This window comes from Neomonachus schauinslandi, chromosome 3 (genome assembly GCF_002201575.2).
Source record: "Neomonachus schauinslandi chromosome 3, ASM220157v2, whole genome shotgun sequence".
In the NCBI taxonomy this organism is placed as follows: Eukaryota; Metazoa; Chordata; class Mammalia; order Carnivora; family Phocidae; genus Neomonachus; species Neomonachus schauinslandi.
This window is the reverse complement of record NC_058405.1, coordinates 37,720,872-37,792,960: the sequence shown is the minus strand read 5'-3', so window position 1 is coordinate 37,792,960 and position 72,089 is coordinate 37,720,872.

Sequence of the window (72,089 nt, the reverse complement as noted above, 5' to 3'; positions counted from 1 at the left end):
TAAAAGGCGTTCATATTGAATAGATAAATTAACGGTTCCCAAAAACTAGTTTTTAAAAAATTTTTAGATGTATTAAATTGAAAGAAGTTTATGTTTCTTAAATTATATACAGTAATTAAAAGTGCTCTGAGTATAATTTTATTCAAAAACATTTTTAAGCACTCTGTTAAGCACTTTTAATTATTTTTCAAACATGATTTTTCTTTTTCCTTTTATATTGTACTAGTTCTTTTACAATGTTAATGAATTCTATTATTCAGCATACCTTGTAATTCTAGCCCTCAACTAAAGGAAATAATTAGCCTCTGCTGGTTAGTCAGTCATTCAACTAGAGCTTAGGCACCCACATCATTATTGAACAAATGAATTGCTAAGCACTATGGAAAGTGATGTATTAAATAAAACACACTGAGCTTAATGAGCCTAGAATAAAATGAGGTGGGTAGCACAATTACTAAAGTTCATCATTGGTCAGAAAATGTAGAATCTGTACTGTATTTTGTCATTACAACCTAAAGGTTTATTTTCCAGAAGGGAGCCTCAGTAAGTATTCTTAATATGTTTAAAAGAGTCAATAGCCTTAAAAACAAATACAGTTGATAAGGTTGTCAAACAGAAAATAACTTTAAGAGAAGCATGAGGTTGAGAGCAGACATATCAATTACTTGCCCAAGGAACTACATAATCCCTTGGTATTCTTTCCTTTTTAAATATTTAGAGAGTGTCCAGATCTCCAATACTAAGAGAGAAAAGGCAGAGGATTATGATCATGTAGGGTGAAATTCTGACTAGAAAAAATAATGTAAAATAGATTTTCACAAAACCAGAAAATAAAAATCCACTTAGAATTTTATTAATATCCTCCCCATTAGATATTATCAGTTTTCAGTTTCTGGCACAGTGTGGCTGCTGATAGATATTCCCTGAATGAATGAGTGCATGAATAAATACAGGCATACAAAAACACTTTACTTCCTCTATTGGCAAATTAAATCCATCAGACTTGCATATTTTATATATTATTTTTAACAAAATTCTTGAATGTATAATTCATTTTCAGTAGATACATGTTTAAATTTATATTTAAAACATTGTTTTGATAAATTATTTTCTTATCCTCATTTGTGATTCACTATACTGTTTTATATTTCAAGTTTAGATATATAGATAGAATCAGTTTATGCTAACATTTCACTGACAACATTGCTATAAGATAGGTTGGTAACAAATAAAAAAACCTAAAATATAATACTGTATATCAAATTACCTGTGTACCTGTAAGGAAATGTAAATTCCAAGTTGGCGCACTTAATTATACTTAGAGAAAATGCATATGTTTTATTTTTTATTTTTTTTTTAAGATTTTATTTATTTATTTGACAGAGAGAGGCACAGCGAGAGAGGGAACACAAGCAGGGGGAGTGAGAGAGGGAGAAGCAGGCTTCCCGCCGAGCAGGGAGCCCGATGTGGGGCTCGATCCCAGGACCCTAGGATCATGACCTGAGCCGAAGGCAGACGCTTAACGACTGAGCCACCCAGGCGCCCCCATATGTTTTATTATCCAACAAAATGCAGATGCCATATTTGTACTTCATGTCTTTTTTTTTTTTTTAAAGATTTTATTTATTTATTTGAGAGAGAGAGTGAGAGAGAGAAAGAGCACAAGAGGGGGGAGCGGGAGAGGGAGAAGCAGACTCCCTGCTGAGCAGGGAGCCCGATGCGGGACTCAATCCCGGGACTCCAGGATCATGACCTGAGCCGAAGGCAGTCGCTTAACCAACTGAGCCACCCAGGCGCCCTGTACTTCATGTCTTTTTATATCATCCATATACCCCCAAACTACTGAATTGTTTTCTTAAATCTGATCCAAAGTAAAAGTATTTTCATATAAATGTAAAGAGAAGTGAGTCCTTTGAAGTTGGATAATTCCAGAGGAAGTGTTTTCTGTAAGAAAAATTTGATTATCAGTTAATTCTTATAAAGCAATTTAATTGAAAATTATTTCTAATCTGCCCTTGAGAAAAGTGAATATATTTTGAATGTCCACACAAGAGAGAAATGTCCCAGAATGTATTAGTTATTGTTATCATTTTGGATTATGAACTCATGTTAAAAACAAGATTAATTATGCATTTAGTAAAAACTTCATTATAAATAGCAGGAATCATTTTATGATGTAATACTCCTTTTAATTAGTTTTCTAAATTTTTAAAACACAATGCAATTAAACTATAGTGCAAAACAACAAAAGCAACTTAAGTCCTCTTTTAGGTACAGGCAATATGATTTAGTTAAGGAGAGAATGAATTTTATCTGATTATTCCCAGTCATGTGAAAAGTTATTATTATAAAACTCTGATAAAATATATAAATAAGTATTCAGATGACTCTGATGTTTGGTAATTCACATTGGTTTCATTCAGATGAAAAGCAGCTAATCAATGAGTTATATTTAGTGAACCAGAAAATGTATGCATCATTTCAAACATAAGTCTTTTTTAAGTGCATTTGATTTTAAAGAGCATGCAGTTTATATATTTTTCTATATTGCTAATTAAACAAGGAGGCATTAGACTGAGATTGCTCAAAGTGCCCTATCTGCCTATGTAAGCAAACCAAAATTTAAGCCTATAAATGCTTCAAGGCATGTACACATATATACCTAAGGACAACCAATCACAAATAGCCAATTAAGATTTAAGCTATAACCAATCAAATAATTTTATTTGTGTGTTGTGTTATTTTCTCTATATGTCTTTCCTCTAGCTCTTGTGGGTTGAATACTCCTAACCACTTCTGGTTTGGTGTTGTTCTGTTGGAATAAATAAATGCTTAAGTAAACTCTTAAAATTTTTAATATGCCTCAGTTTATCTTTTAACAATATATCGTACGTACAAATACACAAAAATTCACATGAGTGAATATGCATGGATCAAAGGAAAAAATAAGATATATAGTGAGTTATGTCAGCAAAATGGCAGAAGAGGAACCCCCAGCCTTAGTTTCCCATAGAAGCATAGATTTAACAAATCTGTAGACCAAATTACCTTATGAGAAGCCTAGAATCTAGTCAAGAAGTGTCAGTCTCCAGACAAGCACAAGCCTGAGAATAGCTGCATTGAAATGAGTGAAGAGAGCAATTTCACTTTATCATGCCAGTCCCTATAGCAAGTGCTGAAGGAACTGGCATAGTTTCATGACTTGGACACCTAAGAACAAAGGAAATGGGAGAGCAGCTTGGTGTAGTCCAGCAAACCTCTGACTGGGACCACCAGGAAAAGGTACGTAACTGGAGTTTCTCTTATGTAAGGGATGGAGAAGAGTGAAATACACCATTAAAGCCCTGGTCTTTCAGTGAACTGTTTCTCCTCATTCAGAGTGCTGATGGAACTGGCACTGTTTGGTGGGGGTAGCTAAGAACAAAGGAAAAAGAGTGGGTGGCTTGCTGTTTGAAAGTTCCCAGAATCTCTAGTCATAATCTCTTCACTGATTGATACCAGTCCAGAAAGACTAAGAGAGATGGCTCTTTCTTCAAATGCCTAGACACCTATACAAAGCTATCATGAATTGGATAATCTAGAAGAAATGGATAAATTCCTAGAAATATACAACTTATCAAGACTGAATCATGAAGAAATAGAAAATCTGACAAAAATAGACAAGTGGAACCACATCAAACTAAAAAGCTTATGCACAGCAAAGGAAACAACAAAATGAAAGGTAGGTATACAGAATGGGATAAAATATTTGCAAATCATATCTCTGATAAGGTGTTAACATGAAAAATACATGAAAAGGAACTCATACCAGTCAAGAGCAAAGAAGATCACCTGGTTAAAAATGGGCAAAATACTTGAATAAAAATCTCTCCAAGTAAGATATATGAATAACCAAATGCTATATGAAAAAGATCCTAAATATCACTAATCCTTGGGGAAATGCAAATCAAAAGCATATCTCTTCACACCTGTTAGGATGGCTGTTATAAAAATAAACAAAACATAACAAGTGTTGATGCAGATGTGGAGAACTTAGAATGCTTGTACACTTTTGGTGGGAATGTAAAATGGTGCAGCCACTATGGAATACAGTATGGAGTTTTCCTCAAGAAATTAAACATAGAATGACCCAGAAATCCTTCTTTTGGCATATATGCAGAAAAACTGAAATTAGGATCTTGAAGAAGTATCTGCGCACCCATGTTCATAGCATTATTCACAATAGCCAAGATGTGTAAACGACTATTATTCATCATCAACAGAGGAATGAATAAAGAAAATTTGATATATACGTACAATGGAATATTATTCAGCCTTAAAAAAAAGAAGGAAAGCCTGCCATTTGCAATGGCATGGATGAACCTGGAGGACATGCTAAGTGATATAAGCCATTCACAAAAGGACAAATACTGCATGATTCCACTTATGTGAGGTATCTAAAATAGTCAAATCATAGGAACAGTAAAATGTGATTTCCAGGGACTGGAGGGAGGGGAAAATGGGAGGTGCTGTTGAACCTCGTCTTGGTTATGCAAGATGAGTAAATTCTAGAGATCTGCTGTACAACATTGAGCCTATAGTTAATAATACTGTACTGTACACTTAAAATTTTGTAAGAGAACAGATCTCACGTTAAATGTTTTTATTACATTAAAAAAAAATCTCAACAGGGTTGAGGTGGAGAAACTTGATCAAAAGTATTTCATCCAGTGCAGCCTATTTTCATAACACAGTGTGAAATCGTATTTGAAACCATTCTTTCTTTACATTCTTGCATCAGCATCAATCTATGGGGATCTGGTCAGTGATTGTTGGTTTACTTTGTCTCCTAACTTTCCTGATTTTGTTATGACAGGTAATCCTTCAAGTCAGTTGTAAAGAAAATTTGAAAATTAAATTAAGATGTCACTTTTTGGAATGGGTGTTTATTCTTTGTGGGTAGGTAATGTCTAACTATGCTGTCTACTGCCATTTATTTTTTTTTCCCTTTCTGTGTGATTATTTTGTGTTTAAGTGCAATTTTTAATTTTTTATAGAATAGATGGTTTATTAAAACTATAAGGAACATAATAAAAAGATATATATAACTATTCCTACACCATTAATCAGATTATTTTAGTACTATCATCCAAAAACTAATTTACAATGTGATGTTTCTATGCCTGTCTAATAAAATACATGATGAGATATACTTAACATTCACTGCATGAATGCTGTGATGTCTCTTGAGAAGATTTTTGAAGCCAGATTGTCTTGACTCAGTCAGAGAACACTTAGTGTCATCTAAGAAGGGCAATTTGGGGATTATAAATGGTGCCTATCATCAGTCTAATTGGATTTTCAGCTTGATCTCCATTTGATTCATGCAAGACTCCTAAAAGGATAAAGGTGGAAGAGCAGGAAAAAAGAAAAAGAAAACACTGAAGTATCATTTCACTAAATCTCTATAAAATATTAGGCAGAAAGGAATAATTTTGAGCACCTGTCACAATATACAATACAAAGGAAAAATATTTTTTTAATTTCGAAGATTTTTTTTTTCAGTTTACTTTACATGACAACAGGACACTAATCAAACATACCTTCAAACATTAGCAGACATTTTACTTCAGTAAATTGCAAAATAAAAGAAAAAAAGTTTATTATGCATTTGTATGGGTCCTCAGATTTATCACATCTTAATAAAATTTTTCTGCCTTGGTTATAAGTCTTGCAACTAAAATTGTGCTCTGTATTTGTCCCAAATTTATGATTAATTAGATATATTTTCTAATATTTTTCTGACTCTTTTTCCTGTGTATTCCTTTTAACATGTGTTAATCAATTAAAGTTGCAAATGAAAGAGCTATTTTAAGGATGATGCGTAAGAGGATCCAATTTACAATGCATGTCATTTCTCAGTGCCATTTTTATCACTTCGGTGGCACACAAAGTTTTTTATATAATTCATAGTCAGAATATATCCAATAGATACAATTGAGAAAGAAAAACCAACATTAGTCTGGAAATGGGAAAATGGAGATTATACCCAGGAAGACCCAATAATTTTGGTTTCAAATTGGTAAAATATTCTGAGAATATGCAACACGGTGAACAAAAATAAATACAGTGTCAAGAATAAATGCTGCTTGCCTATCATCATCAGATACCTTCGTTAGAAATCTAGGAATCCAATAGCATTAAACATTTCAAAAATAACTTGTTTTCAAAACAAATCAAATTTTTAAAAATGCAATAACATTGCATTTGCTAATTTTTTAATTGAAGTACAGTTGACTTACAATGTTACATTAGTTACAGGTGAACAAGATAGTGATTCAACTGTTCTATACATTACTCAGTGCTCACTATGACAAATGTATTTACCATCTGTCATAATTAAACATTATAATATTATTGACTAGAGGGTATAATGTTAAGCAAAATAAATTAGAGAAAGACAAATACCATATGATTTCACTTGTGGAATCTAAAAAAACAAAACAAACAGAGACAGAATCATAAATACAGATAATAAACTGATGGTTGCCAGAAGCGGGGTGGGGGGGAAGTTGGTGGAATGGGCAGAAGAGAAGAAGGGGATTTAGAGGTACAAACTTCCAGTTATAAAATAAATAAGTCATGGGATAAAAAGTACAGCTTTTACTTAATGTTTGTTAACTCTTTTCTCTCATGTAACTAGATTTACATGCCCAACCAAATCATTCTTAACAGTTTATATTTTTTTTTAATCAGAATTCAGGGGTTATTACAGTGATATTTATTCCATAACTAATAGAGATGCTGAATAATAAAAGATAAATTATGGCATGTCAAAATGTGCATGTCAAAGGAAAATATGCAAATATTTTGTTTTCCTTTATAAGAGAAATAATTATTGATGTTATATTTTTGGATATGAACAAAAAGTATTTTATCTTAATTTTTCTGGAAAATAATAATTGATGTATTTGTATCACCTGACAAACCTCACTGAATTAGTTTTAGTGTACAGAGGAAGAAGTAAAAGCAAGGAGAAAGAGAGCAGATGCCCAGAGAAGAAAAATAATGAGTGCCACTAAGTAAAATGTAGATTGTAGAAAACACTTTGAAGAATTATCATCATCACCATTACTATTTCTATAGTTACAAAACATTCAGAAAGGTTGAGGGTCTTACCAAAGAGTATACATATAAGAGAGTCAGGGACTGAACGCAAGCTTTTTGGTCACTTTCCAGTGACCATTGTATGATTCTGCCTCTTATTTCTTTGCTTGGTGCACTTTTGGTAAGGCATGCTACATGTATCTGAACCTCACATCTCAGGAGATGCAGAACAGAAAACGCAAATTACATAATACAATTTTCCCTTCTAGGGATTTACTTTATGGGGGTAAATGGTAGTTTCACTTTCTCAGATGCTAAGTAGGGGCTTTATATATAGTTTAGTATAATATGAGATAATGACACACAGTCAATTATGGTATGATATAAATGTTAATAGTTTAGCCATTAATGTTTTATTAAATGATAATAAAAACCACGAGATATGAGAAATACAAGTTATTTGTAACTTATAAAGAGTGTATTTCCCTTGTGCCCCTTTTATCAGTTAAAATTGTTGTAGCTTACAAGTTTTCCTCTTTGCTTTGGGTTATTTATAGGCACTTCTTTTGCAGTGATTAAAGTGCTAGTTTTTAGTGAATCCATTAAGGAGAAAGTGACTAATTATCAGCATTAACAGTAGAGATTATGGGAAGGACAATGTGTTTCATTGTGAATGCAGAAAACCACTGTGTTAAAGCTGTAATCTAAAATAATGAATGAATGTAACATGTAATAGATAACCAAAAATATTCATAGAGAAGAAACACAGGCTATTATCTATGAAAACAATAAAGAAATTAGAGAGGAAAAACTGAAAAACGGGTGTTCATTATCCTGTTCACTCTTGGATGGCTGCTAGAGAACAGATATGAGCTAGAATAGCCTGCCTCTCACATCTCATCCCCTGACATTGCTTACATACTGTATCATCCCTCCCAGTACAGAGTCATTTGTTTGCTGCCTCCCTCTTCTTCCTCTGTCTGCCCAAAGAAGTTTTATTAATTCTTTAGTGTAGAATTCAAAAGGTTTATTTTAATAAGCATCCCTAACACTCTAATCCATTATTTCTACTGAAATATACGCATCATAATACTTATTATATACTCTATTGTAACTATTAAACTATCTTTGTCATAAAACTTTCCTTGAGATCAGAAACACTGTATTGTAAACCAATATATCCCCAGGATCTAGCATAATACTAGCTATTTAGTAAAGATTTAGTAGTTAAAAAATAAGTATTTGCCATATTTTATGACATTTGATATTAAGTTGATGTTCTGATTTGTATAGAAATACAATTTGATATTGGAGAAAGGTTTAAAAATAAAACTATTACTATTAGTGATAAAAAATAGCTAAAGATGGGGCAACTCGGTGGCTCAGTCTGTTAAGAGTCTGCCTTTAGCTCAGGTCATGATCTCACGTCCCTGGGATAGAACCCTGTGTTGGGCTCCCTGCTCAGCAGGGAGTCTGCTTCTCCCTCTCTCTCTGCCTGCCAGTCCCCCTGCTTGTTTTCTCTCTCTCTCTGCAAATAAATAAATAAAATATTTAAAAAACTAGCTAAAGACATGCAATGTTGTAAACATATAATAAAATACTGTCTAGAAATGTGTGTAGTATAATTAGAGCTAGAGAAATAAACATAGAAAAAATCACTTGACCAAACACTGAAAGATCTGGGTAAGATAATTATTTGAAAATAAACATATCAAATCATTTAAAAAATATAAAGAATACTGGAAGAATTTATTAGAAAGAGTACTTCTTTGAGTCCAAGGTAAACTTATATAAGAATGTCTCTACCAACTGTGTTGAAAATACAATTCCTGGAACAAGCATGGAGAATACTAGAGGTTATTTAAATAAAACAGTGAGATAATTAGCTGCTGAAAGAGGGGGTGCTAATTAGGGGTTAAATTCTTTATGTGTTTTGGAGGTAGAGCCAACAGCATATCCTGACAAATGCAGTGTAAGGTGTGAGAGAGAGAGAAAAAAAAAAAAAAAACTCTCACAACTTCGGGGGTTTGGGCCTGATAACTGTAAGCATGGATTTGCCATGAAGTTAGATGTGCAAGAACGTGAAATGAATAATTTTGAAGAAAGTGGAGGGCTGATGATGTCAGACGATGGGTAGAAATGATAGTGGGCATCTCTTGGAAACTTCTATTTAATTTTCTTGGGGAAGTAGGAAACAAAATTGTCCCTTGTGAGTAGAGTAGAGGAGGAAGTGATGGAGGTTTGGAGACAGAGAAGAGGAGAGTGTGAGATAGTTTTCAAATAGAGAAGAATGGAATACAGAAGTGAATTATGGACTCAGTGTGCACAGTCATGCAGTTAAAGAGAGAACAGATAAGTTGGCTCTTTTTCTCTATTCACATGTAACTCAATAATAGAGTCAGAGTAGCCTAAGATTGGATGTAACTAAAATTGTGATTTTACCCAGCAGTTATGACAAGGGATGTGATGGTGTTTAGAAAGGGATTATTATAAACAATGACCAGAAAGAAAGAAGTTATCAAAGAGGGGAGAGACAGCGAAAAATGTAATTATCAATGCATGGAAGTCCTATGTATCAAAAATTTTGTTGGTGTTTAGGCACTCGAGGTTATAATCTGGAGTCAGAGAAGATGTAACAATTTAATATGCAGCAATTTTAAATCTGTCGATCTATGCTAATTCTTAAAAATGATTATCCTTCACAAGAGCTTCTCAGCAATACATTAATAATGAAATGAATACTTATAAAATCTTTTACAAATAAATAAATAAATTATAAAATACTTATCAAATCTCTTTTATAATTGTATTTGTGAATGTACCTAGGCTTGCTCACATATTTGATGAAAGTGGGGCATGAAGAAGAAGGAATTGTGCATGTTGATCTCCCCATTTCTGAGATTTCATGTTCTCATGCAACATGTAGGTGATGAATCAGCTCTCTCCCTTTTAAAAGGGGTAATTTGTTGAGGCAGTGAAATAAAATATTTTATTTAAAATCAAACAAAAACTAACAGCCTTGTATAGACATAAGAAAAGTAAAAATTTCCTATTCTTTATCCATTCAGAATAAAGAGGATAAACCATATTATATAGAGGACAGCACTTCTTTTAAGTTAAAGGTCGCAATTTACTCAACAGACAAGGGAATTTCATCTTCCTCAAAATTTGTTTTTTAAGCTTAGAGACCATGGAGAGCTATGATTCATGTTGCCACAGTAGAGTGGCTTGTGATGTATCTGAATTTCAACAATATGTTTTAGAACTAATCCAGAAAAGTAAGTTACAAACCTTGAAGTCAGATTGAAAACAGCTGTAATATGGGAGGGAAAAAAATCAAAGCTCTGAGGGGGAAAAAAATAAAATCTCTGCTACATCATAATTAAATGCTACATTGCAGCCTAATTAGCTTTTACTGAATCCAGTGTATGCTGCTCCACAGACTTTATAAACAGAAAACCTGTTTTTAAAAAATTAGTCTTGTATCTTAAGTCATGGATTCTGAAGTTACTATTAATCAGCTTAATTTTAGTAACAAAAATATTTCTTCTGATTTGCTCAATCTGAAAAACCAAATAAAGTGAAAAAAAAATAGTTTTAGTGTAAGTTTTTGAAACTTCTAAACCATCTGAGAGGGAGGGAAAAGCCAAAGAAAAGATCTGTAAAACTCAATGTAAATTTTATAATATTTCCTTGCTGTAACATTTAAAATGTTTTCTCTGAATAACAAAAAACTGATTCATGTTGGTCTAAAGACTAAGGAAATAACTTTCATCGCATTACTACAAGTCCAGATGGTGGGCTTGAATGATGGCGGATTCATTAACTACATGATGGCCTTTGGATTCCAGGATCTTTCTGTGTATTCACTTACTATCCTTAACCTTGACTTTACCTCAGATTTATGGAAAGATGTCTGCAGCCATTCCAGGCATTATATCTAGGCATTACAGTATTCAGAGAAAGAAGAGAAATGGCCTCTCCCCATAGTGCCCTCTTAGAAGTGCTGAAATTTTTCCAGGATCTTCCTAGAAGCCTCATGTATCTGATGGCACATTTCTGAGCCAGTTGTTTGCAAGAATATGTAGGGTGTTCTTAGACCAGAGGTTCTCACCTGGGCGTGATTTTGCCCTTGAGAGGACACTGGGCAGTATCTGGAGACATTTTTTGGTTGTCACAATTACGGCAGCACTACCGGCATCCAGTGAGTAGAAGCCAGGAATACTGCTAAACAACCTATACTACGTACCTGACAGCCCCCCACAACAAAGACTTGTTCAGATCACACTGTCAGTAGTACTAAGCTTGAAAAACCCTGTCTTAGAATAATCAGGCCTACCCGTGGAGCTAGGGTTACCATCAGCTTCCAGCAAGGCACATGAATGAATGAGGGAAGAATCTATACCCAAAGAAAACCATAGTTATCTTAGAAATAAATCTGCATGGTGAGGCCTGAGAGACAACAATGCCACAACCCTCACCTAGTAGTAACAGGCACAATTATACAGTCGTATATTTACCTTCCAGTAGCAATAAGGCTTTCTACCTTCAGAAATCTGATTAAAGGTGCCATGATGGCTGACCTCAAGATATTTTAGTTATGGCTAGCTGATGGCCTGATGGATGTGCCATAAAAATGATATTCAAATATATTTAAAAGACCATGAAAAGTACAGTATTTTCTTCATAACTCTAATAAAAATTTGGCAACTGGGAACATACTAATAATTTTCTTTTTCATTTTATAGCACAGCAATACTTTAAAATAGAAAACCATATGTATTCATGTGTATGTATGTATGAACTTAAAAGAAAATCATTTTTCTTTTGAAAGAGCCTGGGGTGTGAACTTCTTGAGGAGATGGGCCATTCTTTTTTTTTTTTTCTTTTTTAAGATTTTATTTATTTGACAGAGAGACACAGCGAGAGAGGGAACACAAGCAGGGGGAGAGGGAGAGGGAGAGGCAGGCTTCCCAAGGAACAGGGAGCCTGATGTGGGGCTCGATCCCAGGACCCTGGGATCATGACCTGAGCCGAAGGCAGACGCTTAACGACTGAGCCACCCAGGCACCCCAAGGGCCATTCTTATTTTTAAACCACCTACCATTTTTCACAGATTTTGTATGCTTTTCATAAGATATTAAATAATTGTTTCTTTATAAAGAAGATTTGAAATATTTTATATTCACTTCGTTTTAAACAGCATGGTAGGTAATACTTCTAAGATTGAGAAAAACATTTCATTAATACAATATGCAATGATGTTTATCAAGTGAAGTCAAAGTACTTTTTCTAGAATTGAGACTATTTTTGTTCTAGCTTTATTCTAGCTTTTATCAGAGATTAAATGACTTTACAGACATACCTTGGAGATAATGTGAGTTTAGGTTTTGACCACGACAATAAAGCAAATATCTCAATAAAACCAATGCAAATGAATTTTTTGGTTTCCCCGTGCATATAAAAGTTTTAGGTTCACGTTATATCACAGTAGTTTTTTTTTCTAAAGATTTTATTTATTTGAGAGAGAGATAAAGAGAGAGAGCATGAGTGGGGGAGGGGCAGAGAGAGAAGCAGACACCCCACTGAGGAGGGAGCCCTAGACGGGGCTCGATCCCAGAACCCCGATATCATGACCCACGCCGAGGGCAGATGCTTAACCAACTGAGCCACCCAGGTGCCCCTATACTGTAGTTTATTATGTATGCTATAGCATTACATTTAAAAAACCAGCGTACATACCTTAATATCTGTTGCTAAAAAATGCTAAGCATCATCAGACCTTTTGGTGAATCATAATCTTTTTGCTGGTAGAGGGTTTTGCCTGGATGTGATGGCTGCTGATTGATCAAGGTGGTGTTTTCTGAGGGTTGAGGTGGCTGTGGCAGTTTCTTAAATTAAAACAACAAATGAGGTTTACCTCATCCATTGATTCTTCCTTTCATGCACAATTTCTCTGTAGCATACAAAGCTGTTTGAGAGTATTTTACCCACATTAGGACTTCTTTCAAAACTAGAACCAGCACTTTCAAAACCTGCCACTGCTTTATCAACCAAGTTTATGTAACATTCTAAATCCTTTGTTGTCATTATAGCAATCTTAACAGTATCTTCCACCAGGAGTAGATTCCATCACAAGAAACCATTTTCTCTGCTCATCCATAAGAAGCAAATCTTCAGCTGTTAAAGTTTTGTCATGAGATACAGTGATTCAGTCACATCTTCAGGCTTCCCTTCTAATTCTAGTTCTCTTGCTATTTCTACCACACCTGCTGTTACTTCCTCTATTGAAGTCTTCAACACCTCACAGTTATCCATAAGAGTTGAAATCAACTTCTTCAAACTTGTATTAGTACTGATATTTTAACCTCTTCCCATGAATCACAGATGTTCTAAAAGGCATCTAGAATGGTGAATCCTTTCCAGAAGGTTTTCAACTTACTTTGCTTAGATCCAGTAGTGGAATCCCTATCTATGGCAGTTATATATAGCCTTATGAAATGTATTTCTTAAGTAATAAGACTTGAAAGTAAAAATTATTCCTTGATCCATGGGCTGCAGAATGGATGTTAAGTTAGCAGGTTTGAAAACATTAATCTCATTGTATATCTCCATCAGAGCCTTGGGTGACCAGGTGCATTGTCCATAGCAGTAATATTTTGAGAGGAATCTTTTTCCCCCCCTGAGGACTAGTTTTCAACAGTGGCTTAAATTATTTATTAAGCCATGTTGTAAATGGAAGTGCTGTCATCCAGGCTTCGTTGTTCAATTTATTGAGCAGAAGCAGAGTAGATTTAGCATAATTCTTAAGGGTCCTCAGAATTTTAGAATGGTAAATGAACATTGGTTTCAATTTAAAGTCACCAGATGCATTAGACCTTAACAAGAGAGTCAGCAGCCTGTCCTTTGAAGCTTTGAAGCCAGGCATTAACCTCTCCCCTGAGTGAAAGTCCTAGATGGCATCTTCTTCCGATGGAAGGCTGTTTCTTCTACATTGGAAATCTGTTGTTTAGTGTCTCCACCTTCATTAATTATCTTGGCTAGATCTTCTGGATAACTTGCTGTAGTTCCTAAATCAGCACTTGCTGGTTCACCTTGCATTTCTATGTTATGAGGGTGGCTTCTTTCCTTAAATCTCCTGAATCAACCTCTGCTAACTTCAAACTTTTCTTCCGCAGCTTCCTCACCTCTCTGTCTTCGTAGAGTTGCTTGGAGTAGGCTTTCGCTTAAGGGAATGTTGTGGCTGGTTTGATCTTCTATGCAGACCGTTGAAACTTTCTCCATATCAGCAATTAGGTTGTTTTGATTTCTTATCATTTTTGTGTTCACTAGAGTAGCACTTTTAATTTCCTTCAAGAACTTTTCCTTTGCATTCATAACTTTACTATTTGGTGCAGAAGACCTGGGTTTCAGCCTGTTCCCACTTTTGACATGCGTTTCTCACTAAGCTTAATCATTTTAGCTTTTGATTTAAAGTGAGAACCATGCAACTCTTTCTTTTACTTTCTTTTACTTGAACACCTAGAAGCCATTATAGAGTTATTAATCGGCCTAATTGCAAAATTGTTGTGTCTTAAGGAATAAGGGAGGAGAAGGCAAGAGACAAGGAAATGGCCAGTCAGTGGAGCAGTCAGAACACACACATTTATCAGTTCAGTTTGCCATCTTATGTGGGCATGGTTTATGGCAGTCCAAAACGATTACGATAGTAACATCAAAGATTACTGATCACAGATTACCATAACAAATATAATGTTGAAAATTTTTGAAACGTTGTGAAAATTATGAGAATGTGAGACAGAGACATGAAGTGAGCAAATGCTGTTGGGAAAATAGCGCCAGTAAACTTGCTTGACATAGGGTTGCCACAAACCTTCAATTTGTAAAGAAACACAGTATCTGTGAATTGCAATAAAGCAAAGTGCAGTAAAACAATGTACACCTGTGTAGAACTCCAAAGTCAGCAGAACACTTTAACACTCAAGAGAAAACTGTGGCTCGGAGAGATTAATTTTTTTTTTTCTAGATCTCACCACTAGACTAATCAAGACAAAAATTATGATCTCAGAGATGATATCTCATATCCTGCTGCTTAAATTTTCTAGTTATCTCTTTGGAATACAAGGTAGGATGTAGGAAAGTAAGAGCTGGAGAGAAAGAAATTTGCACAACATTTTACATTTGAGATTTCTTGATGATGGATATGTGCAAAGGAATGCTCTTAGTTCTTAATGACGCCAGTGACAGTAGGTTTTGCAGAACTAACAAAACAATGACAATAAATTATGTGGAACATTTCCTAGAGTCCACTAGCAAATTTAGCAATCATACCTCCCCAGATTGCTGTTAAGATACGAAATTATTATTTTTACATGACAGGTAAATAACCCGTTTCCTTTCATTAGACTAGATTAAGAGAAGTGAAATGCTTTTGAAAATAGCAGTGGAATGGAATGGTGTCTTTCATCAAGAGCAGAATCATGTTAATGTCTTATGCTGTCTAGTTACCATGACAAATAGGTTGTGGTACATGCACACTTTAATTATTAACACTGAAATCTGCTGAAATTGAAGTATTGCTCTTAGTAAGAGCTATTACTGCCGAAATGACCCATTTAATAGTGACCCATAGTATCAAAATATGGATTTAAATTGGTAATTAATAACAGTCCATTTCTGAAAATGTTAACACAGGAGTTCAATAAAAATGCTAACTAGGTCTAAATACCACAGACAGTGTATTGACATATTAATATGTATTACTTATGTTAAATGCTTTGTAGATTTAGGTATAAAACAAGATGATAACATTAAAAGTATTTCTTTCTTAACTAGTGTCCAAGGAATCAGTTAGTAAACTTACTGGATTGGTTCACTTTTAGTTTTTAGTTCCAAAATTCTTTATACAAGAATTTCTTTTATCATATTCTACAGATGTGAAATGATTAAATAAATGGAAATGAAAAAATTAAATGCAACAGCATGACACTGAGGGAGAATTTTGGAGTAATGAATGGTAGCTGTGTTCATTTTATGATTCACTTGTTCCAAGTCCCATATAACAATTAGCTGCCCCATGCCTACCCTTTTCATTTTATGCCTTATCAAAAGGAAAATATAAAGCTCCATAAGGTGCCATATATCAATTATATTGGAAATAACATTTTAAATGAAATATTGGTAGAAATAAAAAATGAAGCAAATTTTAAAAATTAAACATACCTAAGGCAGCATGATTATTTCTAGTCACTAATATGTGATTGGAATGCATTAATTGATATTTGGTGTGATCTACTTAAATTGGCTTATCTTAAGCTGATATTAAAATGGAATTATGTTTTCTGAATATATTGATCGACAGCATCCTAAATATGTTAGAAAAGGTTAAAAGAAAAGAATATGTAGTTTATAATTTTTTAAAAGGTAATTTAAAAACTGCAACTTCCACCTGAGAATAAATGTTTATTATATTATTTTAACTATGGGAAATCTAAAAATACATTTAATAATACCATTCATCTTCACTTAAGTTTTTAAATTTAAATAAAAATTGCAGAAAGATTTTAACAAAACTTCGATCAAATTTCAATATATTTGGTTCAATGGGACTGTTAGTATCTAAGTTAACATATAGAAATATATGGTAGAAAACATTTCAAAATACTTTGAAAGTTAAGTATACACACACACATACACACATGCACATTTTAAAAAATATATTTTAAAACCAGAACATTTACTTAGCAACTAGTCATCCATTCCTTGAGATGAACTGGATACTGCAACACCTACGCTCTCAGATTTATGTGTTGTTTCCTCAAGGAACTTATGCCTGAATCTGCAGTATACAATTTTTGGGTCTCTCAAATGACCTGTACGAATGGCATTTCTTTATTTAGCTTTGGCACTCAAGTTACATTTTTTCTCTGCACTTAGTAGGTTAGATACATTTGGTGCAGGTATGCTTCTTAAGGTGACAGTGGCAGGACATTATGTGTGTCTTATTGTGACACTTTCCAAACAATTATGTTCCCTTTTTTCACCTCACTTTTGTGGCCCAGACCAAAGAACTAGTTATGTTTTGTTTTGTTTTCTTTTCTTTTCTTTAAAGGAGCTAAAAATCTCTTTATTATAAAATGAGCATGTATCTGGATATATTATGATTAGATTCCTGTAGCTGTTTTCTTCAAAAATAAATAACAGTAATGCTACAAATTTCAAATAATATGTTGACAATTTTTCTTTTTGAAAAATTACGTGCTTAACGATATATAAGATGAGGTCTGAAATTTCAAATATTCCAGATTGACTTACTCTGAATCAAAGTTGCTCTTCATAGATTGGGTAGAAATGTTTGCCTTGCTAACAATTACACACACACACACACACAAACACCAAAATAGTTCATTGAGATTGTGATTTAGTCAAATGCTATAGTAGTGTGTTTGATACCTCCCGAAATAATAGTATAGTAAATTCTGTTAAGGGAAGCTAGTGAAGAAAGAATAAGTGAATGAAAAATACCTTTTTAAGTCAATCAACTGACTGCCTCTTCTCATTTTTAGGGGATTTGGATTAGTTCTTCTCTGGACAGTTAGCTCATTTTATGGAAACATGGTATGGTTACCAAACTTGTATATGAAAATTATAGTGTCCCTTTCCTTTGTCAAAAGAATTAGACCATGGCTGTACACATAGAGATAGGAATTGTTTCATTATAAAGTGAGAATAACAGAATTTTTGAGGTTAAAACTGTGAGGCAAACAGGATAAAGCAGGAAGTAATTCTGTTTTATAGAGTTGCACTTATAGGTCCATTTCTTTTCCTTAGTTGGATTACATTTTGCTGTATTTTAAAAGTTCTTGAAAGCCATCAGGTTGGTTGGTTGAGTGATCAATTGGTTGATTGATGTGGTGAAAATATTTATGGCATAGTCATTCTGTATTAACAAACATCATTATTTGAAGCATCATCTTTGTTTGAAATTCAACATCTACAAGTCTTGAAAGACATATTATTGGTCTATTCCAACAGACTTGACTATTTCTATTGCTTTGAATTATTTTGTGTGGGCTTAAGATGGGCCAGTTCTTTTGGTCTTTATGCTATCAACAACAGTGATAATAATAACATAGTTACCTATTCTATGTCTTATTTTTTTTAGCTTATAGGAAACATTTGGCTGATGATTTGTTAAAAAGGTGGGGGGGGGGCGGATAAGCAGTTTTCTTCTAGTAATCCTCTGCACATTGGGCAGAATATCTTACATGCTGTTGCTCATGGCCATGTTCTATACCACCTCAGGTTCTTTTGGACACTAAGCAAATTTTAGCACTTAATAGTGGCATAAGCTAGGCAATATTATAAGGCAAAGACAAACAAAAAATCTGTCTATTGCTACATCCAGTAACACTGTGTATCCTTCAGTGGCATATAGGCAGTAAGTTTAAGGTTTTCCTTATTCTCTGTTTAAGAGCCAGAATATGGTTATGTAACATGTTAAAGGACAGAATATTTTTTAAATAAATTAAATGCACTCTCCAACACCCATGGCTTTTAAAACCATAAAAAATAATTTCTCATACAGTGTTACCTTTCTAACAAACTGCCCTTGAAATAAATTCTCACATTTTCAATATTTATGGTGGAGATTCATTTTAGAATGATGAAAGATGATAATAACACTGAAATAGGAAATGGATTATCAGTAAATTGTTAGATCTAAGAGTAACTTCAACTAAGATCAGACAACTGAATTGTGATGTAGGTCTGAAATTTCAAATATTCCTGATTGACTTGCTCTGAATCGAAGTTGCTTTTCATAGATTGGGTAGAAACATACACAGATTTGGTGGCTCACCACTGTTATGACTATCAGAATTTGGCCAAGCGGTTTATCTGACATTAGCAGAAAAATTCATCCTTTCACCATTGTTCTCAGAAACATAGAAACACAACTTTAATGGCCAGAAAACTGTGCAGCTGCCTTTATATTAGTGTCCATTTTTTTTTAAGTAAGGAAACACCATTTATTCTGATGAACAAAATCAAAGAACTGAGGAAGTGGAGAGACATTTTATATTCATATATAGAAGATTCAAGATTGTCAAGATGTCAATTCTTCACAACTTGATGTATAGATATAATGCAATTCCAATCAAACTCCCAGAAAGTTATTTCATGGATATGGATAAACTGATTATAAAATTTGTATGGATGGGCAGAAGACACAGAATAGCCAACAGTTGAAGGAGAACAAAAAGTTTGAGGACTAATGCTACCCAAATCCAAGACTTACTATAGAGCTACTGTAATCAAGACAGTGTGGAATTGGCAAAAGAATAGGCAAATAGGTTAGTAGAAGAGAAGAGAGATCCCAGAAATAGAACCCTATAAATAGAGTCAACTGATCTCTGGCAAAGGAGCAAAAGCAATACAACAGAGCAAGGATAGTCTCTTCGACAAATGGTGATGGAATAATTGGACACCCACGTGCCAAAAAATGAATCTAAATACAGTCTTTTACCTTTCAAAAAAATTAACTGAAAATGGATTATAGACTTATATGTAAAATGTTAAACTATATAAATAATAGCTATATATATACATAGAGATAGATAATAAATAATTAATAAATAAATAAATAAATAAATAAATAAATAAAATTCCTAAACAATAACATGAAAAAAAAAAACCTGGATAACAAAACCAAAAACACAGCCACAAAAAAAAAAAAAAAATGATAAACTGGACTTCATTCAAATTAAAAACTTCTGCTCTGTGAATGACAGTATCAAGAGAATTAGCAGACAAACCACAGTCTGGGAGAAAACATTTGCAAAGATATACCTGATAAAGGACTTTTATCCAAAATGTGAAAAGAAATCTTAAAATTCAACAATAAGGAAACAAATCACCCTCAAATGGTCCCCAGCAAAATTGAGCAGCAGATGTTCACAGTGGTAAGCAGCTCAAATAAGTAAACTTAGACTGACTCTCTCTCTTTTTCTGTCGAAATTAACCCAATCCCTCCACTTCAATTCCCTGTAATATCTTCCTAAAACAGTTTATTTTATATGACTGCTTGTATAATAGTGCCCTTGTTAAAGGAAGCCAAGATAAGTTTTCATTTGTCACTTAAGGCTTTTAATCAATGTTTAAAAATTATCTCTCAGTAGATAATGGTATAGGAGAGCCAATGGTTTAAGTTCATTCAAGTCCAGATTGGAGTCCAAGGGCAGGATAAGACTAGTAATGTCTCAGCTCAGAGACAGAGAGAATAAATTTTCCCCTGCTTAGTCTTTCTATTCTATTAAAAACTTCAATAGATTGGATAGGTCCAACCACATGGAGAAGGCAAATCTGCTTTACTTATTTTTTTGATTCAAAAGTTAATTTCATCCACATATATACTTATAGACACAAGATAGTGCTTAACCAAATATCTGTGTTCCTCTTGCCCCAATCAAATTTTCACATAAAATTTATCATGAGGGGGAGTGAGGATAATTTTTTTTTAAGTTCCTTGATTTAATACTTCAGTTGCCACCATTAACAGTTCAAACAAATGAAAAAAATTAGGAAAAAATATTCAAATGAATGTGCAGTGAATCAACAGGGCAGTCACAAGGATATGTTGTCTGACAGCTAAATAAAAAAGTTGTTCCAAGGCAGAAAATGAGAGATTGTGTGTATTAAGTGCTACTAATACTTTAAGTGAGATGAAGAGTAAATATTGGCCATTGCATTTATCAGTATGGATGTCATTGATGATTTTAACACAGTCTGTTTTGATGTAAAGGATATGGCTTTAAGAGGGTTTTTGTTTTGTTTTGGTTTCCCTTTTATGATTAAATAGCAGCATGATTGAGAGAAACTACTTCTATAAGCGAAATAGAGAGGAAAGTCATCAACTGTGAAGAGAGTGCAGGAGTTGTTAAAAATCTGAAAAGGGAGCAAGCAGAAAGTATAGTGGAACAGGATAGGAATGAAAGAAAGTGACTCACACTGAGTAAATATATATGATTGCCTGGAAGCAATAAGTCTCACTGGAGGATAGTGATCATGCAGCTAAAGCAAGGAAAGTCAACAAGGTCACATTTTCCAGCTTCATTCAAATGCATGTATGCAGGCATGGAGTAGGCTGAGAGCTGGCTTTAACTAGGATTGCAGTTTACAAATATGAAAGAAGGGTAAAGCAATTGAGGGGATATGCACAAGAGTGTTACTAATGAAGGATAAGAGAATTCAAACTGAGTAAGAAGAAATGTGAGAAAATACTGATAAGTAGCAAATTATAATGTATAAAATTATATGAACAAATAATTGCATGTGTATATATAACTGTATATGCATATTTTCCTGTATTTGCACATTTATTGGAAAATGTTTCTTTTTTACCTTTTAAAACAATATAAGTAAAATATTTTATTTCAATCAATATTATGTTACTTTTTATTTCTTATTACTTCCTCAATTCAATTTTTCTGAAACAGGTAAATGGGCACTAGATTCTCAAAGAAAAGAAGAGAGAAGACTAGAGAAAAGAGAGCAGAAAAGTTTTCCATCTGTATTCTACAACTGCAAGTATGAAGATCAATGAAGTTCTAGAACATGACATTAAGGTATTGTGGTTATACTTAATACCATCAGTCTAGGATGTCTTGGAAGAATAAAATAGCTTTGCGTTGGATTTCGTCAGTCTGACAGATTATAATAAGCTTGCAGTAAATCTATTGGTATTTGCAAACCTAGCTTAATTATACTAAAGTTTCTTCAGGCAAGAGATCTGAATTTTCTTCTTCTTAACACTCTCCAGTCCATAGTTTTGTCAGTTTGCTTCAGTACACATTAATTATCTGACTGATAGGGTATGTCACTTTGTAGCCAGCTGTCACTACTGTTGATCAATAAAGCTTCCTCTAAGTCTCCAGTAAGACTTTAAACCTGGAAGAGTATTTTAAGTCAATAATTATTTATATTTACAAAGCAGGTAAGCCAGTGACTTAAACAAATAAAGCTATTCTACAATATAAGACAATGTCTAAATACTAAGAACATTCAGTATGTTAACTTCCATAAAGTAAATAGACAAATTTATTAGGTTTGAAGCTTGCATTTATCCTAGATCTTAACTCAAAGCACATATATTAGAGCATCGTGCAAATACTGCTATAGGTGGGAGGACATCAAAGCTATCCTCACTGCTAGTGTGCTTGAAATCAGAAAAATAAGACATAGTTCTGCACTTGTATTCACCCATGCCTTTATGTAACACAATATGAAACAGGAGACTGGGCTCTGTTTCTAAATACAGCCACTCATGGGTTCCCTCAATGTTTAGCTATTTACAGTATACTGACACATCACAAATTCGAGGAATTGTTTTTAACCTCTCCACAATTATAATTTAAGTTTTTTCAAGAGTGTCTTAGTTTATGCAGGCTTCTATAACAGAATACCATAAGCTGGTGGCCTATAAACAACAGAAATTTATTTCTCACAGTTCTGAAGGCTAGGATTAGCCCCAAGATCAAGGCACCAGCAGATTAGATGTCTGTTTCATGGATGACGCCTTTTCTTTTTTTTTTATTTTTTTTATTTTTTTTTAAAGATTTTATTTATTTATTTGAGAGAGAGAATGAGAGACAGAGAGCATGAGAGGGAGGAGGGTCAGAGGGAGAAGCAGACCCCCCGCTGAGCAGGGAGCCCGATGCGGGACTCGATCCCGGGACTCCAGGATCATGACCTGAGCCGAAGGCAGTCGCTTAACCAACTGAGCCACCCAGGCGCCCCCTGGATGACGCCTTTTCACTATGTCCTCCCATGGCAAAGGGGCAGGGGAGTTCTCTGTAGTCTCTTTTATAAGGGCGCTAATCCCATTCATGAGAGCTCCACCATTATGACTTATTCATTTCCCCAAACCCCACCCCCTAATATCATCACACTGGGGGTTAGGACTTAGCATATGAATTTTAGGGGGCAACAAACATTTTGTCTATAGCAAAGAGTGTTATATTTACATGGAAATTTATAATTTATATGTATATATATAAATTGTATATATATACAATACTCAAATCAAGGTTAGCCAGATATTGATAACTCTAAATGCTAATTATTTTTCTTTTTTTTTTTTTTTTAAGATTTTGTTTATTTATTTGACAGAGAGAGACACAGCGAGAGAGGGAACTCAAGCAGGGGGAGAGGGAGAGGGAGAAGCAGGCTTCCCACGGAGCAGGGAGCCCGATGCGGGGCTCGATCCCAGGACCCTGGGATCATGACCTGAGCCGAAGGCAGACGCTCAACCGACTGAGCCACCCAGGCACCCCGCTAATTATTTTTCATACAAGAAAATAAATGCTCCAGTAGGCCAGTTTGACACAGTCATGACTTGGGAGCAAGTAATTAATTTTCTTACTCACTTTTTTAATGGAGCAAAGTTGTCCCCATACCTTGGCTGTATATTTGATTTAGCTAGTGGCCAAGATATTACTTCAAAATTTAGCTTAACCTTTGTATGTGATATGAGATGCTCAGTTTCATTGGGGATATTTTATTTATATTAACAACTAGAAAAGCTTCAAATTGTTCACTTATTTGAACTGGAATTTTAATTTTTCCTTAAAACTAAGCAAATTTAGAAATTCTAAGTATAAAATGTTGTATCAGAGGAATTAGCCTCTGATTAATATAGGTTTAATAGGATTTCAAGATTAATACAAGACTCTAGGAAAACAATAGTATGATCAAATACCACAGTAGTTCTTAAACTAATTAAGGACAGATAATAAGTAAAGAAAAAAAATGAGAAGCTAAAACATCTAGTTAAGACTTATAACATATTTTCTATGTAAGCACAGAAATAAAATATTGACAGTAAAACAGCATTCTTACAAACGGTATAATTATGGACATGATATTAAAATACAAGGCAGGATTTAAATTAGAGGAATTAGAATAAGACACCTGGCATATATATTTAAATACTTTTATTTATTACTTTGCTATTTCTTTTCAAGAATCTTCAAATAGGTAGCATGCAAGTAGGAATCAGTTGAGTACATTTGCCACATTCCCATTTAGAATGATTCATTGTTAGTATCAGGCACATCCTGAATGTTATGTGGAGTTTGCTGTATATACTCATGCTTAAATTAATTCTTTTGTGGAATATATGAAATTTTGTACATAGCAAAGGTTACAATTCCCAGGTAGTTCTTTGATTTTTTTTTTTAGCATGTTAAATTAAACTTACCTTGAAGTACCATGAAAGACAATAATCTAAACCAGATGGGTTCACACATAATTGCAGTAAATCATCATTGATTCTGAAAAAGCATTGCTTAAATACGATACATATTTAACTTTACTCAGTAGAGAAAGAAATGAAAGAAAGACAGATGCTCTGTATGAGACACTTTGCTAGGTTCACTCTCTCTCTCTACACACACGTATACACACACAATATATAAATGTAATGTATATACACATATGTTATATATGTGTTATTGAATGTGTATATTCACATTTAATCTTCACATTAATCTATAAAAGACATATATTATTTATAATTAATTATAAATAATTAACAATAATTACGTACGTGTGTATATATATGTATATATATAAGGAGTAGACAAATCTATGTGTGATTAACACCAATGCCTCCTTACATGACAATAAAAATAAACTTAATTCATATTTTTTAGGGGTTTTCGAAGGTGTGCTGAGATTAAAAAATATGACATCAACATCATTATCATTGATATAATTAACATTTCTTACATATTTTAATTGTTCATACATCCTAGTTTTCTCAGGATGGTCCCAGTTTACACCTGTTATTCAAGAATAATTATTAAGAGCACCACACTCATATTAAAATATCCTACTTGAGGGCGCCTGGGTGGCTCAGTTGGTTAAGCGACTGCCTTCAGCTCAGGTCATGATCCTGGAGTCCCGGGATCGAGTCCCGCATCGGGCTCCCTGCTAGGCGGGGAGCCTGCTTCTCCCTCTGCCTCTGCCTCTCTCTCTCTCTCTCTCTGACTCTCATGAATAAATAAATAAAACATTTAAAAAAAAAAATATCCTACTTGAGGTGATAAATTATGTGACCACTGATTATGAAATAAGAAATTTATTATATTTTGAATACATTTAACCTTCACTTCCTAAAACAGTATCTTTCCACATGAAGAAACAAGACTAGTTTATTAACTAATATAAGTATGTCCAATCAGCAAATTATAGAAACAGGGAAAAACCCATGTAACTGGATTCTCCTACCAATGCACACAAGATAATTTAGCTATTCTCAACAGAGTGAATTTGAATGTTTTAATTTAAGGTAATTAATTGCATATAACTTGTACTGGGTGACAAATTCCTCTCCGTGGATGGAGAAATATAAAATCTATGATAAAAATATCACAGGGAATGTACTGAGGAAAACTAAACCTTGAAATACTCAGTTGTGTTTTAGTAAGGGAAGGTATGTGAAATACACTGAGGGAAGAGCCTCCCACGTGGAAGTAGAGAAATGAGCATATTTGCAAAGATTTAGAAGTAAGTTATCATTTTGGTCAGGAGAATTCAAATTAAGTTTTAATGTAGAATTAGCAATTCTTTGTAATATGCCCCCCACACCCTACTTTTTTTTTTTTTTTTTGAACATGGACTATCTTTATGCACCTAATCATTCCAGCAACTTCTAATCTGGCATACTCAGAATTTCAGTATTATAAGAATAATGTCGATCATACTTTAAATCCTATTATCTTTCAATACTCTTGAAGTGTGTATTAATATGTTATATACTATTATATTTTATGTTTTTAAGTACTATTTAAAATGGGTGTACACATTATAAAAATGGATATTATGCAATTGGACAGAGGAGGTAAAAATATTGAAAAAGGAGGAAGAAAAGTTACCATCATTTGCTGATAATGATAATTTATCTAGGAAACCTAAACGATGTGTTTAAATGCCATTAGAAATAACGCCTTTTGGGGCGCCTGGGTGGCTCAGTTGGTTAAGCGACTGCCTTCGGCTCAGGTCATGATCCTGGAGTCCCAGGATCGAGTCCCGCATCGGGCTCCCTGCTCAGCAGGGAGTCTGCTTCTCCTCTGACCCTCCTCCCTCTCAGGTTCTCTGTCTTTCATTCTCTCTCTCTCAAATAAATAAATAAAATCTTTTAAAAAAAAAAGAAAAAGAAATAAAAAGAATAGACATATTCAGTCAACAGCTGTCTTGTGAGCATCAGTGTGAAGTGTTGGAAATCAGGCATGGTCCCTCTCCTCAAAGATCCTATTTCTTAGCAGATTTCATATTCTATTTTATCCCTCCTGATTTGTCTTCAATTTTAATTCTGTACCTTTAGCAGCAAGGATTTTATATAAGTAGCAGAGCCTCACTATATTGCAAGAAGTACACATGTATGTGTGTATGTTTGTACGAACGTTTATACAAACATGCATATCTGTGTGCACATGCATATATATATATGCTTAATCTTAGCAAATGATCAGTTAATAAATTTTATTCATATATTTAGTTATATATTTATTTACGTACATATATAAAGATAAGCATATATGTATATGCCTAGATTTGTGTACACACACATGCACACACACATGCAAACACTTGTTGTTTGGACTGGTAAAACTGTAAAACTATAAGCCTTACCATTATCTGAAATCTTGCTACTTTACTGAAGCAACTTGTAGTTTTATTTTTCTTTATATATTCATATGCCTTAGCACATTTAATTGCCTATAATATGTATCTCCACATTTGTTACATAAAGTAATAAAAGTTTGGCTTTTATGAAGTCCGGGTTTTTTTTTAATACAGATTGATGGGGTTTACCTATCAAATTGTACAGTTGAAATTCATTTTTGAAAATAGAAAATTTCCCCCAAATATGGTCAAGATGCACCATTCTTTTGAGTTATAGACACACACACACACACACAAACACACACACACATAATTTTAGCTATTATATACATAATGTAATCTTTTAAAGTTGCTATTATCTGTGTTAACATGCCGTGGTTACCATTAATTTCCTCTACCTTTTTCATTATAATTGTTATAGTCTTCAGTATTTCATCCCCTTAGTCCTTCTTGGATGTCAGTATATTCAATATAATTGTGAACTTTTCAAGCTTGACCTTCTTGATTTATTTTTGGAGGCTATGAAGAGATCTTACCACCTGCATCCTTCTAAAATGTAAAATAATTGAATTGAAAGTACACTGATGGAAAAACAGTTAACCTTTTGCTTTGGAAAGGGCTTGCTGCATTTATGTCAGCTGAGCTCTTTAGTATGTTTCTGTAAATTTACTAAGTATACTTCTAAACACCCGATTTCAGAGATTATCTCAAAACAGAAATCAAGAATACTTTAAAAACTGGCCTAACACTAGTTGTTTCAGTTGTTTCCAAGACCTAATAAACCAACCATTAATAAATTAGATGCATTGCGTCTATTAAAACCCTATCAGAAATCAGTATTTTTAGTTTGTTACATTCAGATTATTTCTCAATATCAAGGCAATAAATAGGAGCATAGTATTTTATTAACTGAAATATTGAAAATAGGTTTTCTTTTAGAAAATATCATTTAATAAAATACATTTTTAAAAAGTTAGGTGAGGGCGCCTGGGTGGCTCAGTTGGTTAAGCGACTGCCTTCGGTTCAGGTCATGATCCTGGAGTCCCGGGATCGAGTCCCGCATCGGGCTCTCTGCTCGGCAGGGAGTCTGCTTCTCCCTCTGACCCTCCCCTTCTCATGCTCTCTCTCTCATTCTCTCTCAAATAAATAAATAAAATCTTTAAAAAAAATAAAATTAAATTAAAAAAATAAAAAGTTAGGTGAAATTTCAAATATATAATGAAATGGCATAATTATATTTGATAAACTTTTTAGTCATTCTATGTCATATAAGTGTAAAATATTTAATCGTAGCAAGTAATCAGTTAATAATTTTTTTAAATTTTGTTTATTTAATATATTCTACATTGACATTCTAAAAATGATTTAATTGAGGATTTCCTCTTCATGTATAATATGTAGTAAAAAATTCTTTTTTGCTTCATCTTTCTTTTGAATACTCTTCTCCTGCCTTCTCATCTCATCTCATCCATCTCATCTTTTTTTTTCAAGTTTTTAATTTTTTCCAAGTTTTTATTTAATTTTTTCCAAGTTTTTATTTCTTTCTTTATTTTATTTTTCGTTTTGTTTTGTTTTGTTTTGAGAAGGATCATACTTTATTCTTAGTATTTCTGGGAAAGACCAAAGTCCCTGGTCCAAAATAAATGCATACAGTTAAAACAACATGGAAGTTCCCTTATAAAAGCAAATCAAAGTTTCTTCTCAAAAAATTTGAAAAGCAGATTTTTTAATACATGCATAATTCAGGATATACATATATTCTATTTTCAGTTTTACTTTTGAATAATGTGGAGTATTTACAAAGTCTGAAAAAGCTTGTTCTTCCTGCCTTTTAAAATGCTTGAGATTCCATTTTCTTTTCAACATCAGCAAAAATGCAGCCCAGTCTCACATCCCTAAAATAAGATGGATTTTAAAGAACATTATTTCTTGTATTCATTTTATGGAAAAAAAACCCACATTTTTCATAACCATTTAAGGCAAAGTTTTGTATCAAGATTTTGCATTAGTTTCTTTTTTTTAATTATGTTATGTTAATCACCATACATTACATCATTAGTTTTTGATGTAGTGTTCCATGACTCATTGTTTATGTATAACACCCAGTGCTCCATTCAGTATGTGCCCTCTTTAATACCCATCACCAGGCTCACCCATCCCCCCACCCCCCTCCCCTCTAGAACCCTCAGTTTGTTTCTCAGAGTCCATAGTCTCTCATGGTCCGTCTCCCCCTCCGATTTCCCCCCGTTCATTTTTCCCTTCTGCTATCTTTTTTTTTTTTTTTTAACATATAATGTATTATTTGTTTCAGAGGTACAGGTCTGTGATTCAACAGTCTTAGACAATTCATAGTGCTCACCAAAGCACGTACCCTCCCCAATGTCTGTCACCCAGCCACCCCATCCCTCCCACCCCCCCACCACTCCAGCAATCCTCAGTTTGTTTCCTGAGATTAAGAATTCCTCATATCAGTGAGATCATATGATACTGATCTTTCTCTGATTGACTTATTTCGCTCAGCATAATACCCTCCAGTTCCATCCACATCGTTGCAAATGGCAAGATTTCATTCCTTTTGATGGCTGCATAACATTCCATTGTGTGTGTGTGTGTATATATATATCTTCTTTATCCATTCATCTGCCGATGGACATCTTGGCTCTTTCCATAGTTTGGCTATTGTGGACATTGCTGCTATAAACATCAGGGTGCACGTACCCTTTTGGATCCCTACATTTGTATCTTTGGGGTAAACACCCAGTAGTGCAATTGCTGGGTCGTATGGTAGCTCTATTTTCAACTTTTTGAGGAACCTCCATATTGTTTTCCAGAGTGGCTGCACCAGCTTGCATTCCCACCAACAGTTTAGGAGGGTTCCCCTTTCTCCGCATCCCTGCCAACATCTGTTGTTTCCTGACTTAATTTTAGCCATTCTGACTGGTGTGAGGTGGTATCTCATTGAGGTTTTGATTTGGATTTCCCTGATGCCAGGCGATGTTGAACACTTTTTCATGTGTCTGTTGGCCATTTGGATGTCTTCTTTGGAAAAATGTCTGTTCATGTCTTCTGCCCATTTCTTGATTGGATCATTTGTTCTTTGGCTGTTGAGTTTGATAAGTTCTTTATAGATTTTGGATACTGATATGTCATTTGAAAATATCTTCTCCCATTCTGTCGGTTGTCTTTTGGTTTCATTGACTGTTTCTTTTGCTGTGCAAAAGCTTTTTATCTTGATGAAGTCCCAATAGTTCATTTTTGCCCTTGCTTCCCTTGCCTTTGGCGATGTTTCTAGGAAGAAGTTGCTGCGGCTGAGGTTGAAGAGGTTGCTGCCTGTGTTCTCCTCTAGGATTTTGATGGACTCCTGTCTCACATTGAGGTCTTTCAACCATTTGGAGTCTATTTTTGTGTGTGATGTAAGGAAATGGTCCAGTTTCATTCTTCTGCATATGGCTGTCCAATTTTCCCAACACCATTTGTTGAAGAGACTGTCCTTTTTCCATTGGACATTCTTTCCTGCTTTGTCGAAGATTAGTTGACCATAGAGTTGAGGGTCCATTTCTGGGCTCTCTATTCTGTTCCATTGATCTATGTGTCTGTTTTTGTGCTAGTACCAGACTGATTTGATGATCACACCTTTGTAATAGAGCTTGAAGTCCGGAATTGTGATGCCACCAGCTTTGTTTTTCTTTTTCAATATTCTTCTGGCTATTTGGGGTCTTTTCTGGTTCCATACAAATTTTAGGATAATTTTTCCATTTCTTTGAAAAAAGTGGATGGTATTTTGATAGGGATTGTATTAAATGTGTAGATTGCTCTAGGTAGCATTGACATCTTCACAATATTTGTTCTTCCAATCCATGAGCATGGAACGTTTTTCCATTTCTTTGTGTCTTCCTCAATTCCTTTCATGAGTATTTTATAGTTTTCTGAGTACAGATTCTTTGCCTCTTTGTTTAGATTTATTCCTAGGTATCTTATGGTTTTGGGTGCAATTGTAAATGGGATTGACTCCTTTATTTCTCTTTCTTCTGTCTTGTTGTTGGTGTATAGGAATGCCACTGATTTCTGTGCATTGATATTATATCCTGCCACTTTACTGAATTCCTGTATGAGTTCTAGCAGTTTTGGGGTGGAGTCTCTTGGGTTTTCCACATTAAGTATCATATTAATCATCTCATCTCATCTTGTGCCAATCCCTTTCTTCATCTAAACACTACATGCTCAGACTTCTCTTAAAAAATCCAGCATCACTGATTGTCAAAATTGAAAAGAATTTTCGAGGATTATAAATCGTCATTCAAAGTATGGACTGTACCTCTGATAAGATCTTCTAACCAGTGGAATGTGGGCTGAAATAAATATACAGCCTCCCTCAGTAATCCTCATTCTCTTTTCCAAGATGACCTTAGTAGGCACATGTTGAAAATGATGGTGTTACACAATTGAAGAATCCCAACTGACAGGAGGGATCAAATCCCCTGCTAACAATGTGAAACTGGGACATAAGAGCCAGTAAGATTAATAGACTATACCTTTGCTATTAAGAATTTATGTGTTATAGGGCGCCTGGGTGGCTCAGATGGTTAAGCGTCTGCCTTCGGCTCAGGTCATGATCTCAGGGTCCTGGGATCGAGTCCCGCATTGGGCTCCCTGCTCCTTGGGAGCCTGCTTCTCCCTCTGCCTTTCTCTCTCGCTCTGTCTCTCATGAATAAAAAAAAAAATATATTAAAAAAAAAAAAGAATTTATGTGTTATAGTTTGTTTACCCTAAAGTACTTTAGGAAAATGATTTCTTGGTAGCCTTCTTAAGAGGTGACTTTTTTCCTCCTGGATGGCTTTCATAAAATTGGGTGTAGACATGGGGTCAGTTTCTTCCCTACGGTTTGTAGAACTTCCTCTGCCCCCCACACACTTAAAAAACTAGAAGTTTATATTTAGGGCCATTTATTCAACAAATATTTATGTATTTATCAGACACTTTCACAGTCCCTCCTTGATTGCAGACATCTTTATTATCCCGGTTACTCCTATATACATACCACCATTTTAATACTTTTCCCACTTGCAGTCATACTAATGCTAATGTCATAATTTTATGAAATTTCACCAGCCATATATTTGTTTTAAACTGATTATACATTATCTTCCAGTTATTTTCTTCAAATGATAAAATAATTTTTTTGCCGCTTTATCTCAACCACTTACTACCATACAATGGTTTCTTAACCTCACTCATAATATTTCCCATGTGTCCCAGAAAAAGACAACATCTATAAAATGATCTACACAGCTCTACATATCCTGCCTCACTTTGCATATTTTATGACACTCAGCCTGCTACAACCCAATTAGCCTCTTTGTTGTTCTTCACAGAGACCAGACAAGCAATGGTTACAGAGCTTTGATAGCTACATGACTAAATATTTCACTTCCTTCATGTCTCTACTCAAATACCACCTCTTCACTGAGTTCTACTTTGACAACCCTAATTAAAATTGTAACTTCTATCTGTGTGTCTGTTTTTGTGCCAGTACCATACTGTTTTGGTCACTACAGCTTTATAGTATATCTTGAAATCTGAAGTTGTGGTATCTCCAACTTTGTTCTTTCTTGAGATTTCTTTGGCCATTAAGGGTCTTTTGTGGTTCCATGCTAATTTTAGTATTAATTGTTCTCTCTATGAAAAATGCTGTTGGTATTTTGATAGGGATTACATTGAATCTGCACATTGCTTTAGGTAGTATGGACATTTTAACAGTATAGATACAAATGGAACAGAATAGAGAGCCCAGAAATAAACCCACAATTATATGGTCAATTAATCTATGACAAAGGAGACAAGTATATACAATGTGGAAAAAACAGTCTCTTTAATAAATGGTGCTGGGAAGACTGGAGAGCTACATGCAAAAGAATGACGCTGGACCACTTTCTTATACCATACACTAAAATAAACCCCAAATAGGTTAAAGATCTGAATGTGAGACCTGAAACCATAAAACTCCTAGGAAAGAACTTAAGGCAGTATTTTCTTTGACATTGGGTGTAGCAAAACTTTTTTTTAGATATATCTCCCGAGGCAGAGGAAACAAAAGCAAAAATCAACTATTAGGACTATATCAAAATAAAACTTTCTGCACAGCAAAGGAAACAATCAGTAGAACAAAAAGGCAGCCTACTGAATGGGAGAAGATATTTGCAAATGATATATCTGATAAGTGGTTAATATCCAATAATATATAAAGAACTTGTACAACTCAACACCTAAAAAACAAATATTTTGATTAGAAATCATCAGAGGACCTGAAAATTGTACCCTCAACAATAAGAAATTCTCCTAATCATCCTTATCTTTCATATATTTTTAAATCTTTTCTGTAGCATGCATCATCAGCTATTATACTATATAATTTACTTGTTCATTATGATGTCAGTCATTTATTGTTTATTTTTTTATCTCCTCCAGTAAATTACAAACTCCTTTATGACAGGAAACCTGACTCCTTTTATTTCCTGATATATCTCATGTTCTTTCAACAATGTCCTCCTGTATATAAGAGACACTCAATATTTTCTAAATGAATATTGAATTAATGTGTATGTATAGTTATATATGTTATTCTAGTAATTTTATAGCATTTTTAATTAAAACAGCAATAAATCTGGAACTGGAACACTCATCTTAATTCCACATTCTTTATTAACTGGTTCTTTGATGATGCCTACTTAACCTCTTAGTTATCTCACTCACAATTTTAATATAATTATATTTTATCACTCTACTTCTCAGAATTATGGTTGAAATCAAATGAGTTAAAGCATATGAAAGTGGTTTATAAACTCTGTATCAACAAATATTTTAATTAGATATTGTTAAAAGATAAACTGAGGCATATTAAAAATTTTAAGAGTTTATTTGAGCAAAAATTGATTTGAATTGGGCAGCTTCCAATCTAGCAAATAGAAAGGAGTTCCAAGGAGCTGTACAAAAATGAAACACTTTTATACAAGGAGTGGGAGAAGGGAGTGAGAACAAAGAAGTTATAGTAGGCAAAAATGCAAGTTGGTTATTGTCAGGCTACTTTCCTGATGGGCCTATGAGGCAATTACCTACCTAGTGCTGTTAGGTAATTCTTGATTGACTGGTTTAAGATTCCATTTCTGGGAGAGCTGAAACTATAAGAATCAGTTTGCTGACATGGGACTTAGCATAATTGAGTCCACTTGGGGCCTGTTGTCTTGTTTTTAACAAGGTAATTCTCTTTACTTTTTTATCATATTTCATTTGTAAGATACAGAAAATAGAAGAAAAATGTTAAGGTAATGCATACTTCCTTTCGGTTAAAATAAAATAAAACAAAACCAGAACATACTTACATTTGAGTTGTCTCACTAAGAGCAAAAATCAGAATTTTTAATCCTTTTCTTCCTCAGAATTAGACAATTGTAGGAAAAATCATACTTTATACATAAAGTTCCATTAGCTAACCATTCCATATGTGACCTTGGCTTCTCCATTTACAGTTAAAATCCACTAATAAAGTTATGAGCCTTAGTTGGCAATCCGTACATAAAAATCATTCTCATTGGTGTAAGTTTACATACACATCAATGTATGAATGAACATATATTTATACATAAATATTAACATAAGTACATCCATACATTAACATAATGTATGCATATATGTCATTATTTTGCTGAAAATAGTAAATTTAGCAAAAATCTGACTAGTTCTTGGAGTTCTTGGGGTAGACACTGAGATAATCATTTGGGGAGAGTTCATTTGGGGACATTGGATAGTGTAATACTACTGGTACTAGATTTAGCCAGTGAGTATTTCTTTAAAAATTAAAAAAAATAAAACACCACACTCCCAGAATAAAGTTTATAAGAGTTCACTATCATTGGATGTGAAATCAATATCTGATAACCATAAAAGATGTGGGAACTGACTCAATGTTAAACATGACTTGAATGTAAATTTCAATAACAGAACTGGCTAATAATAGATGAATATGGAGTCAGACAACAAAAGTAGTTTTCAAAACAGAAATACGGAGATAAATTGGGTCAGCGTTAGCGATATGTCACAGAATACTAGGGGAAACATAAATCTATTCATAGTTTTCAAACATGTTATTGTTAGCCTGTCAGTGTTGGGGACAGATGCAAGCTTAACTTTAATGTCATGTTCCATTAAGATTGATCCAAATATGCCCTTTGAATGAAGCTGAAATGGAAAGAAATCTATTAGAGAATACATAGGATTCATGGCTACAAGAATAGTAGGAATATATTTTGTTTAATTTATTTTAATAATGAGAGAGGTAACATGACCCATCCAACAGCAGACCACTAAACAGAAACAAAAACCAAATATTTTTTGCCTTAATTCAGCGGTTGTTGTTTTTTGTTTTGTTTTGTTTTGTTTTTTATTGCACTGTGTTCCCATTACATATGGGACACTGTCCTAAATCCTGTAAATTTAGAAAGATGGCCAAAGGAATTTTGAATCTGAGAACTTTCAGAATTCTGTTTTGTTTATTTTGTTGGTCATATCCAATAAGATAAAAGTGATAATTAAATTGTTTTTCATTTCATTCATTCATTCACTCATCAATATTTGAACAACTAGCAGGTTTAATAATCATCTGACAAAACATGACTATGTATATAATTATAGTTGTATAATTTTCAGTTATTGCAGGAATATATTATTATATATCCATTCAAAATTTCTTTGTTCATCATAACCATTTAGCTCCATTTGGTGCTAGTAAGACAATTAGGCAATTTAGAAATCTCTGTTTTCTTGAAACTTGGCAATAAGAAACATTTACAGTCCTAAGGAGACTTTTAATCTGGCTAGGCAAACTAAGCATATGTAAAATGCATACGTGGCCATATGATAGAATTTTCTATTTAAAATCAAAATGAGGAATGCAGACAATAATGCTATAAGAGTTTAGAGGAAATAACAATTAAAGGGAGCAGGTAATCAAAGGAGTTTGTGGGTGGGACAGTGGGACTTATGCACAGTATTAAAGGACTGATTTGATTTCTTAAAGTGATGCCTTTATTGAAGCAAATGACACACTTATTAATGACATAGGCTTCCATTATCTGATTAAATGCTTAACTTTACTGACCTATTACTTTACCTTTGAGACTTCATTTACTACCTGGCTAGCACAATTCTCCATGTGAAAAGGAAGGTCAATGCTAATCAGAACACTTTCCGCAAGGTTATATAAAATGCTAGTTAATCCTGAAAAATTTGTGTTTTTTTAAAAATAGAAACATGTTTTTCTCTTGCTTTTACTTCTTTTCTTGAAAAAATTAGTGCTTTTTTTTTTTTTAAGGTGGATGCAGCAAGTAAAATGCATGAGTGCTTATTTTATTTTAGGTTTGGATTAGATTAGAAAAACAGGGCATTCAGAATGCCCTTCCTCACCTTGCAATGAATCTGACTCATAGGCAATTTATAGCAACACATAGACTTTTAAAAGTTGCTGCAGTAATAGTCAGCAGTCAAACTATTATAATTTAAAGAGACTAAAATGCCCCCAGAGAACACATTTTACAAGAAAGCTAAAATTTATTGAAAAACAATGTAAGTTGGGTTTTTCATTCATTGTTTTCGTTTCTGAGAAAATCAGTGGCAATAATGCTTGTTAAGTTGGCATCCTGCTTGATGCTGTTGCTGTGCAAGTCAGACTTTCAGGTTTTTTTTTTTAATTTTTTTATTGTTATGTTAATCCCCATACATTACATCATTAGTTTTAGATGTAGTGTTCCATGATTCATTGTTTGTGCATAACACCCAGTGCTCCATGCAGAACATGCAAAGGAAACAGTCAACAAAACCAAAAGACAACCGACAGAATGGGAGAAGATATTTGCAAATGACATATCAGATAAAGGGCTAGTATCCAAAATCTATAAAGAACCCATCAAACTCAACACCCAAAGAACAAAGAATCCAATCAAGAAATGGGCAGAAGACATGAACAGACTTTCAGTTTTAACAACCAAAGACAAGGTCAGATTATACTGCTTTTCTGTCCACTTCACTATGATATAATACACCTTTAAGAATGTTTCCAGGGACGCCTGGGTGGCTCAGTTGGTTAAGCAACTGCCTTCAGCTCAGGTCATGATCCTGGAGTCCTGGGATCGAGTCCCACATTGGGCTCCCTGCTCGGCGGGGGGTCTGCTTCTCCTTCTGACCCTCTTCCCTCTCGTGCTCTCTGTCTCTCATTCTCTCTGTCTCAAATAAATAAATAAAATCTTTAAAAAAAAAAAAGAATGTTTCCAGATATTTCAGTATTTCACATCATTGATGAAATATAAAAGTATCCTTTCTTATTCTTATAGAAATTTTCAGAAATTTCTACTATGAATTTCAAAAGGTGTAACATTATGTAAAAATAAGGTTGTGACTTACTAGTGAGAAGTATGATCAAGGATCTGGGAAACAATGAAAATTGACAAAATGATATAAGAAGAGCCACCAGGATTCTCCAAACACAAAAAATCCTTTGATATGAATTATCAGAGATATAATTTTTACCTCATCCATTAAAATAATATATTTAAAATAATGTTATTATTTTAATAACATTAAAATAATACATTTTGTTAGTGTTTTAAATTAAACAGAAATGTATGGTTGAAAATGAAAGAAAAAACATCAAAGACACAACCAACAGCATGTTTAATAATTTGTTTTTTGATGTTTCTGCCATTATTTTGATGTTTCTGAAGTGAACATTCAGCCTTGCCTGAGAGAATCCCAGTTTAAACCTTAGTACCAGAATTTTTATTGCCAGTACCCATGCCACTCTAAACCACAAAATTGTTTGATAAACTATATAGTCATATTTTTAATGGGCTGTACTTCAAGAAGTGTTCAATTCTTTCTTCTTCCTGTGACTTTATCACTAGTTCCTATAAACTTTATGTCATCTTTGAGGCATAACACTACCATTGCAACAGTTTCAATAGAAACAGCAGATACAGAAAATTAAGTTCACTAAGGAAATGCCACTTTACATTCACTGTTATTTCTTTGAGATAATATAATTGTTTTCCTATTTTTATTCTTATTATGGAAGGTAAAGATAAACATTTTACAACTCAAGTCTAAAGCATCTGAACGGACAATCAAAAATTATTGGTGTTATACCTAGGGACAAAATTTTGTAAAACAATTTTAAATATTTTCTTCATTTTCTCTACACATAGTGTTTATATACCTTTACATATTTGTTATCCAGCTATACATACAATTTTCTGTCTTTAGTTTTATCTCTAAAATTAAAACATAAACACTTTCTTATTAAGATTACTGGTAACAGCCATATAACACTTTGAGTTAATACACCAATGTTTATTATTTTGTCATTGGATATTTAGTTGGTTTTCAAACTTTTAGATATGATAAACAATATTTTTACCAACATATTTGCCTTTAAGATTTGTTTTATTTTATTCTCTTTTTTATTTCATGATTTGGGGATTTTTTTATCCTAAATCCTAAGTTACAGTTTTTGAATGAAAAGATATACACAATGTTAGATATTTTATTGACAAGTTTATTGATAAAAGAGTTGTCCAGCTTTATACTCCCACAATCCTTTTATGAGCTTGTACTGGTCCTATATCTTTTCAAATATCAAGTGTTATCTTTTACAAATATTTCCTAATTTGATTCAATTTGCCTTTCTTTAATTATTGATTAGAATAAATATGTTTTCCACACTGTCATCTTCTTCTTCCTCTGCTTTTGTTACTTAAAATCCTTTGGTAATCCTATATATTTTAAAAGAAGATAAGCAAAGTATACAATATAAAATTAAGTTCATGTAAGCAATAGGGTATATTTTTAAACCAGATTTTTAAGGTCAACTATACAAATTAGTTTTCAATGAATGATATATATATTTTTTTTCTGCCAGAGTATCAATTGGTTGATAGGTAGCTGGGTAGATTTAGATGAAAGTATGATGAAAAAAGATCTCAAAAAGTTGAAATATGTACTTAATTATTATATTCTGAGAAACCTCCTCATGTTTTTAGTAATAATTGTGCCCTTAGAATTTTCAGAAGCATTGTATTAGTTAATTAATTTCAGGAACAGCTCCAAACATCTCTGGCGGGACTAGGTCTGTGATATTTTTCAGAACTCTCTAGGGGGTTCCAATATGAAGCCAAGGTCGAGCATCTATCATCTAGGCTAATGGATTTTCCATTAGTAAATTTATACTTTTGTAGTGTTATAATTGTGTTATTGACTAACCTTTGATATGATGAAGTAAATAATATTATAATTGCTATAACTGTCTAGTATTGAAAATATAAATAATGAACAGATTTCCATGGGATTGTAGATGTCAGTGTACTGGCATAAATGAGTGGTGAAAGAAGTGATGATTTTACATGAGCAGCTGAAAGAGAAAATGTAGAAGCCAAAGAAGGCATAACTAATAATTGGATTTGATGATGAGCCATTTTATTTCTATTTCTAAATGTGTTATCTGTTACAAAAGCTAATTTTCAAATAGTGGATAAAATCATCAATAATTTTACATGATTTACTAAGAAAGCACAGTGGCCCAACTAGTAGGCTAATAGTTACTTTGGTAAATTGTAGAAATTAATGTTTTTATTTTTTAATCTACTTGAGTATAATTTTTCAGGAAATTGAAGGAAATTCATTTAAAGTTGACTGAGTCACAGTGAAAACAAGGAATATAATATATTACTGGGAAATTTATAGAAGTACTGTAATCACATAGATGTTGACAAATCTTATTGTTGGAAGAAAGCAAATGAGCCTAAGAGCACTGTTAGATATTACATAATATTAATGGTGTGAAATATTTAAGATAATTTCCTATCACATATTCATAGTAGTAAATATATTTATTTACAGTTGTTCAGAGCTCTTTTTTATAGTGTAATGAGCAAGCTTTTTGCTTACATATGGTCTGTATAATAGAGAGATATTCTAAGGAATTTCTTTTTTTCTTTTTTATAGTTGAAAATTCATGTTGCAGATATATATACATATATATATATGTATATATATATTTTTTTCTAATTAAAAATACTATGAACCACAATGCATACTTGAAAAGGTACATTTGAAGTCAAAATTATGCTTGGAGTAAAAGGCCACTGCTATTAAATTAAAAAAGAAAAAAAATATATGTGTGTGTGTGTGTGTGTGTGTGTGTGTCTGAATGTCAGTCCAGACATTATTTTTTCAAACCACACTGTTGGTATTCAATTTTATGTCTCTTCATTTTAATTCAGTGTTGGAGGAAATAATGAACATTGAGAATAGAATTAAATTATATCCACTTCTCAAATGCTCTAAGAAGAAATGGGGATAAACTATAAAATAGATATTCCCCCACTCAATTTTGTTGTTTGTCTCTGGTTTCTTTAATACTTACTTTAATAATATGTGGGAGCCAAGGATAGGTCACCCCAAGGTGGGCCACGTTGGCATAAAGATTATTTTGAGCTGAAGCTCAAAAGAAATTTTGCCCCTCCCAGAACTCCATAGAAGAACCTAAATTGGGGTTCTTATCCTGAATAAGGATCATTAGCAGAAATAAATTTTATCTGAGTCACCCATCTGTATGGCAGGACAAACATCTAATTATCAAACATCTGCTGTTCTTATTGTCCTGTAAATTACTTTTTTTCCCCTCTGAAGTCCCAGACCCCTACCCCCCCTTTCTCCTTAGTTCAGGATGACATATATATATATATATATATATATATATATATATACGTATATATCTCATTTTGCCTCACTTTAAAATTTCCATGTCTGTGTGGATTCCTTGTACACATGAGATTAAATTTTATTTTCTCCTCTTAATCTATCTCATATCTCATGTCAGTTTGATTCCTAGTCCAGCTAGAAGGACCTAGAAGGGAACAGGAAATCTGAGAAAAATAAATAAGGTGATGGAATTGAGACTTAATTAAGGGGAGATTAGGGAATTAGAGGTCATGTAAAGATTTCTTAATCTGTACTCTGGATTCCCGTTAAGAAATTTGTTGTATGCAAGATTAAAGAACTATACTTAATGTATGTAATTTTGTGTGAGTAAATTTGTAGCACTGCTGCACATGACAGTATGCTTCATATGCTCCATATGGACACACTAGAAATCAGACAAGGGCGACTGAACATTTAGTAGTTTGTTCTCTCTAGGACTTCTCCAGATTTTCCAACAACAAAGTTTTCCAGGGAAAAAAAAAAAAAAGGAGGACAATCAGAACAAGTCAAATTGCACTGTGTTCAGAAGTACTGCAAAAAGAAATTAAATTAAAAGTAGGCCTAGGTCAGTTAGAAAAGGAAGAAGTATTGTTAACTATAGTCACCCTGCTGTATATTAGATCCTTGGAACTGATTTATCTTATAACTGGAAATTTGTGCCCTTTGACCAGGATGCTTTAATGTTCTCACTATAACAACAACAATGTTAAAATGGTAATTATGTAAGGTAAAGGATGTGTTAACCAACCTTATTGTGGTAAGGATTTTGATATACATAAGTGTATCAAATCATCACATTGTTCACCTTAAACTTACGCAATGTTATATATCAATTATATCTCAATAAACCTGGAAAATCCAAACAAACAAACAAAAACATTTACATTTCTTATTATTTTTTAACATAGGATTATACTTTATATATTATTTTACCATTTAATTTTAGTTACAATTTCAAATCAAAGTAATTTCTTTAGACCAATAAACATTTTGTAAATAAAGGAAAAAATAATTATTGCTTTGTGGATTGAAAGGGGCACTAGGTACCAGAAGTAAACATTACAGCCCACTTTTTGGATGTATGCCAGCACATTTACAGTGAAATATTACAGAGAAACACAACACATTATAAATATCTGTGATCCATCCTTTCCCCCAGCTTCTAAAGAGGAAGGATGGTTTCCTGAGAAACCACTTCGCCTTCACTAAGCAGGCTAGTGATAGAACAAACCATACATCAATACATGAGAAAGTGTGAGAGATAAAAAGGGGTGAAAAAGGAGAAACTTTCCTGGAAGTGGTTATATACAGGAGGAAAGAGGAAAAGGAAAGTGAATGAATAAAGTTATTAGAAAAAGTACAACAATAAAGAGAGATATGTTTCTTTTTTTAATATAATGCCTTATTCATCTCCTGACAGAAATCTACATTAAACTACTGAAGTACTTTTCAAAGGTTTAATGTTGAATTGATGCTTCTTTTAAATGTCACATAATGCTGGAACTGGCCTTAAGATGGCTCCTTGTACATTTGTATTAAACATGTGTAAAATGAAATGTGTATGAATAGTTGATAAGCGAAAGGCAGAATGAGATTAGAGAGTAATTAAGAGGGGCAGCCAGGCAGTGAGAGTAGCTGAGTCATTTTACTAGATGGGAGGTTACCCTTGTTGATAGTTATGCTCGCTATATTTGGAGTAGCCTTGGGTGCTGAAGCTATGCAGCTCTTCTCTATCCTCCATGCCCAAACTTCTACAGTTCTTGGGCTTTTAAAACCACAGTGTATTACTATTTCACTTTTTTATATCTTAATATGTGTCCTAATAATATATCTTATAGTGTTGTTCTCTATTTTGGGAAAACCAAAAAACAAACAAACAAAGGCAAATAGAATAGTTATGCTATTTTATATTGAAGTAAAATTTTGGATTTTTTCAGTCATTCAAGGTTATAGTACTTTTGGAGTATAACGCTGTAAATACACAGGATTTTCCAAAAGTGTAGAATATTTTACATCAAGTTTGATCAAAATTAACTTTGTGGATGTTTAATTTTTCTTATACACTATGTTCATTGTACTGAATATTAATGTTTCTATGCAAAATACCCTATTTTAGTCTCATCAGATAGGACTGAAGAGCTAACATACTGGGGGTGTCTATACTCAGTTTCAAAGAAAGAAAATTCTGAATGACTAGGTCAACTCCTTTGCTTTTCTTTTTCTTGTAATATAAAGAGAAGATATGTAAGATTCCTGAGTGATCTAAACTTTAGTTTCAGAAATCAATTAAAATAACTGTTTTACTTTAAAAGATGAGAAAGCTGGGGCACCTGGGTGGCTCAGTTGGTTAAGTGTCTGACTCTTGGTTTCAGCTTAGGTCATGATCTCATGGGTCAGGAGATTGAGCCCCACTTTGAGCTCCCTGCTTAGTATGGAGTCTACTCGAGATACTCTCCCTCTGCCCAACCCCCCACTCTATCTCTTTCTGTCTCTCTAAAATAAATAAATAAATCTTTAAAAAAAGATGAGAAAGCTAATATTTAAATTTTAAGTCAGTTATTCATAGTATTAATGTTTCATTTGCGAGCAATTGAAATATAATTGAAATACATGTAATATTTATTTTATGTATATATGTAATAATATAATATTTTAAGTAAGAATCTATTTTTAATATCCAGTATTAAAAAATACTAATAAAGGGTGCCTGGGTAGCTCAGTCGTTAAGCATCTGCCTGCGGCTCAGGTCATGATCCCAGGGTCCTGGGATTGAGCCCCACATCAGGCTCTCAGCTCAGTGGAGTGTCCCTCTCCCTCTACCCCTGCTTGTGTCCCCTCTCTTGCTGTGTCTCTCTCTGTTGAATAAATAAATAAAATCTTCAAAAAATAAAAAAATAAAAAATACTAATATGAATGAAATAAAGCATTGAAATGGTTCATATATTTCCATTCAGCTAACAAGCAATGCCCTATTGATAAATGCTTAGACTTCTCTGAGCTGATCTAAAATGAACTGATTGCCTAACAGACCTATTAAAGCCAAATCAGTCAAATTCAAAAAAAGTATTTCAAAAAATTCATAATATACACTTTTTTTTCATATGCTCATAGGTAGAACTCACCTTTTTTTTCCTATACCTTCACCCATTATACTTTTGTTATATTTCCCACCACTGTATTTATTTTATAGCTCAATGGGTTTCTTTTTTTTCCAACCCAACAAGTATGCTTCCATGGTAGAAATTTTAACCTTTCTGAATCCCCAATCTCTTCATAGTATCTATTGCCTTTGGCTCTAATGAAAATGCAGATATTCTTAAGAAAGACTGATTGCTCCTATTGCAACCCTCTAGAATGAAAAACACTCACTCACTATGCTCCATATGCCATCCAGAGGGCTGGGATGGTTGTATTCTACATAGCCACTGGAATGTATCCAAACCAATACCTTATCAGGGATGAGAAGAAAACAAGGGTGAGAGAAGAAGAGATGAGATGCAAATTGGACAGTTGGACAGAGACACTTGAATTGGTATAACTATGAAAGAGAGAGAGGGTGTTTGTAATACTTTATCATAATTTTGAAATAATTACAGTGACCTAGAAAGAAACCATAATGCAGTGGTATGAGACAGAGAATGACTGATGAATTAGAAAGTGAGGAACAATGGGGTACCTGGATGGCTTAGTCTGTTAGAGTCCAACTCTTGATTTTGGTTCAGGTCATGATCTCAGGATTGTGAGATCAAGCCCTGAATTGGGCTGAATGTGGACCTTGCTTAAGATTTTATCTCTCCTGGGACGCCTGGGTGGCTCAGATGGTTAAGCATCTGCCTTCGGCTCAGGTCATGATCCCAGGGTCCTGAGATCGAGCCCCGCATCGGGCTCTGTGCTCAGCAGGGAGCCTGCTTCTCCCTCTCCCTCTGCCTGCCTATCTGCCTACTTGTGATCTCTCTCTCTCTGTCAAATAAATAAATAAAATCTTTAAAAATAAATAAATAAAATTAAAAAAAGATTCTATCTCTCCCTTTCCCTCTGCCACTCCCCACCACCACTTGTGCTCAATCTCTCTCTCTCTCTCTCTAAAAAAAAAAAAAAAAGAAAAGAAAAGAAAGAAATTGAGGAACAAGAGATACAATACCTCTTATGCTGTTGATGTCAGTAAAACCTTTCTGTGCTGGGGGAAAACAAAACACCCTTGGGTAGGGTAGTATATATATATATAATGTCATTTAGTGATGTTTCCCTTCACCAAGACATCAATTCTACTTCAGTTCTTTAATTCAATTCAGTTCTACTGCGTGGAAGGAAAAACGAATCTTGCTGCATGGAGGCCAGACTGGGGAAGACAAAAGAAAGGTATATGGATTTTGAATAAATTTGTGGATAGTGCATTTTAATTACTGAAAATTTTTATAATTTGTCTTTAGATATCTTCTAATCGAATACTATTACACATGGAATACATGAGACATAAAGTCAAATTTTGAACTGTTTTGTTATAAGTTAATGGAAATAACACTAACCATTGAGTTTCCCCACATTAACTTAACTTCTTGCTTATGTGTGGGCTGATGAAGTTTAAGTAGAGGTCTACCTGCATCTTATTTAAATCCCTATTTGGATTCAGTAAAGTTAATGATTTATTCTCAATTCTTATTAATAGCTGCCGATTTATGAATCAATATTTTATTTGTCTTTTTTATTTTTTTAAGATTTTATTTATTTATTCGAGAGAGAGAGAGACAGCGAGAGAGGGAACACAAGCAGGGGGAGTGGGAGAGGGAGAAGCAGGCTTCCCGCCGAGCAGGGAGCCCGACGCGGGGCTCGATCCCAGGACCCTGGGACCATGACCTGAGCCGAAGGCAAACACCCAACGACTAAGCCACCCAGGTGCCCCTTTTATTTGTCTTTTTAAAGATTTTATTTATTTATTTGACAGAGAGAGAATGAGAGAGAAAAAGGGAGAGAGCACAAGCAAGGGGAGCAACAGGCAAAGGGAGGGAGAAGCAGGCTCCCTGCTCAGCAGGGAGCCGGATGTGGGGCTTGATCCCAGCACTGTGGGATCATGACCTGAGCTGAAGGCAGATGCTTAACTGACTGAGCCACCCAGGTGCCCCAGAATCAATATATTTAAGAAGATACTTTTAGAATTACTTCCTTTAGAGTTGCCAAGATTATATTTACCTGTTTCTCATACAATACCAATATTGGAATCTGACACACAAAAACAAAGCACACTACAATACAAAAGAAGCAAACATATTAAAGAGGAAATAGCTTTAAGAAGCTCTGACAGATGCAAAGAGCTTCACACACATTGCTCTGTGATGTTTAACATATGCTGTCAATTAAAAATTGCTTAAGAAATATTTAACAAGACAGATCTATCACATTTGGAGTTTGTGGAAATAGTTTTTGCATATTGTCTTATTTTACTTTTGCATATTTAACTTAACAAAGCAAATTTTATTTGCTCAATTCGTGCCTTAATTATTTTCTTTCAAAGATGCATTTTTTGATATTTGTTTTCCATAGGCGGTAAATACATTTCCATTAACATTTCGTGGCTGACTATACATAAAATATTTAACATGATGAATTAAGAGGTATTTATTTCCCATTAAAAACTTTATTAATACTCCTAACTAACTTTATTTACAGCCTTATTATTTCCTGATAGTGGAGACTTTGTGCTATTTGAGAAATATTGTTGAGATACACACACCTATATATTTCTGTGATATATTTACTACTGCTGGAATATATGTTGAATAAATACTGACATAGAAAGAGTCATCACCAATTTTGATATAGAATCCTGGAGAAATATGTCAACTGTAACCTACAAAACGTGTAAAACAAATTGAGGACAACTCATCCCATGCATAATCATTGTCAGATTTTGGTAAAACCATTTGCTAGGTGATAATTTATTGATAGGTGGAGCAGATCTCCAGCAGTGCCTAGTGTGGTAGGATTGGGTATTCTAGTATAATCCTAGATTGAAAATGGTCCTCATAACCATGGTAATTAATTAGGCCTTCAATAATTTTATTAGTACAGTTCATTTTGGGATCAAGTAGATTTAGCCATGAGCTAACATATAAAAAGACAAACATTAATTATGAGACAAAATGAAACACATATAATCTCCACATGCCCTCAACTTTTTCGAAGAGCAAATTGATGTTGTTTGTAAACCCAGATGGAATATTGAGTCAGTAAATTGTTTGGTGTACATAGATTAGTGATGAATAGATTTATTTCCACATCCACTTTTTTTCATTTGTCTAGTGGATGTGTTGGGTATCCATAGGTGTGCAAGAGCTTGTCCTGAGTACTGTGGATAGACTGGAAACTGTCTCTGCCCATGTATCTATCCATCGGCTGCTTTATCATTTCTGTCCTATATTCAGTTATGCCTACATATCTAACAACATGACATAACTGGGGAGGTTTCCCCAAAAAGAGTTTCAGTCCATTATGAAGCAGCCCAGCTTCTCTATCTGTTTTGTAAATGGGCTAGTATTGACATTTTACTATAAGAAAGTCACATAGTATTGATTAGTGTCAGTGAACAGACACTCAAAACAAATACAGATCATTAGTGCTCAGTCTTGAAATCACCTACTTTTTAGTAGATTTCTTATTGTAGATAAGAAAGCAAAGAGAAAAAGAAAAGGGGAGGGAGGGAAGGAGGAAGGAGGGAAGGGAGGAAGGGAGGGGAGAAACAGGAGGGAGGGAGGGAAGGAGCTAGGAAGGAAAGGAAAGGAAAGGAAAGGAAAGGAAAGGAAAGGAAAGGAAAGGAAAGGAAAGGAAAGGAAAGGAAAAGTGGTAGTCATTTTGATATGTCTAGGTGAACAATAAATTATTTTGATTCTTATTACTTTTCCTACACTTTTAAAATACCACCTTTGAAAACCTTGGTAAGTAGGTTTTGTATTTATTATAAATACTCTCTGTTCTTAACAAGTTATAATTAATATGGTTTTGAATTTCCAGGTAAAGCTTTTTTTGGTTAATTGATAATATTTTAATTATTTTAACATGGTTTCTAATACAACATGTCCCCAGGCTCCCTCTGAATCTCCTTCATTCCTTAATTTGTAAATTGACGATTTTCAAGGGACAATTTAACTCAAAAACCGTAATTTTAAAATATTTATAGATTTATATATTCATAACTTCCTTTATACATTGTTTCCTTATTCTTACCACATAATTTCATTTTGAAATGTGAACATGTTATGGCTTTGGGAAAATAAGATCCTTTGCTTATTCAGAGGTTATAAGCTTATAATGTTCCCTTTCACCTTTTTATTGAAATTGCTTGTTTTCTAATTAGATGCAATCTCAAGTATCAAGTATATGGTTATTCATATCCTTATTTTAGTGAAATTGATGAGAAGAAATCTGTAAATATTTATTGTTTTGTATTCTTCATCCTCCTTTGTTTAGACTATGATACAAATGTCTTTATATTTAAACAAAAGTGAAGTTGGTATAGAGGTACATGGAAGTCATCAAATAACAAAAGACCAAGCATTAGTACCTAATCTTTCTAGATATGAGAAAATAAATGTGATGACTGGTAACACAAATCATTTAGTGTGTGTGTGTATGTCCAGGTCCATGTCCTGACACATGTGAAAATACTTTGCCAAAGTGTTTTTCCCACCAGTTTTATTATGAGCTCAATTCTCTATCCAAGTCTGGCAGCAGAAAATTCTTCAGAAACAAAGCTGCAGAGCAATGCTTTGAACTTTCATTATTTTATTGAAAAATATAAATTTCATTTTTTTCACTTGCCAGACTAGATGTCTAACAGAAAGTGAGAGTTTATAGCAGCAGACAAGTGGCTGAGTAGGCAATGACAGCTGAGGTTAAAATAAATAGATTTCCTATACAAGATCTGGAGCTGTCAACACTGTCAGTCTATACTCATGATAAGCACACCATTTTAAACCCTTGGCAAGACTTTTTCCAGCTTTCTCCAACTTTGTTTAATCTCACAGTGCTTCATATAGCTCCATCTGCCTGCAGCAATGTGCAACAAGTACAGTGGCTATTTCTACCCTAAAAATATTGAAGTATTGCTGTCCTACTATCACAGATATTGAAGTAATCCTATACCCCAAAGGACCTCACATGGAGACTCCCTTAGGGTGCAATACTTATCCCCTTTGATGTTAACTATAATGTTTAAAATGTAGAAATAATTTGTGCAATATATGCTCTTCAGCTGCCAGTACATGGATGAATTTTTGTGTAACATTTTATTTGTTTTAATTTATTTGTTTAATTCTACTCATAAACTTAATTTTGATGGATACAGTCTTTTCAACTTATTCTGTCTAGTTATTTGAACCTAAGAATACAACACATCTTTATGTGAGTTTTCCCAGAAACAGACCTTGAGATAAGGATTTGAGTGCAAGAATCAATTTGGAATGTACACCAGTCACTGGCAAAGAGTAGGGAAGTAAAACCATCTAAGGGAAGGCAGCAAATAAAACGTGAGTTTGAAAGCCAACTTTGGGCAGTTGGAACTATCTTTGCAGGGAAACCACAGAAAATGGAATAGAAATGTTTTTTTGTTTGTTTTTTTTTCTTTTTTTTTAAAGATTTTATTTATTTATTTGACAGAGAGATAGAGAGAGAGCACAAGTAGGCAGAAAGGCAGGCAGAGGGAGAGGGAGAAGCAGGCTCCCCGCGGAGCAGGGAGCCCAACGCGGGGCTTGATTCCAGGACCCTGGGATCATGACCTGAGCCGAAGGCAGTCGCTTAACTGACTGAGCCACCCAGGCACCCCAGAAAATGTTTTTTAGAGTTATTTAACTTATAAAGGAGCCAATTGGGGAATTTCTATATAATTTCCAGTTAGATATTGGATTAAGCCTGCTCTCAGTTCTCTGTAATTGCCCTTCAGAGAAAGCCTTCAGGCAAAAAGATGCAGATCCTGGGAGTGGGAAGTCCTTAGTGAATACCAAAAATGTAAGGCTTGAGTATGGCTAGGGTTTTAGCTGTATCTGGTATTCTTGATCTTCACATTCTTAGAATCCCCACCCAATCTTCTTTACCTTTTAAATTTATAAAGAATCCAGCACACTCACTACCTACATTGATGCACCAAGTCTCCATCATTTATTAGTAGGATGAAATAAATAACTGTTTGGAATGGGCTCAAAAGTAAATTGGAGGGAAATAAAAATAAGGTAATCAGTGATACCACCCTTTCTTTTAGTTACAGAGTGAAGAAAAGCAGAGATTTAGAGGGTGACTTCAAAAGTGGAATAAAGGCTGATATATTTTTTATGAATGAGGAAAATTACCTCATATTGATATGACAATGAGAATTATCTAATAGAATGAGAAAATAATGATGCCAAAAAAGAGGGAAGAATTTAGTGAAGGCGTCATTATAATACTGGTGGAAAGTTTGGCTTTTGTTAGTTTGGACCATTAGTACAGAATAACAGAAAAGAAGGCAGAATGTATAATTACAAATGCAGGTAAATGAGTGGTGGTAGGTGTATATCTAAGTTCTCCTCAGAAGACTTCAATGTTAAATATAATGGTGAATGACTTTATTAGTGTGAATAATGATAATGAAGGAAGAGTTGGAGATTGAAGAAAAAGGGTTTATGAAAGAGTTTTTAAGGAGAATGGGAGAATATATGGAGTAGAGAAGTTTGTTATGAATTTTAGGAATATAAAGAAACTAGCTGAGATTTAATAATTATGCTTTACACAAAGGAATGATTATTTTTAAGTGGAAGTTATATGATTATCACTTCTGGAATAAAAAGTCATCACCTTTAGGATAAAAACAAAGCAGTTATCTGTTATGTCCTGCATTATGCAACCTCTGGATAGCCATCTAATATGTCCATTGCCCACTGCCCACTACCCACTTTACTTTATCTGCTCAAGTCACACTGGCCTCCTTTTGATTCATAAGCCCTGTCAGAGTGGCTTCCATCTCTAAGATTTTACCTTATTTCCTCTTCCTGAAAATCTTTTACACCTGATAAAGGCCTGGTTTGCCCCTTGAGTTTCTTCTTGTATACATCACTGTCACCTTGTAAGAGAGGCCCTCCCAACTACATATATAGTATAGTGTCTCCAACATTATGTATCCTCCTTATCCTATTTACTTTTCTTCATTGCACTTATCAATGGTTGATTCATATATCATCCAGTTTTTTCCTCTAGACCATAAGCTTTGTATCCGAGGAGCTTTGCCTAGTTCATTGTTTTACACCCACTGACACAAAATCAATGCCTGAAATTCAGTGAACATTTATTGAAATGAATTGAGTTATAAAAGGATATAATTCATAAGTATAGTTACCAAAATTCATGTATTACTATTTCTAAAAACTTTTATTTTGAATATTTAGAGCCAACTCTGAGAGTTATTAAAAGGGACTGATTAGATATCTAGAAAAGTATAGAGGGGGGAAAAGAAGATGCATGATCTGAATACTGGTCTTTTCTTGATAAAATTAACAAATGATAAAAATATACTGGTGAATATCATCATCAATTTTCCCGAGATTGATTTGGATATGATGACAATTTTTTGACAATATCTGTTAGCCCAGGACTGATTCAGCTGATATGAGTTAGATGGATGTTCCTGCCTGCCTCAGCATTTCATAAAGTCTCTGGATTTTTATAGTTTTCTGTATATATGTTAAACAAAGGAAAATGAGTTGCAATAAACTATGTGTTATTTATATTTGTCAAAGATGTTCAGATCATTTTAAGTTCTCTTTTTATCTTTAACTTTTGCCATTTTAATTATAATGTATCTTGGTGTGGATTATTTTGGATTCATCTTCTTAGGAATTTTAAGGCTTCCTGGATCTGGATGTGTGTTTCCCTTGCCCAAGTTAGGAACATTTTCAGCCATTGTTTCTTCAGTTACATTTTCTGCTTTCTCTCGCTCTCTTCTTTGGGGACCCTCTCTAATGCAAATATTATTCTGCTTAATGTTGTCTTATATAGATCCCTTTAGCTACCTTCACTTCTTTTAATTCTTTTTCTTTTTGCTGTTCTGTTTGGGTGAGTTCCACTGCCCTGTTTTCTAAATCACTGATCCTTTCTTCTGCTTCATCTGGTCTGCTGTTGAATCCCTGTAGTGTCTTTTTTAGGTTCAATCATTATATTCTTTAGCTGTATGACATCTTTTTTTATACTTTCTTACGTTTTCTATCTCTTTGTTGAAGTTCTCACTATGTTCATCTATTCTTTTTTTTTTCAAGTTCAGTAAGCATCTTATGACCATTATTTTGAACTCTTCATCAGGTGAATTACTTACCTCTGTTTCATTATTTTTTTCTTTCCTGAGGTTTTAACTTGTTCTTTCATTTGGAACATTTTCCTCTGTTTAGACATTTTGCTTGAATCTCTGTGTTTGTTTCTACGTACTAGGCAAAACAGCTACCTTTCCCTGTCTTGAAGGAGTAGCCTTGTGTAGGAGATAAAAATTGTCTTTCTTCTTTGCCCTAGTCTTGGTTGTCACTAGAACTTTTGTGATTGTCTAAGCAGTCTAATTTATTCTTGATAGTTCCAGTTGTTGAGGGTATGCAAAGACCTTCAGTGCCCCAAAGGGAGGGATCTCAGTCAGCACCTAGTTTCAGGGTGATTGAAGACCAGATGCTCAGGCCACAGCTTTTAAAGTATGGAAATATATAGAGCCTATGGGATCACAATTATAAACCTCAAGGGCCTCTAGACCAGGTGATCTGGAGGTATTCCCTGAGCAAAAGTCATAAAAAATTGGGGCTTCAGATGACTATATTAGCTACTTTTGGGAGATACTATTACAGTCCTATGGCACCCAGGGATGCAGACCTCCTGTCACCAGAGCTAGGTGATCCACAAGCATCCCCTGTGTGGTCTGTGTGTACTTGCTGGCTTTAGTGAGGCAGCAAGAGAGCACAGGGCCAGAGCACACCCATCATTTTTCTCAGGGTTTTAAGAGAGCACAAGGCCAGCACAACCAAGGGAGAGGGAGAGCACATAAATGGTACCTGGCAGTGCCTCTGTCTCTGGAAAGAGTCCCAAAAGGCTCCTGTCTCTCCAGCAAATGCTTTAAGATTATAAAATAAATCTTCACATACGGTTTAAGCACTTTTCAAAGTGCTGCTTTGAGCTTAGTTCCTGGAGTAGGTCTGCACATGAGCCCTTTAAGAGAAGTATCTTAGTTCCCTGCTGCACTTTGGGTTTCCTGGACATGAACTCTGTACATTTTCAAATACAGATGTTTTAAGGGCTCAGCTATGTGTTGCAGGTCCCAGGGCTTGGGGTGCTGATGTGGGGCACAAGCCCCTCACTCCTCATGGAGAAGCTCTGGATTTGTGAGCTCCTATCCAATTGTAGGTTGCTGTGCCAAGGTGGGGTTTTTGATGAGACCATGTCTTTGCCTCTCTTACCTATCTGAATGTAGACCTTTCACCATTTGTTATGAAGGAGCTGTTCAACTAGCCTCCCAGTATTTTTTAGAGATAATTTTTTATATGTACCTTTAGATTCAATGTGTCTGGGGGTGGAGAAAGTTCAGGATCTCCACACACCACCCTCTTGCAGCACCTCCCAAAGTTGTATTTTTTAATGTTAACACCATGCTGTAGTTCTTTAAAACACTTAACAACCAGTCCCATTCTAGTTTCTCTGATTGTTTAAAAAATTCTCCCTACACTCTTGTTTTGTTCTAAACAGAATTTAAATAATGTCCTTGCATTCCACTTGGTAATTATATTAATTAAGTCACTTTTATTTAAAAGAATAAAACTCTCTGGGCCTTTTTAGTGGACAGAACTAAGAAATACTATGTATTTGTTTATGTCTAAGTGAATTCTTCCTTACTATTAAGTGAAAACTTTAGTTTTCACTTAAATGTAATTTTTTTATATCTGTGTCTATTTTAACTTACAGTATACATTTGGTTCCTTAAATATATTGATGCAGTTGCTTATTTGCTTCATCTTAAAAAAACACCTACAATAATTTTGAAATAGCAATACCAATAGTACAACTAAGATGATTGAATAAAGTTTAAGATTTTTTTTAAGATTTTATTTTATTTAGAAGAAAGAAAGAGAGCGAGAATGTACAAGCAGGTGGGGGATGAGCCGATGGAGAGGGAAAGAGAGAAGCAGACTCCCTGCTGAGCTGGAAGCTCCCTGGCTCCATCCCAGGACCCTGAGATCATGACCTGAGCCAAAGGCAAACACTTAACTGACTGAGCCCCCCAGGTGCCCCTAAAGTTTGAGATTCCTTTGTGATTATTTTTGTCTTTAGAATAAATCTCATTAGTGACATTTAGTGAATACTTGGTCTTAATGTCACTTGAAAAATGCTTTTTTTCTGCGTGGTCATGCCACAGATTGGTACAAAAATAAGATAGTTTGTTTCAGATTTATTTCACTTAGGGGGAATTGAATATTGTCTTCATAGATCCAATTTTGTCTTTCAATTATAGATAACTTGTACATAATACCAACATTAAAAAGTACATAAGAGAAATCTCATTTCCATCACTAGCCTCTCTAATATGTACTCTCCTTTTCCCTGTAAGTAGCAGCTTTATTTGCATTTACTTTTTCCCCTCCCACTGTTTCTTTATTTTTTTCAATAGAAGCATAATATATGCAATATTCCGATCTTATAAATAAATTTTACATACATATATATGCTTGATCCTATATATAAATTATATATGTATATATAATGTATATTTTTAAATTACACATATTATGAGTACATTTTCAAAAAATGTATGGGTATAGTCTATGTATATGTGTATGCATGTATTTCCTTCCTTCTTTTGTAAACAAAGAAACTTATACCCTCTCTTTTTTTATCAACAGTATGTTCTAGATATTGTTCCCTATCACTATTTGATAATATAACTAATTTTTGCAAGTAAATGTACATATCATTCTATAGTTAAAGGAGTTTATTCAACTTACTATATATGGATGGAAATTTTGGTGTCTTCTGGTTTTGTATATTAAACATTGATTTGCCTTGTCCATAAATCATATTTTGTCTGTGTATTTAGAATAGGAAATAAGGCTAGTATTGATGATTTAAAGGGTAAATGACTATAAAATTATGATAAATATTGCCAAAATCCTCTCCACTTTTTTGTACAATTTTGCCCTCCCACAAGCAAAGTATGCCGTCTATAGACTCATTAACAGAGCCTGTTATCCAGCTTTTAAAAATTTTTTGTCATTCTGGTGTGTTAAGAAATTATATCTCAGTGCCATTTTAATGTTTTTTAATATATTTTAATGACTACTACATTTTGTTATCTGGGATTTATCTGTTTCTGTCCTTCATCAGCTTTTCTGTTACATTGCTAATATTATTCTTAATTTTTAGTTGACCCATTAGATTGTGATGTAAGTTGATACCAGTTTGTAATTTGTTTTTCACTTAGCTTATTGTGTTTTTCTTTATTTTCTCCCCCGTAGTGAAATTTATTAAGCTCTTTTTCTAATTACATCTGGATTTTGTGTAAGAATTTGAAAACTTTTCTTCAGTCTCCAGCTACAAATGAACTTAAATGTTTTCAGTATTACTTACTTTTGCAATTTTCATATTTCAATTGGAATTTTTAATTGTTTAGAATGTGCAGAACAGATCCGGTTTTATCATTTGAAAGGTATATATCGATATCAAATTCCATAAATACCAATTTTTAAAAGGCAAACTTTCACACTTATTTAATATGCCACCTTTGAGTGTGCTACCTTTCCATAGTTACTCCATATTCTGGAATTTCTTTTTTTTTTTTTTACATTGATCTTTCCACCTATTTCTATACCACAATATTGTTCTGATTATAAAGGTTTTATAAAATATTTTAATAACTGACTGGTAATGTTAATTCTATCATGTTTTTATTTTTCAGAATTATCCTAGCTATTTTTATTATTGGTATGTTCCTACAGACTTTATATTTGGATTGTCTAAATCTAGAGATAAAAATGTCATTTTTTTTAGCATCATGTTACATGTATTAAATTAGAGAAAAACTAAATATTGTAAGATGTGTTCTAGACTATCAAAAATACAGCTTTTCTTTCCATTTGTTTATGTTTCTTTTTGTAAGTTTCAGGAGGGTTTATAATTTTTTTCATACAGATTTTGAACAAATTATAATAGATTTATGACCAGATAGGTTATTTTACTTTATGCTATATACATCAGGTCTCTCTAACTTGTTTTATATTTTATCATATATACTTAGATAACATTTGTATGTTTATATATACATCTATATAATTATAACTTTTATTATGTATTATATATGTAAATAAATATACAACTGTTTGTGTTGGTTTTATATGTTTCTATTTAATGAATTACTTGGTTTTTGTGAAATTAGTTTTGAATTGCCTCCTTCAGGATTTTCAGATATACAGACATCTCATATGAAAAGAGAGATAGATTTAGCACTATTTTTTCTAAATTTTACACCTATAGTTTATTACTCCTATCTAATTATTTTGACAAGTGCCACCAATACTTGCTGAATAATGAGATTATTGGCATTCTGGATTTGTTCCTGATTTTATCAAGTTAAATATAATGCTGAATTTTGGGTGTCAATATCTTTTTGTGTTTATCACTTTTCACTTCTGTCATCTATCTATTTATTATCTTTCTAATCATCATGATAAGGAAGTACATGCTTAATTTCTAGGTGTTTTATCACAAATACTTGTTCTCATCATAAATTTCCTTTTTTAGCATCTAAAGAAATAATCCAGAATGTTTTTCTTTAGATTTCTGTTGTGTATGATTAATTTTATTAATAGTTTCTATCTATTGAACCTTCCTTGCATTCCTTTAATAAATTGCCTATAACAGTTAGAAATTCTTCTAGAATTGTACTGAACTTACTTTCTCTTTCAATTCTCTTTATTCTCTGTCCTAAGAATTCAGACTATTTTGTGTACTGCAAATAACCACTGCTCAGAATATTATAAGATACATAATAGGTACTCCTTAAGTATAGTTGAGTGGATGACTAACATAAAACATTAGTTTTGTCTTATTTTCATAAGGAGTACTTGTCAGCTCTTCAATGCCAGCTTTAGTTCAAAGGATGTTATTATTATTATCATTACAAACTCATTTAGTTTACAATAACCCACTTAATTTAAAATAAAAAAAAACATTTAGTTTAAAATTAATGATCTTAGGCAATACATTTCTTGAAATAATGGTTGAATTAATAAAAAACTTTTCAAAGCCTTTTCTTGACACTAATCTCTTCAAATTTTTCTGCCTATTTCACACCTACTACTAATGCTCTAGCCTGGAACTCAGATGTGATTTACTTTTTCCCTCTTTGCTTATCCAACATTTCTTTCTCTTATTCTTTTCTTACAGATGCTTGTAGATTTTAAACTTTGTTCTTCATAAGCTTATTTATTTGTGTAAGAATAAATGCTGTATTTTTATCAAATGCCTTATCAGCATTTGGAAAGAAGCTTATATTGTTTGTTTCTTTTGATACATTAATGTTATTTGTTTTATTTCAATCTTTTCAAATATTGAATATATTTTATTTAAGTTTGATGGGGCTCTGGATCAGGCTATAGGAATTGGCTTATGGTGAATTTCTTTATGTCCCAATGAATTACACTTGTTAACATTTTGTTCAGATTTAATATCAATGTTTATAAATAATATTAATCACTCCTTTTTACTTCCATTTTACATTATTTTAATATGTAAATTACATTTATGCTTATTTTTCAAATTATTTTCATGGAATTATACTTTTATTTTAGATAATTTGAAGGAATTCAATAATATCAATAAAAACTATTTAGAAACTTCTAATAGTTAAACATTGATAAGTATTATTTTTGTTTGCTTTTTCTAATTTAAATTCAATTAATTAGCATAGTATGTATTATTAGCTTCAGAGGTAGAGCTCAGTGATTCATCAGTTATATATAACAAGCGGTGCTCATTACATCACATGCCCCCCTTTAAGCTCATCAGCCTATTACCCCAGCCCCCCACCCCTCTCCCCTCTAGCAATCCTCAGTTTGTTTCCTATGATTAAGAGTCTCTTATGGTTTGTCTCCCTCTCTGATTAAGTCTTGTTTTATTTTTCACTCCCTTCCTCTGTGCGCCTCTATTTTGTTTCTTAAATTCCGCATATGAGTGAAATCATTTGATAATTGTCTTTCTCTGCTTAACTTATTTCGCTTAGCATAATACCCTCTAGTTCCATCCACGTCATTCCAAATGGCAAGTTTTCATTTTTGATGGCTGAGTAATATTCCATTGTATATATTTGCCACATCTCCTTTTTTTTGATAATTATATATATTTAGGTTTCACCATGTGTACAGATAGAGTTATACTTCAAAGAAGGCAATAGAATGATGAACGCTTTAGAAAGGTTTTGGATAGAAACTGACTGAGTACAAGGCTAGTTTAGTTAGAACATACAGGAAAAAATCTCAAGAGGTGCTGTTTGATCTACAATGGGAATGATAAAAGTTGGAATGGTTGAGAAACAGAAATTTACCCAGTGTAATTGAAGCTTTGAAAGACATATATTCAGGTCAGTCCTTGGAGGACCTAAATGCCACAATAAAGAGTTTAGCAGTCCCATTTTTCCTCCCTAAACCTAATACTAATCTCGCACCATATCTGAAATCTTAACTGTAATTTGGACCCCATTTACTTTGGTTCAGTAAACAGCAAAATTCTTTATTTAGTACAGTCAACATGAACATACCACTTTGGACACTTAAATGTATTATGTGGCATTCTTTTGTTTTCAGGTAAAAACTAAATAAAGCAGTCACTACATTTTGAAATCTCCGTGAGGAGATTGTTAGCTTGCTTTCCAGCTTCATCTTTGTATTTTAGCCATGTCTTATTTGCTGGTGCTTCATTCCTGTACCTGACACACTTCATGCTTCCTTTGATCAAATTTGTTGATAAGCAAAGGCTATACCTTTGTGATTTTTTCCCAAATGTTTATTTTTTTAGAGGGTTTTAAAACATTGACAGTAATCTTTGACAAGGATGTCAAGATAAACAAAGGAAAAGGATACTCTCTTCAGCAGATGGTGTTGGGAAAATGATATCAACATGTGAAAGAATGAAAGTAGACCCTTATCTTACACCACACATATAAATCAACACAGGATGTATTAAAATGGATTAAAGACTTAAACATATGTCCTAAAACTGTAAAACTCCTAGAGGAAAACAGGAGAAGAGCTTCTTGGCATTGGCCTCAGCAATGATTTATTTAGTATGACACCAAAACACAGGCCACAAAAGCAAAAATAGATAAGTGGAACAATATCAAACTCAAAAGCTTCTGCACAGGAAAGGGAAAAACAACAGAATAAAAAGGCAACCTACAGAATAGGAGAAAATATTTGCAAACCATATATCGGATTAGGGGTTAATATCCAAAAGATATAATAAATTTCTGTAACTCAATACAGAAAAACAGATGATCCAATTAGAAAAGGAATAAAGGAAAGGACTTAAGCAGGCATTTCTCTAGCTACATAAATGGCCAGAGGTATGTGAAAAGATTTTTGACATCAGTAATCATCAGGGAAATGTAAATCAAATCCACTGTGACATACTACCTCACATCTGTTAGGATGGCTTATTATAAAAAAGAAGAAGAGGAGGAGGAAGAAGAAGAGGAAGAAAATAAGTGTTGACAGGGATGTGGAGATATTGGACTCTTGTACACTGTTGGTGGGAATGTAGAAGATGCATCTGCTATGGAAAAAATATGGAGGTTCTTCAAAAATTAAAAGTACAACGACCATATTATCCAGCAATCCTACATTTGGGTATATATAAAATAATTGAAATCATGATCTTGAAGAGATATTTGCAGTCTCATGTGTATAGCAGCATTATTCACAGCAGCCCAAGACATGCAAACAACTAAATGTCCATCAGTAGATGAATGGATAAAGAAAATTTAGTATATATATACAATGGAATATCATTCAGCCTTAAAAAAGAAGGAAATCCTATCATATGGAGCAGCATCGATGAACCTAGAAGTCCTTATGCTAAGTGAATTAAGTTGTCATAGAAGGACAAATACTGCATGATTTCACTTAAATAATGTAACTAAAAAAATCAAAATCATAGAAATAGTCAGTAGAATGTTGATTGTCAGGAGCTGGGGGGAATAGAAAACAGGGAGTTGTTCGACGTGTATAAAGTTTTAGTTATGCATGATGAGTAAGTTGTAGAGATCTCCTAAGAAGAGTGTATATATAATTAACATAATTATAGTTTAGTATTGTGCACATAGAAATTTGTTAAGAGGAAAGATCTCCTGTAAGTGTTCTTCCCATACAAAAAAGAAAAAATGAGAGGGGCTGGAGAAAATTTTTGAAGGTGACTGATATATTTATTACCTTGGTTGTGGTGATAGTTTCACTAGTGTATGCATATGTCCAAGCTCATATATTAAATATGTCCAGTTTTTGTATATTATATCTCAATAAATCTGTGTAAAACAAAACAAAACAAAGATTGGCCAAATGGGTAAAAATAAGTAATTTCTGGAAATCCAGTATTACTTTTGTGGTAAACTTTAGGTCTAGTAACCTCTCAATATAAAGAACAGTGATTTTCCAAATGAATTTATTGAGTAGAAAACCATGTATTGGAGATTCTAACTCCCTATCTATCTATCTATCATCTATCATCTTCTCTATCTATATATTTTTATCTATTTATATAAATAAAAGGATCTCTGCATTTTGACAAAATTTATCACCAGGTTCAGGGAACTGAACATAGTTCAGAAAGATCAAACCGTATTGCAGTGTGCAGCTTCATCCTTCTTTCTCACTGTGTCTTTTGCAGACCACGGTCTGTTCATTTTCAAGATTTATTATTTACTTGATGTGCCATCCCTGCTGACAGATTTAAGTTCTTTCTTCTACCTGTTTTTTTTTTCTTTTATGTGTCATCATCTGACAAACTCCTGATCAGTCATCAGAAATGAGTTCAAATGTAGCATTCAGAGGGAATCTTCCCCATGTTACACCTAGATATTGTCTCCACTTCCTTTGCCTACTTATTGTTTTACATAAATATTATAACTTTTTATCCTTTTACCTCTCTTTTATGAATATGAGTCCCTCAAGGACTGAAACGACAATAACTTCATCTTTATTTTCCTTGTTATAATTAACGACAAAAATATATACACACATACACAAATGAGCTATATGATACTTCAGAATGATGGTAAGAACTGTACATTACATTCTCTATATGTAGCATATTGCTCTGCCCGTAGTGCTCTTGTTCTGTCATTTTCCTATTCCTGTAGTTCTCAGATAAGTATACATATTTGCATTGTCTGCAGACCTTTTTAAACATGGATATTTCTGGCCTTTATCATGAAGGGTTAAATTGTGCATTTGAACCAGGCACCCTGGATTATTGTGATGCCAGCAATCCACAGATAACACTTTGAGAAGCACATGCAGGCTACACTAAACATTTTAATTCATGTGGGACTCCATTGAAGCATAAGATAAAATAGGCCATGCATGTTAAACCAAGATAGTGTCAGATTAATTTAGACTACATTTTTAATGAAGCTTTTGTGGAAATGCTCTTGCACCACGAGGTGTCATTGTTAATGTCTCATTCATTTTGTGATAAATGATATGTGAAGTTTTCCTTCTCTTCGTATATAGACTTCAAATTCATGAAAGGGGATAATTAATTCTATAATTCTGGACAAAGCAGACAAAAATCTTTTCACATACATACGTACTTTCTTGTAGTCTTTTACTTTTTCCAATAAGCCTCAAATTCCTTTGTTCCTGGTTTTGTCAATAAAAGGCAAGTGAGCTTTGATACCTCTGAAACTAAACATGCCAAAGTAGGGAACTGTGACTAGAGCTGATGCCGTCTACCTCTGTGACATATCAAGTGAAAGTCTTTCTGCCTGTCTATCGATCTACACATTTAGACAGCTTTGACAAGCATGCTATTTTAGCAAGAAACAATACAAAGAGCAGAAAAAAACAATCTTCATTGTATTTAAGCCTCAGGCTTCTCTGGCCTTCAACCCGAGGGAATTGCATTCTTCTTCATAGGCTGCAGTTGTTGTCTGAGCTGAAATTTCCAATAGACCAAGAATTATTTTCAATTCATTGAGTTAGACATGACCTCATGGTAGAATTTTATATTAAGTGGAGAACTGATGGTTGTTATTACAGGAAAAAGACACACAAGCAGTAGGAATAGCAGATAAAATGAGTTGAATAAAGAATTGAACTGTTATTGAAAGTTCAAAATAAGAGGGTATTCCATAGGCCACTGTTTTGAGCACTCTGATCCCCTTTGCTGTAAGCAGTATTGAGCTTTAAAAAAGGACTCTGAGGGTTTCATGAAAAAAAAATGTGTTTAGGTATTTATATATAAGTGACTTGATTCTCAGTTTTGATTGGCATTCTTTTCAATTTTTGTTACAGCACTGCTTTCAAAACTTTTAAAGCATGAATTATTTAAAAACTGCTTTCAAAACTGATTGCTAAACTAAAGGCTTATATACTTTGCCAAATAATAAAGCTATTCCTTTCCTGAAGTTTTTATTCATTCTTGAATTCATTTATTTTTCAAATATTTATTATTCCATAGATATTTTTATTACAACATCAGATGTGAGATATTATAATTATTTAGTTTTTGCAACTAATATATCCCACATATTAATTTCTCTCTGTAAATTCATTGAAGAATCACTACAATGTCTTATGTCATAAGAAAGAAACTTTAGGAAAAAAATTTAATAAATAATAAAATGTCTAGGTAAAACATAGTGAGTCTTACTTCTGCAGATGTACAAGTCTAATTAAATCAAATATTTAGACAATTTAGTTTTATGATAACTAAGATTTAGTTGGCAAATAGCTGTTCTCTGTATACATTATCCTTTTTAGTTATTCAAGGAAATGTCTTACTATTTATGTCAAAAAATACTGCTTTCAAAAAAGCTAATAATTCCTATTCTTCAGTTATCAGTCCATTAGAAGTAGCGTAATTATTTTCTAAATGAATAGTTGTTGTACAGATAAATACTCAGAAATATCTTTTGCTATGAAGTTTTTATATAGCACATTTTCTTCCATTTTATATGTGGAACCCAAATTAATAGTCTGTTTTCTGAAAAAAATCCTTTTGAATTTATTCAATTAAACTTATAATTTAAGAGATGTATGTTTTAACATGTATTGCTCATACATTTTTTTTCAGAATATAATTCAGCAGTTTACTTAGTTTAGGTATGTTTTCATTTTTATATTTGTAGAGAATATCACATTCATCATGAATTAATCATTCTTAAAAGTTCACATCTATAATGTATTTTTAAGTTAGGCTAATTTAAAAATTTCTAAATTAAGTGGATTTTCCCAAGCACAATTGGAAAAAAATCTGTATATTAAATAAGAAGTACTCTGTTATATTTTTATGTTTTCTCATGATTTACTTCTTCCGTTGATTATGCAGGGTTGGACATTTGAAAGGAGTCACAGGGAATCACAGGTTTATGCTCATATAAAGCTTTAATAAATGTAAATGGTAAGGCACAAGAGAAGAAAATATAAACAGTCATGAAGATTCCTGAATATTTGTAGGCACAGAAGCCAGAATCTTTTTTTTTTTTTTAAGATTTATTTATTTCTTTCAGAGAGAGAGAGAGTGAGAGAGGAAGCAGGAGGAGGGGCAGAGGGAGAGGTAGAAAGAGAATGTTGGAGCAGACTCCTCTCTGAGCGCGGAGCCCAAGTCAGGGCTCTATCCCAGGACCCTATCCCAGGACACTGAGGTCATGACCTGAGCTGAAATCAAGAGCTGGCCACTTAACTCACTGAGCCACCCTGGCGCCCCAACCAGTATTTTTTCTTAGTCACAGAGTATTCACTCCATCTTTGGTTTATGAACCATCAAGATATCTGCAACATATCTCTGTTTCAGGGAGCTCGGTCATGAGTTTACTAAGGCATATTTTATACCTCATTGGTCAAGAAGCTATAAAGCCCAGCTCTGTAAGTGGTTTGTAATATGCAAACCATCCATTGAAACTCCAAGGGAGTTTCAAACTTTTAATAGTGCATTACAAATCTGAGTTAGCACATCTCTTCCTTATTTTGGCCAGGGGTCAGTACCAGCCCTCCAGGCATACCCAGAGATTAGCATAGAGCTATCCTAGTCCCAGTTGTAAAATGACACTATTCTTACACAGTGCTTAAACAGGGCAAGCCATTTAAGACCTCTGTGGCTCAATGTCCTCAGTATTTATATTTTAATATCTTGATGATAAGATGTTAATAAAATTATTAAGATATTAATGATAAAAAAGTCAAGTTTGCCAACCTATAGTTAAGAGAGTAAGCTTCTTTTGACAGCTAGCAATTTCTGCTTATGTTTTTTCACATCCTCAGTAACCTAAAATGACCTCTTTCAGTTAGATAAAATCGGAAGTGCCCTTCCTTAACCTCTGAGCTGAGCTTTTTGAAATCTACCTATGCAGAGTCAGAAAAAGTATAAAAAACTTATCTAAAGGCAACCATTTCAATTTTATTAATATCCATTTTCTTGTGTTGTAGACACAAATAGACTCTTTCCTTTTACTCCTTCCATCTCATATGTCATATCCATTTCTTGTCTTTAAATGTCTAGAGGCTGAGTAATGTAGGTGTTGCATATATTTTTAAATAATATGAAATGGAGACTTGGGCAAAAAATAAGTTGATCTTCTCAAAATACGTTGCTTTCTTTTTTATCTTTCTTGACAGCATACAAAGTATCTTCCTCTTACTGTTGCAAGGCTAAGCAGTCATTATAATATTTTTTTCTGTATAAACTAAATATTTATCCTCAACTGTCTAAATATATAAACTCGATTTCAGCTTAGCAATTGCTAACACTTAAGCTTAAGTCACTATTGACTTTAGATTAAGCTGCCAAAAACTTTCTAAAAAACAAAGAAAGAAAAACTTCTGTGATAGAGAATATATGTAAAAGTGGTATGATAGAGTATATATATGAATTCTTGTGATAGTTCTCTAAGTTTGATTGAAATACCCTAAAATAAATACTAAGACATTTGTAAATGAAAATATATGTTCTCCTAATAATATTAGGTTGGCTTTGATTTATACTCATGTAGAGTGAATCAAGATAAGAAATTAGATAAGAACAAAGTGATTGTAACAAAACCAGTTGATAAAAAGATTTGATTACAAAGACTTTATGTATTAAATGTATACAAATATATCTGTAATCTTTCATCATATTTTGTTCAATCTTATCTTAAAATTCCATTGTCTTTCTTTTTAGAATCATAGTTCTGTTATCCATAAAGTAGGAGTGTCAACACAATAGCATATATACACACATAGTCCAAGACATATGTGTATTACAGCATTTTTGTTCCTGTCAGAACTTCTTTATTAACCATGATGATAATTTAACATGTTTTTAAAATAGTAACACCAAAGAGTATCAAGGGAATTAAAGCAGCTAAAATATCAACAGTTGAAATGTATTAACTTAATGACTGCAAAATAGTAGAGAATTTTTAATAAGTAATTAAGATCATCATATTCATGGTGGTCGTTATTACCCATTATTACCATAATAATAAATGCTAGTGTGTTGACTTTTTAAGGAAGAAAGTTATATTCATTGTAATGTAAGGTGCAAAAAAATCATGTTAGTGTACTTAAACTGGAACACTTTATGTCTTGAGCAAATAAACATGGGAAATTAGGGTACTGTTCCCTAATCCCGTAGAGGAAAGACATAATTCCCAAGGCCCAAAGGGGGCTTTCGGGAACTAAGTATTGCTAAATTACCTGAAGTATGCTAGTTAAAAGTAGAATAAAATAATATTAATTGGGAAAGGAAGCCACAGGCCCAATTATGCAAAGTCTTCCAGGCCATAATAAGGGCTTGGAATGTTTTCTAAGTGTGGGTAAAGAGAGCTTGTGTAAAGAGAATAACAAGTTCTGGATTATGTTTTTAGGAGATACTTTTGAACTGCTGGCCAGAGAATGATTACTTGACGAATAAGCACAGATTTAAGGAAAACAGGAAGGAGGTTATCACAATAGTCCCAACAAGATATAATGTGACTTGATGTTTGTTGTTTGCATTGGGGTTGCATGTAAGTTAATGAATTTAATATGTATTTATAATATAGATATGAATTAAGTTCCCCAATTTGCAGTAGAAAATGTGAAGAAGATAATGAAGGAAAACAGGAGAATGTAAAGGAGTAAACCTGTATAGTTGTAGTTGAAGAGGAAAACATTCTACATACTCAGCATAACTATATTTATCTATTCTAAAAGTTAAAACCATAAAAACAATTTGAATTTACTGGAAGTCACTGTAACCTATATTGGGACTCCTTTAAAATACAAGTTTTTGGAATAACCCTTTCGAAGTTTACCTTATCACCCTACAGTCTACTTCCCTCTCCTGCTGAATTTCAGTATGTTTCATTTTTATTACCTCAGTGGTAATGAAACTCATCCTCTTCTTCTGATCACAAAACAATTTTTGGAGTAGGTCTTAGATTGTCCCTAATTTTGATATATTAAGAAATCACAGTGTGTTGTCCCCAGGATCTGGTTTATTAATACCGTTCTCATTCCTTCTTACTACAGATTATAAGAATTACAAAGTCTTGTAACTAAATTTTGAGGGTTTTTTTTTCCTCTCTCTCTCTCTCTTTCTACAATAGAGTTGAGGAAAATGAGTGAATATAGCATGAGTCGGAGTTCATTATCAACATGGGGATATATGCAAGGATTGAGTAAAATAAGGACTGAAAAGGTCCATTATATTATCAATATAAAGGCCAATAGTGACCTTAAGAAGAACAGATTAATGGAGAGATAAGAGTGAAAAAGATAATAGAATGTGTGATGAGAAGGAAGGCATGACACGCATAAGCAAACTTTGGATTTTGTCTAGAAAGAGGCTCTAAGAAACAAGGCATTCGATAATGTAAGATGAAGGAACAAAGGAGAATATTATTTAGAAATATTTTAAAGTGTGTTATAAACAACCCAACAGTTAAATGGTTTGATCAGGTAAGTGAGGTATGCCAGAAATCCTTTCCCGGCAGGAATTCATTTCTGGGTATCTTTTTTCAAGATAAAGTCCTAGTTGAGACCAAGCACACAGATATTTTTGAATAACTGAATACATTAATCACCAAGTGTACCTAAGCCAAATTTCTTACCTTGAAATATTGCCTTATTTGTTTTGGTTATTACCTTTAGAAAATGGCCACCTCCATATATTAAACTTCATATCAGAAAATCAATATCTTATCATCTATTTACTCTGCTGACCTTAGCAGTGTTTTAACTGCTCATACATTAAACATTTTATTCTATGTAATTGGAAGATAACTTGGAAGTTTTTAGTATTATTTAAGGGGATATTGGATTCATTGAGATTTAACAACTGTATTTTCCTAAAACACATACTCTCAGGAATTCTCAAATATCAAAATCCAAGTGCTAAAACATTGAGGGACAGCTTAGATTGCTGGAGTCTCCTCTCATATTGAGAGAAACTATTATTGCTATTATTCAGTTCTTTTCAATGGTAAGTGAATTGTGTCTGGGCCTTAGTACTTCTGATAAAGAAAAGCACAGAGCAAACAAGATTTAGTTTAAGCTTCTGGAAAAGGAATTGAGTCATAATGAGAATTTTGAAGATAAGAAAAATTTTCAAAGAATTTTAACTAGGAAGAGTTTCCCATTTACAGATCAATAAATAATGAGTGCAAAAGCATTAAAATTATAACAAGGTAATCTTGATATCTAGTTTCAGTTTATTAAAAATAATATGAAGTACATGATTGTAAACTATACTAAACACAGAAGAAAAAAAGATGCAATTAAATTAGTAGGAACATCAACATATTGATTTTTCTGTGGAGCACAATTTTTTTTAAAGATTTTATTTATTTATTCGACAGGGAGAGAGTACAAGCAGGGGGAGCCGCAGAGGGAGAGCGAGAAGCAGGCTCCCCGCTAAGTAGGGAGCCTGATGCAGGGCTTGATCCCAGGACCCTCAGATTATGACCCAAGGCAGACGCTTAACTGAATGAGCCACCCAGGCACCCCAAGCACAATTTTTTTTAGATATTTTTTAATTCGAGTATAATTAACATACAGTGTTACATTAGTAGGTGTACAGTATAGCGATTCCACAATTCTATACCTGACTCAGTGCTCATCACGATGAGTGTACTCTTAATCCCTTTCACCTTTTTCAGCCATCCCCCTACCTACCTCCGCTCTGGCAACCACTAGTTTGTTTTCTGTTTAAGAGTCTGGTTTTCGGATTCTTTTTTTGTTGCTCATTTGTTTTTTAAGTTGCATATATGAGTGAAATCATGTGATACTGGTTTTTCTCTAACTTACTTCACATAGCATTATAACCTCTAGATCCATCCCATATTATTGCTAATGGCAAGATTTCATTCTTTTTTATGGCTGAGTAATATTCCATTATATATCTATACCATGTGTTCTTTATCCATTCATCAGTCAATGGACATGGGTTGCTTCCATAATTTGGCTATTATAAATAATGCTGCAATAAACATAGGGGTGCATATATTTTTTCAAATTAATGTTTTCATATTCTTTGGGTAGATACCCGTAGTGGAATTATTGAATCATATGGTAATTCTATTTTTAATTTTTTGAGGAACCTCCATACTCTTTTCCACAGTGGCTGCAACAGTTTGCATTCTCTCCAAGAGTGCACAAGTGTTCCTTTTTCTCCACATTCTCACCAACACTTGTTGTTCCTTGTGCTTTTGATTTTAGCCATTTTGACAGGTGTGAGCTGATACCTCATTGTGGTTTTGATTTGCATTTCCCTGATGATGAGTGATGTTGAGCATCTTTTCATTTGTCTGTTCACTGTCTGGATGCCTTCTTTGGAGAAATGTCTGTGTCTTCTGCCCATTTTTTAATTCAATTATTTGTTTTTTGGTTTTGAGTTGTAAGGGTTCTTTATATATTTTGGATATTAACCCTTTATTGGATATGTCATTTGCAAATAACTTCTTCCATTCAATAGATTGTCTTTTATTTTGTTGATTGTTTCTTTGCTATGCAGAAGCTTTTTATTTTGATGTAGTCTGAATAGTTTATGTTTGCTTTTGATTCCCTTGCCTCCAGAGACGTATCTACAAAAGTGTTGCTATAACTAATGTCAGAGAAATTATTGTCTCTGCTCTCTTCTAGGATTTTTATGGTTTCAGGTCTCACATTTAAGTCTTTAATTCATTTTGAGTTTATTTTTCTTTATGATTTAAGAAAGTGGTCCAGTTTCATTCATTTACATGTAGCTATCCAGTTTTCCCAACACCATTTGTTGAAGAGACTGTATTTTTACCATTGCGTATTCTTTCCTCCTTTGTCGAAGATTAATTGAGCATAATCATGGCTTTATTTCTGGGCTCTCTATTCTGTTCTTTTGATCTATGTGTCTATTTTTGTGCCAGTACCATACTGTTTTGATTACCACAGCTTTGTAGTATATCTTGAAATCTAGGATTGTGATCCCTACAGTTTTATGCTTCTTTTTCAAGATTGCTTTGGCTATTTGGGGTCTTTTATAGTTCCATACAAATTTAGAATTATTTGTTCTAGTTCTGTGAAAAAATGTTGTTGGTAAATTGATAGGGATTGCTTTAAGTCTGTAGATTGCTTTAGGTAGTATGAACATCTTAATAATATTTGTTCTCCCAATCTATGTGCATGGAATATCTTTCCATTTGTTTGGATCATCTTCAATGTTTTATAGTTTTCAGAGTACAGGTCTTTCACTTCTTTGGTTAGGTTTATTCATAAGTATCTTATTATTTTTGGTGCAATTGTAAATGGGATTGTTTTCTTAATTTCTCTTTCTGCTACTTCATTATCAGTGTTTAGAATTGTAACAAATTTTTGTGTGTTGATTTTGTATCCTACAACATTATTGGATTCACTTTTTCAGTTCTAAAAGATTTTTGGTGGGCTCTTTAGAATTTCTATATATAGTCTCATGTCATCAGCAAATAGTGACAGTTTTACTCTTCCTTATCAATTTACATCGTTTTTTTTTAAGATTTTTATTTATTTATTTATTTGACAGAGAGAGACACAGCAAGAGATGGAACACAAGTAGGGGGATTTGGTGAGGGAGAAGCAGGCTTCCCACAGAGCAGGGAGCCCGATGCGGGGCTTCATCCCAGGACCCTGGGATCATGACCTGAGCCAAAGGCAGACACTTAATGACTGAGGCACCCAGGCGCCCTCAATTTATATGTTTTTATTTCTTTTTCTTGTCTGATGGCTGTGGCTCAGACTTCCAGTACTATGTTGAATAAATGTCGTGAGAGTGCACATCTTTGTGTTGTTCCTGAACTTAGGGGAAAAGATCTGTTTTTCACCATTGAGTATGTTAGTTGTGAGTTTTTCATATATGATCTTTATTATGTTGAGATATGTTCCCTTGAAACCTACTTTGTTGAGGGTTTTTATCATAAATGTTGTGCTTTGTCAAATGCTTTTTCTTAATCTATCAAAATGATCATATGGCTTTTATCTTTTCTCTTGTTTATCATTTCCGTTGATTTGTGAATATTGAACCACCTTTGCATCTCAGGTATAAATCCTATTTGATCCTGCTGAATAATTTTTTTTTTTTGATATATTGGTGGATTCGGTTTGCTACTGTTTTGTTGAGGATATTTGCATCTCAGTTCATCAGAGATACCAACCTGTAGTTCTCTTTTTTTGTAGTGGTTATCTGGTTTTAGTATCAGGGTAATGCTGGCCTCATAGAATGAGTTTGGAAGCTTTCCTTCCTCTTGTATTTTTTGGAATAGTTTAAGACAAATAAGTATTAACTCTTTTTTAAATGTTTGTTAAAATTCACCTGTGAAGCTGTCTGATCCTGCCCTTTTGTTTGTTGGAATTTTTTTTTTTTTTTTTTTTTTTTTTTTTGACTCAATTTCTTTACTGGTAATTGGTCTGTTCAAATTTTCTATTTCTTTCTGATGCAGTTTTGGGAGGTTATGTTTCTAGGAATATATCTATTTCTTCTAGGTTGTCCAGTTTGTTGGCATATAATTTTTCATAATGTTGTCTTACAATTTTTTGTATCTCTGTGATGTCCTTTGTTATTTCTCCTCTTTCATTTCTGATTTTGTTTGAGTTCTTTCTCTCTCTGTCTCTCATTGTTCTTATTGTTGTTATTGTTATTTTGAGTCTGGCTTATCATTTTTGTTGATCTTTACAAAGAAACAGCTCCTGGCTTCATTGATCTTTTCTAGTTTGTTTGTTTGTTTGTTTTAAGTTTCTATTTTGTTTATTTCTGCTCTAATCTTTATTATTTCCTTCTTTTTCCTGGTTCCGGGTTTTGTTGGTTCTTTTCTAGCTCCTTTAGGTGTAAGGTTAGGTTGTTTGAGATTTTTCTTGGTTCTTCTGTTAAGCCTATATTGCTATAAGCTTCCCTCTTAGAACAGCTTTTGCTGCATACAAAATGTGGAACACTAATTTTTAGAAAATTGGTTTGTAGAGAAAATACCAGTGTTGGGATAGAAAATAATAAATGAGAAATAAAAAAGAAAACCACATGCAGTTGTTTTACTTAAATATTGTTTCTGAATGTCAAATACTGGAGAAATAGAACTAATATTTTAGAAATGACTAAGTAGTGATGGATTTTCTCTAAACTCTAGTTCCTAGCAGATGTCTTGCTTCTTGTTGAATATGTCCAGACCCATTGTGTGAGTGACTGTATTCTCCACTGTCTCTCTTCCTCGGGTCTTGCCCATTTTCCGGGGCTGATTCTTCAGGTTTTCTCTTTGAGAGTTGCCCTGGCTCCTTCCAGTTCTGCTTTTTCATAATAAATCCAGAATCACTATCAGTAATTGCCAGAAAGCTGCATATATAAAAATCTCCCTAGCTCTTTTTTACCTCCTCATTTTGCAGTACAGGCATTTTGAATAATTTGCATATTCACTGTTTGCAAACCAGTTCCTTTGTACATTTTGCTCTTTCCATCTAGATTGTTTTCTCTCTTTTCCTCCCTTTTTACTACCTCAGCTTTTCACTTAAGTATTTATTATTCTTCCTTAAAGGAAATCCTAAGAACATCATCTTTTCTTGAAATCTCTTTCTGATGCCCCAGGCAAAATGATGTATTCACTTTTAAAGTATTTGCTGCTTTTGTCTCTGTGTTCCCATAAAATGGATAAGTATAAATAAATATTGTCAGCATTTATGTTATAGATTCAAAGTAGCCAAGAGTGTCTGGCATAGTAGGCACTCAGTAAATGATATCATCATCATCATCATTATCATCATCATCATTAAACATACATGAAGGTTTAAAAAACAATGCCTCACATTTAAAAA